Source organism: Arctopsyche grandis, chromosome 8 (assembly GCF_051622035.1).
Source record: "Arctopsyche grandis isolate Sample6627 chromosome 8, ASM5162203v2, whole genome shotgun sequence".
Lineage (NCBI taxonomy): Eukaryota > Metazoa > Arthropoda > Insecta > Trichoptera > Hydropsychidae > Arctopsyche > Arctopsyche grandis.
The window spans coordinates 9,510,589-9,578,307 of record NC_135362.1 but is presented as its reverse complement, the minus strand read 5'-3'; the positions used below and the strand labels follow the sequence as shown (position 1 = coordinate 9,578,307).

At 34.5% G+C, this 67,719-nt stretch overlaps 5 protein-coding genes across 6 annotated transcripts in view; 4 read left to right on the top strand and 1 right to left on the bottom strand.

Annotated features, from left to right (window-relative positions):
• The first annotated feature begins 7,030 nt into the window (after positions 1-7,030).
• mbc (dedicator of cytokinesis protein myoblast city) lies at positions 7,031-25,742 on the top strand. Its single transcript, XM_077436216.1, has 37 exons — positions 7,031-7,285; positions 10,148-10,337; positions 10,866-10,968; positions 11,896-12,041; positions 12,126-12,252; positions 12,327-12,554; positions 12,631-12,725; positions 12,798-12,995; positions 13,070-13,196; positions 13,279-13,488; positions 13,565-13,663; positions 13,730-13,906; positions 13,979-14,162; positions 14,236-14,384; positions 15,144-15,319; positions 15,399-15,580; positions 15,661-15,793; positions 15,869-16,043; positions 19,512-19,625; positions 19,984-20,139; positions 20,228-20,442; positions 20,523-20,734; positions 20,818-21,060; positions 21,918-22,117; positions 22,190-22,441; positions 22,523-22,723; positions 22,798-22,933; positions 23,007-23,147; positions 23,224-23,484; positions 23,567-23,716; positions 23,797-23,909; positions 24,007-24,140; positions 24,215-24,295; positions 24,370-24,502; positions 24,578-24,742; positions 24,819-24,924; positions 25,004-25,742. The coding sequence occupies exons 1-37, from the start codon at positions 7,183-7,185 to the stop codon at positions 25,363-25,365; spliced, it is 6,177 nt and encodes a 2,058-aa protein (XP_077292342.1). The 5' UTR covers positions 7,031-7,182; the 3' UTR covers positions 25,366-25,742.
• Positions 25,743-27,768: 2,026 nt separating this feature from the next.
• On the bottom strand, positions 27,769-29,497 carry LOC143915686 (2-aminoethanethiol dioxygenase). Its single transcript, XM_077436415.1, has 2 exons — positions 29,400-29,497; positions 27,769-28,645 (listed from the first exon to the last, which is right to left on the bottom strand). The coding sequence occupies exon 2, from the start codon at positions 28,596-28,598 to the stop codon at positions 27,876-27,878; it is 723 nt and encodes a 240-aa protein (XP_077292541.1). The 5' UTR covers positions 28,599-28,645; positions 29,400-29,497; the 3' UTR covers positions 27,769-27,875.
• A 6,706-nt stretch (positions 29,498-36,203) lies between these two features.
• On the top strand, positions 36,204-40,374 carry LOC143915393 (cyclin-A1-like). The gene is made up of 7 exons (XM_077436026.1): positions 36,204-36,639; positions 38,573-38,793; positions 38,864-39,068; positions 39,145-39,368; positions 39,439-39,643; positions 39,715-40,034; positions 40,114-40,374. Exons 1-7 carry the CDS (start codon positions 36,424-36,426, stop codon positions 40,256-40,258), a joined length of 1,536 nt encoding a protein of 511 aa, XP_077292152.1. The 5' UTR covers positions 36,204-36,423; the 3' UTR covers positions 40,259-40,374.
• A 2,429-nt stretch (positions 40,375-42,803) lies between these two features.
• Positions 42,804-47,840, top strand: LOC143915482 (N-acetylgalactosaminyltransferase 6-like). Its single transcript, XM_077436156.1, has 12 exons — positions 42,804-42,890; positions 43,297-43,343; positions 43,709-43,881; positions 43,968-44,031; positions 44,110-44,421; positions 44,493-44,681; positions 44,758-44,935; positions 45,563-45,791; positions 45,871-46,092; positions 46,168-46,325; positions 46,398-46,509; positions 46,592-47,840. The coding sequence occupies exons 2-12, from the start codon at positions 43,334-43,336 to the stop codon at positions 46,775-46,777; spliced, it is 1,833 nt and encodes a 610-aa protein (XP_077292282.1). The 5' UTR covers positions 42,804-42,890; positions 43,297-43,333; the 3' UTR covers positions 46,778-47,840.
• A 16,473-nt stretch (positions 47,841-64,313) lies between these two features.
• U4-U6-60K (U4-U6 small nuclear riboprotein factor 60K) overlaps positions 64,314-67,719 on the top strand; it is a 4,388-nt gene continuing 982 nt past the window's right edge. Inside the window, exons 1-7 of one of the 2 annotated variants that reach the window (XM_077436046.1) lie at positions 64,314-64,566; positions 64,703-64,744; positions 64,821-65,053; positions 65,126-65,330; positions 65,405-65,563; positions 65,635-65,817; positions 65,950-66,165. In XM_077436046.1, the coding sequence (XP_077292172.1) occupies positions 64,861-65,053; positions 65,126-65,330; positions 65,405-65,563; positions 65,635-65,817; positions 65,950-66,165 (956 nt within the window). In that variant the 5' untranslated portion in view covers positions 64,314-64,566; positions 64,703-64,744; positions 64,821-64,860. The remainder of the gene's footprint in view (positions 64,567-64,702; positions 64,745-64,820; positions 65,054-65,125; positions 65,331-65,404; positions 65,564-65,634; positions 65,818-65,949; positions 66,166-67,719) is intronic. The other variant, XM_077436045.1, reaches the window with a different exon arrangement.

The following is a 67,719-nucleotide window of genomic DNA, read 5'->3' as shown; positions in this document are numbered from 1 at the left end:
CACACACACACACACACCGATTACAGATTACCGTCTTTATATATATGATAAATAAAAAATAGCATACATATATAAATAAAGATAAAACCAACATACATACACATTATGCTAAATAATAAAATTACAAAATGAAAACAACATGTGTAAATATGTATGTAGCTAGAAGTCATTTAAAATATGCTGCCTGACAGAACTGTATGATGAAGTAAAAACATCAAGGCTCCCAGAAAGCAGGTTAAATAGTCGAATGGCTCTTGAAAGGGGTGAGTCATCAAGCACATTAGTTCTGGCCCGAATAGGAAGGAATAGAGTTCTGGAGCGAGATTCTCTCAGTTTCTCAGGTACTCTAAGTTTAAGATTACACAGAACTTCAGGAAGATGACATTCACCCCTTAGAATTTTTAGAAAAAGCTTACCAAGATGATTGTTTCTACGTGAAGCTAAGGAGTCAAAGCCCAAGGAGCCCATAACAAACTTACTGGGAAATAAGTAGGGATAGCGCCCAAACTCTCTCATGTAGAGATAGCGAAGAAATTTTCTTTGCACCCTCTCTAACATTAGCGAGAGGGTGCAAAGAAAATGATTAGGACTCCATATGGCCGAACCAGATTCAAGCAAACTGCGCACCAATGTAGTATACAGTAAACGCGTCACTCTGGTGCTATTAAAGGCGCGTGAGTTTCTGATGACGAAGCCTAAAGTTTTTGTAGCCCTATTGCACAAATCTTGGATATGAGAATTAAAATTCCAGATATTTGAAAAAGGAATTCCCAAATCCTTGATATGTGTGTGACGGGCCAGAATAGAGTCATCAATATTGTAACCAAATTCAATTGATGATCGAGATCTGGAAAAAGAGATTATGTGACACTTGTCAACGCTTATCGGAAGACAATTTGAGTGTGACCAAATAACGAGTGAATCTAATCGCTCTGTAGCAGTAGAGCATCGCAAGAAGATTCAACGCACCTAAAAAGTTTTAGATCATCTGCATATAATAAGAAGTTGCAGTTGTGGAATATTTCCCTAATATCATTAACAAATAAAATGAATAGTAAGGGGCCGAGATTAGAACCCTGTGGAACACCAGAGCAGGTTGGGTATTCAACAGAAGGAAAAATTCCATATTTTACAAACTGACGACGATCCTTGAGATAATTTGTGAATAACTCAGAGAGACCATATGAGAAACCATAACCAATTAGTTTATTGATAAGGATGGAGTGATTTACTTTGTCGAAAGCCTTTTCGAAATCCGTGTAAGCAGTATCTGTTTGAATATTAGCATCCAAGGAACCTGTTACAAAACCAGAAAATGACAACAAATTTGTGGTCGTTGAACGTTGTGGACGAAATCCATGTTGCTGATCAATAATCATACCCTGGCAAGGATTGAAAATATACCTATGAAGTACAATTTCAAAAAGTTTTGCAGAAGAGGATATTATAGCAACCGGGCGATAGTTTCTAATGGAGTTACTTTCGAACACTTCCATGATACAGGAAAAACTGAAGTCTTCAGCATTAGATTAAAAATAAAAATCAATGGAGACGAGAGTCCAGGCTCACTACCCTTTAAAATGAAATCTGGAATGAAATCTGGTCCAAAAGATTTAATATTTTTAATTTTACCAAAACCGTAGCGTAAATCAGATAAATGGAACTTGTCAACAGACAATAATGGAAACATGGAGGAATCTAAACTAGGGGAAGTCATAACAGTAGTCGAATCAAAAACCGAATGAAAATAGTTAGCAAAGGCATTTGCGATGCTGTCATGACCAATAAAGTCCTCATCCATATCGTGCATTTTCGTAAGTTTTGAATCTATAATTCGTTTGCTGTTGATGAAGCTCCAAAAATTTTACGGATTCTGAGCAATTGAATTTTCACAATATATAATTTGGAAAGAGACTTTGTATGTATCCTTCGTTCGTCGTCGTCCGTAGATCGGTGACGTCATCGAACACGTGATTCTATTTTTTTTTTCGATCCATAGGCGCCGATTTGTTTTTTTCGATTCAATGGATTCGTCGGCGGGGGGGGAGGGGGAGTCCCCCTGCAACGGTGGCCGCCACACCGTTACGATCATGGCCTCGGCCTCGGATTCGATCCTATTCCTATTACTAGTGAGCGGCAGCCTACGGTCGGCGACTAGTAGTCAACTCGAACGCGGGCCGACACCCACATGGCATCAGCGAATTTACTCGGCCCTCCCCCCCAACAACACCCGCACCCCACGCTGCACGCTCTCCACACACCACCCCTTCGAACGTCGCACAGAGTGATGTTTGGGTAAACGGACTACTAGTCATATGTGAACCAGTCACAGGACAACCGGTTGCTCTAGATCGGTCACACGTGATCATCCGTCACACTAAAACTGGTCACGAGAAAACTGATCACACCCTAAAACTGGTCAGACCCAAGAATTCGACCAAATTTTAATTTTTGGGTGTGACCAGTTTTTTTGTGACCAATTTTCGGGTGTGACCAATTTTCTCGTGACCATTTTTAGGGTGTGACCAGTTTTCTCGTGACCAGTTTTAGTGTGACGGGTGATCACGTGTGACCGGTTGTCCTGTGACCGGTTCGCATTTGACTAGTAATCACCGAACCGATGTTTGGCCTCAAAAGCTGGCCAAATATAAAAAATTCAAACTTTCATAAATTGAGTTTATGTTGGAGTTCCAAAACAGGTAGATAAATATGACTTTACGCTGCGGAGTCCTTACCTACGTTAAGCTCACTAGCCAAATTTAGTCGCAGTTGAATCCTGTCATTTGTGTGATGTGCTTGGTTTTTTTCGCGGCATTTTGTTGTTAAACAACCTTTCCTTGTGTACACTAGATTAAATATATGAAGTATCATGGGGGCGAAGCCCTAGACGGCATTTAATCATGGGGGCGTGGAGGGGCGTAGCCCTAAAAGGCAACTTATCATTGGGGCGAAGCCCTAGACGGCATTTAATCATGGGGGCGCGGAGGGGCGAAGCCCTAAAAGGCATCAGCTAAGGGGGGCGAAGCCCTAAACGGCAATTGGTCATGGGGGCGTGGAGGGGCAAAGCCCTAGAAGGCAAAAAAAAATTGTTTTTTTTTTTATTTTTTATTTATTTATTTTATTTATTTATTTATTTATTTGTTTTTTTGAATTTAAATTTTTTTTTTTTAATTAAATGTTTACTATTAGCTTAGTCATGTTTAAGCGGTTTATATTATAAATACTGAGCGAAGCCGGGTAATACAGCTAGTCCCCTATAAAGGTATGTTCATACCTATCCAGCACGACCCGTATCCTGCAAGTCCGGATAGTATTCGTTGCAGTGGCGGCTCGTCCTAATGGGCTGCCGGGCTGCAGCCTCTCCTATAAAATTCTAAAATATATGTTTAATAATACATTTAATATTTTATTTATTAATGATATTTTTTTTATTAGTTGGATGGACGAACTATTGGGGCCTTCGACAGAGTAAATATTACTTACAATATCACCCATATCCAAAAGGGTGATATTGTAAGTAATGTTGACCGTTTCGAAGACCCCACTAACTTGTATGGTGACAGATGAATTAAAATGTTGCTGTACTGGCTGTAAAGTTTTACAGCGCCGCCCTGAACGCCACGCAGCCCGGAGTCTCGGAACGAGAAAGAGAAAGAGCTATTTGCAACTGCAGATAGCTCTTATGGAGGATGAACGAATGAGACGACTGGCATGTTAATGCACGTGTTTATTATATGACAGCTGAAGACAGAGTGAGTAGTGGCTCTCCGAACCCAGCCGAGTTGGTTCCCACTCGCAGGAAGGCAACCAAACTCGACCATGTCGTATAAGCGAGCCGCCACATCACTCCCCCCCCAGCATCAGCGATACCAAAATTACAAAGAAACAAATTTTACAAAAGAAAAAAATTATTGTTACACAAAGAGAAAAAAAATTATTGAGTGGGGAGAAAAAAATTGTTGACGTGGGTCATCCGCAGTGTAGGTGTACCGCCCTGAATGGTCGGTACATTCGAGGGCGGTGACGTCGCGAGCAGGACGGTGGCTGGTCTGATGGTCGCGCCGATGCGATGCGATGCTGCGCCGGCGCCGCTCTTCCGAGGCTGATGTCAGTTGGTGGGGCGGCGGGGGCGGCAGGGGCATCGATGTGGTTGATGATACTCCGAGCTGGACCGTGAGTCGTTGTGGCTCGTGGAGGTGTTGTAGCGCTACCGCTCGTCTCGGCGTGACGACGCTCGTGGGGACGGACGGGGCCTTGATGATGATGATGATGATGGTGCTGAGGTGGTGTGTGATGAATCTTGTGGTGCTGGATGACCGTTCTATGTGTACTGGATCGCGCATGACTCCACATCCAGCTGTCAAGATCGTCGTCTCATTCGCTTCCCCATTTTTTTAAGCACCTGTCATGTCGATAGGTAGGTAGGTAGGTAGGTAGGTAGCCGTGTCTGCTCGTTTATTGTCACCCGCGGGCCGCGGCGTGCTGTGTTGATGGCGATGGGGGCGCGGCGGGTAGCTTTCCCGCCTGGCTCGGCGAGGCAGGGATGAGCGGCATGTTGAAATTGATCGAGGCTGCGTGGCTCGATGTCGGGGGTCACCAGTTATGGAGGATGAACGAATGAGACGACTGGCATGTTAATGCACGTGTTTATTATATGACAGCTGAAGACAGAGTGAGTAGTGGCTGTTCAGACTATGTCTGATGATCGGCTTTCGTGGCTTTACGACCCACGATTTGGCCGATATATTTTTGTGCTGGCCACCCTGAGACAGCGGTTGGCACACAAACTGACAGTTGTCGATAGCGGTTTGGCGCGTAAACACCCCGGTGTTTACGGGGCCCACCTCGCCACCGAAATCACCAGCTATAGGCTGGTGAGGGTTGTGACGATACTTGGATACCAGCTCCAGTATCCGTCCGGTGTGCACCAGAGGAAGCTTGGTCTGTCTTCGTCCAGAAGGCAGACAACTGAGCTACACGTGGCTAACCTCAAAAGGCACGCGTGGCTACTTTGTTACCCCCCCCCCCCTGTCCCCCCTGCTTGATCTCTGTATATATATATAAAATACAGTCACCATACAAACAGAATTACAACCTGTTTTCATTATTATACTATTTCCCGCCTTTGTCCTGTATCACACTAACTTACGCACACTGTACGAAGGAGAAAGGGACATAGCAGAGCAGCCGACATCAGCAGAGACCAGACCACCGACGACGAAGGAAGGCACCTTGAGGAAACCAGTCCCGCCCAAGCTTACCACTAGCTATCTCACAAAACCGACTTCGGGGGTGCTCTCGATTTGAACATCCCTGGAGTCTGTACAGTGGCTCTCCGAACCCAGCCGAGTTGGTTCCCACTCGCAGGAAGGCAACCAAACTCGACCATGTCGTATAAGCGAGCCGCCACACTCTTTCTCTTTCACTCACTCTGCCGTTTTGGGCTGGATAGTCGGCAGCCTTCGCCTGTTAAACGATATTCATCTGTCAGTTTGTGTAAGATTTCGCGCGCTTGATCTTACATTTGATTAGTTGAATCGCACGATCGCAGCTTTATTCGTTTTCGTTACTCTTAATTGGTTGTGTACGAGCCCTCATCAAATCTTCGGTGAGTCGTTTTCATTTCGATAACAGCAAACTTTTTTCAAATCTGTTTAATTTTTTCTCGTAATTTTTATTTAAATATATTAAGTTTTTTTTTCTTTCAAAAATGGAAGAAAAAAAGAATTCAGTAAAATATTTACAAAATTTGCACTTTTTGCGACTAGAACTTACCGAAAAAGTCGCTATAAAAGCATTAGGCTGCCTCACGCCCAATTTAATTATTTCACAGCCTGCTACTAGTAGATCCTTTAGTTACTCGCGAAAATTTAATCCAGACATTTATAAAAAATACAATTGGTTAACGGGATGTACAGAAAAAAACGTGTTATTTTGTTATCCGTGTCTTTTGTTTGGAGGCGAGTCGCCAGGCGAAGCATCTTGGACGAAAACAGGAGTTATTGACTTAAAACATTTAAACGATAAAATTAAAAAAACACGAGGGAAGTGTCGAACACTTAAAAAATGTGTGTAATCTCACGATTTTGGGATCGGCTAACATAAAAACCCATTTAAGCGAAGCTTATCGGCGGGAAATAGATAAGCATAACGAAAACTTTTGTCCTGTTATGACTAAAGAGCGGACCCAGAGCGCGCTGTCCATTGTTCACATGTTGTAAATGCATTGTTAAAGGTTTGCCGAACCTTTTTAACAAAGCATTTACAATAATGGAACAATAGACGGCGCGCTTCCGGTCCTACCTCTAGTTTATGACATGATAGAACAATTATGGTGACATGTTTTAGACATCTTTTCAGTGCAGCCCCGCCACTAAAAATTATCACGAGCCGCCACTGATTCGTTGGTATATTATATGGACGTATTCATACTTCATATATTTAATTTAGTGTACACAAGGAAAGGTTGTTTAACAACAAAATGCCGCGAAAAAAACCAAGCGCATCACACAAATGATTCAACTGCGACTAAATTTGGCTAGTGAGCTTAACCCAGGTAAGGACTCCGCAGCGTAACGTCTCATTTATCTACCTGTTTTGGAACTCCAACATAAACTCAATTTATGAAAGTTTGAATTTTTGATATTTGGCCAGCTTTTGAGGCCAAACATCGGTTCGGTGATTACTAGTCAAATGCGAACCGGTCACAGGACAAGCGGTCACACGTGATCACCCGTCACACTAAAACTGGTCACGAGAAAACTGGTCACACCCTAAAAATTGTCACGAGAAAACTGGTCACACCCAAAAATTAAAAATTGGTCGAATTCTTGGGTTTGACCAGTTTTTGGGTGTGACCAGTTTTCTCGTGACCAGTTTTAGTGTGACGGATGATCACGTGTGACCGATCTAGAGCGACCGGTTGTCCTGTGACTGGTTCACATATGACTAGTAGTCCGTTTACCCAAACATCACTCGTTCACTCGACGTTCGAATGAGTGGTGTGTGCAGAGCGTGCAGTGTGGGGTGCGGGTGTTGTTGGGGGGGAGGGCCGAGTGACGTTCGCTGATTGCTGATCGCATAGCAGTGGGTGTCGGCCGGCGTTCGAGTCGACTGCTAGTCGCCGACCGTAGGCTGCCGCTCACTAGTAATAGGAACAGGATCGAATCCGAGGCCGAGGCCATGACCGTAACGGTGTGGCGGCCACCGTTGCAGGGGGACTCCCCCTCCCCCCCCGCCGACGACTCCCCCGACCCACCCCCGCAGCGCCGCGCCTACGCAGTCGGTAAAGACGCGCCCTACTATTACTACTACCATCCCCTCCCCTCCCCTGCCCCTCCGCCCGTCGTTTCGCCCCGACTTGCCCAACCCACCCAGCTGTCAAAGCGACATTTAAAATACAAACAACAACAAACTCGTCCATACCACTCTGCTTTTGCCAACAATCATATCATATATGTACATATATAATATGCATGTCGATGAATTAATATATCACGCACGCCCCACTATTTAAAAAAAAAAACAACCAATGATACTTTGATATCGCTTAGTGTAGTGTTGTAAGATTACGCATATAATACGTCCTTTGACTCAAATGTACAATCGCGAATTGTAAATATCGCGATTGTACATTTGGCATAAGTTGACCTTCAATGTTGGCGTGTCTGTAATCAAACTGATATGAGAGTCAATGCATCTTCTGTTTTCACTAGAAAGTTATTCTTTACACGCAGAAGAAATGGTCGTATGAAGTTCTGCATACAAAAGTCAATCCCAATTATTATGAATGCTTTGATCGATCGTATATAAAATACTTTGTATACGTACTCACTGTTATATCATTAAAAATGTACTCACTGTTATATCAAATAAATGAATTGCACAAGTCTTATACAAATTTTTCAAGGAAATTATATAACTGTTATTTCTTTCATATACTTTTCAGGATGCTCTATATAATACGTTGTTGATTTTTTCAAACCTTGATTATCCAGTGCTATTAAATTTGACCCGTATTCATTATACACGTTACAGTTGAAGTGTATCTTCTCGTTGTAATATATTTTGACTTGTTGGAATATATTGCATCTAATCTGGTACCAACTACCGTTATAGTTGTAATATATTTTGACTAATTGGAATATATTTCATGTAACCCAGGTACATGAGTTGATTCATATGGCGAATTACATTCCAACTGGTCGAAATATAATTACAACTGAAAATATAAGTCGGTACCAGGTTAGATGGAAAGGTTGGGCTTTCGTGAGAAAGTCACTGGTCTATTAAATTGAGTTGGAAAGATACGTTTTTTTTTGTGTTGAACACATTCTTATAGTTATCATAATACATTACTACATATATACATATATAAAGTTATTATTTATATATATTATCATAATACCTTTATTCAGGGCCGACGAGAGGGTGGGAAACTGGGGTAAAGTTCCAGGGCCCAGACTACTCGAGGGGCCCCGTATCGGGATATTTGACTAACCGATATTTTATATTATTCTATATAAAAATACATATATTTATTTAATGCTAAATGTTTATTATTTTTCGATCGGCACATTCTTTGTGTCCATGTGAAATTGTACCTATTGTATCATACTTTCTTATGCAATTATTTAAAAAAATAACAACCAACATATATGTAGGTATTTTTCTAATAGTCCTGATAGATTTTTCCCATATTAAAAATATATCTGTAAGATCTATAAGATACAGAATTATTTTATAACCGGGATTCCTCTCGGCGGCCCTGCCTATATTCGTAATACATACCAAATATTAACGCACTATTGAATTCTAAACCGTTCTTAAAGGCATCAGAGCTGTAAAATCTCGATTATTATATTACAACTGTCGCACATTGTTGAAAGCGTGTTTGCGCTTGTAGATATATAATTTACTAGTTGAATTGTATTCGAATATAAATGAGCTAAAATGCCAGTTGGAATATATTACAACTGAAAATACATTTTGACTGTAGCATATACATATATAATACTAGAAAAATGTACTAAAATGGAACAAAAGTGAATTATATATTATATTAAATTGCTTAATTGTTATATATGTTTGTGAAATATATGTATGTACATCCTGAAAGTGTCTCTCCTGAAGATTTGAAGGAAATGGAATGTTTACTTTCAGCGTTTGTCGCTTTTATTTAGTTTTTTTGATAAAATGGTAATAGTTCCAGAGTTTAAATTTTGATTCAAATGATTTGATTTTCCTCAATGGTATTCCTGTGACTTGGTTACAATATTTAGATACTAATAAACTGAATCGTTCGTCTCACGTCAATGTTTTGTTGATTTTAGTCTGTTTAGATGGTTTGATTTATGCTAATAAAAAATTCGTAAGGACGAATAAGACAACATATCAGAAGCTTTATGTAATATATGTACGCAAATGAAATACGTATTATTCAAAATGGATCTAAAAGATCGACCAAACGTATTATAAATGTGTGTATAAATACATAAAGTTGTATTTATGTATACACTTACATATACGAATGCATACAGTTGTGTGAAAGTGTGTTTTGTAACAGGATATCTAGTTGGGTTTATCAATTTGTTTCCCACTTTACTATCATTATAAACTTTTAATATATTCTACGAGTGTAATTGCCGAAACAAACTTCACAAAATTCCATTATCAAATAAGGATAGGCATCTAAATGGAATTGCATCTTTTCAATACTGAAAAAGGACAATTTCCTGTCGCTAATTTTAAATTTTGCGCATCGACGTTCTTGAACTTTGCATATTAAATTTCTATTTAACGAAAAAATGTTCAGTTGGTTGAATTATAATATATTGCGCAATTTAAAATATTGTCGGCGATATTTGATTTTATTATTGATGCTCGGTCGCCGTTTCTATGCCATGAAACATTATCAATTAGGGCTCTCGTGAAAAATAAGCTCATTATCTATTAGCTATCCCTAGTCATAATGTAATGGCATCCTTTATCACACAGCAGTCATTTATGATGATATTTTAGTGTGTGTGTATATGAATAAATACTTTTATTATACATACCGAGTTTAAAACTTGGACTTTTATCTAGAATTTAGTATTGAGATTCAGATTTCTATTAATTTTTTTGTTAAATTCTGATAATTTTTCAGCTATTCATAATTACTCGGCATCACAAGAAAACAGCCCTCCTTCATCCCTCAGTATCATCTTGGGTGAACTTGTGGAAATATTATCGGAATGTGAACATTGGTATTTTGGGAGACGGCTAAGTAGAAAGCCAGAAGAAAGGGGGATTTTTCCAAAGACTTATGTAAGATTGAGGGAGTGTAATGTTGATAGGTATGTTTTATTTATATATATTATTTTTTGCATAAATAATTTTGAATATCATTATGATTAATATACACATATATTAAAAAAAAAACTGGTTATATTAACATAAAAATTTGAAAACTTGGTGATTTTTTGTTTCTGTTCTGTAGTTATTTTCTTATTATGCATTTTTATTTATCAATGAAACCTTTATTTATTGATCCATTCAATTTTAACCGGTGATGGGTTATAATACAATATAATATACATACATACATGTATTTGTTTTGCTTATTTTTAATAACGATTTTTTTCAACTTGTAAAATATAAAAAATAAAAAGTATTTGTATTCAAAATAAAATTTAGCTTCCTTACTTCATTTTAGGATTTTTAGTTGTTTATATTGTGGATATGATTATTCAAAACAAAAAACATTGTTTTTATTTTATGTAAATATTATTTTTCAATTAATTCTCTTTGAAACTATTGCAATAACTTTTTTTTTTTAACTTCTTTATCTTACACATTTACTATATATCATTTGTATATTGTAGAGCTGGATCAGTGGAAGTAGTCAGTATTGTACAGCCTCAAATAGTTCAAGAAATTACTCATACGCTTAGGGAATGGGGCCAACATTGGAAAAAACTTTATGTGGTTAGTTCCAGATTAACTTCTCCATATTTTTGTTCCAGTTATTTTGCAAATTTTCCCACAAAATATCACTAACATTAAATTTTTTTTATCTAGTAATTTTTAACAAAGACGGGAAAGTCAGATGCTTATACTTATTAGATTAAAGTTAACTAATTTCAATACCTTTTCGTTTTTCTTCATAATGTTACGTACACCGCCGAGTAAGTGCAATCGGATTAGGCCGAGTAGCATCCCAGAGACTGTGTGACCGTTATAATTGGTTTCAAGGATTATCTCCATCCTAAGTGTTGTGTAGGGGGTGGGTGGATGATCCAAGTAAAAGGCCAAAGTCGCGTCACAGCATTTATTGGTGATTAAGGAGATATACGCACTGGCAGTGCTCCGTCCAGAATCTCTTGATATGATCTAAGTACCTCTTTATAAAGGACAGGTTGCTCAGGGCATCTTCGACGTCCGGTTACTTCCCTATTGTTTAGGCATGTACCCGGATATGTATTCCCACGACATTCAGTCCCACGCTATAGCTGTCACTTCTGAGAAGGGACCTACTACGCCAATTCGGTGGCCATTGTTTAGTCCTCTTGCACTTAGTCTGGAGATAATCCTTGAAACCAATTAGGTCACAGTCTTTGGGATGCTACTCAGCCTAATCCGATTGCACTTACTCGGCGGCGTACGTAACAATATTTACATTTATTTTTCTTAATTCTAACTCGTAGTCTTTATTTAAACTTTTTGATTGAAATATGCCAACGAGATTCGTAGCCTTACTGGTAGTGTGATATATTTTAAAATATATGGTGTTACTATTATACTTTGGCTAGTTAGTATTTTAAGTTGTGCATATTTTGTATTCTTAAATTTAAAATATTTAATTTATAAATATATAAAAACTACAGAAATTGTTTTAAAGTGTCACATTTTCAGATACACTCTGAGCAATTTAAAATTGTCGAACATAACATGAGGGCATTATTGGAATTAAAGGATACAATATTATCCCGAACTTTACCGACGGATCGGTTGAAAAGAGTTCAACGAACGGCAATGTATACAATGGACAAGGGCAACAGGTCGATTTTTATAAATGATTATTTAATTACTACACTTTGAAAGTAAATTTATATCCACTTATAAATGATATATTTGTCTTTTAGGGAGTTAAATCTAGATTTAACAGTGAGATGCGCGACTTACGGACGTCTGATCGATCCAAGTAAAGTATCGACTTGTCAATTATGCAATATTCACGTTGAAACTACAGAGTCGATCAAAAAACGAAAGGTAATTAAATTTTTATGATTATTTTTATAAAATAATTTGCCTGACGAAATAGTGAATGTTTGTTTTGTTTATAGGAAACCTCGACTCACAATTTAACACAACTCCAGAATTGCACTTCGTTCAGTTTTTTCGCTTCTGTCAGAAATTTCGTATGTAAAATGTCAGAAGACGCAGAACTGCTCATGTCACTGTATGACGGTACTTTACACAAACCGTTCACAGAAAATTATGTAGTGCATTGGTCAAAAGATGGGTTAGCGAGTGATATTAGTCAATTACACAATTTAAAGGTTATTTTTACGGTAAGTGTCGCAGTTACATATGTTTGCGAAGCTTCACATGTTTACACATTGATAATTTATTTCGAGCGTTTTACAGGATTTGAGCTCCACTGATATCAAAAGAGAAAAAGTTTATTTAGTATGCTATGTTATTAGAGTAGGGGGGATGGAACCGCAAAATTCTGATAATAGGTGTGTGTATGTGAAATCAAAATGTTTAAATATGCAAATAAATGTATTATATTTAAAATTCTCGGCTTACAGAAGGAGTTCGGTAGCGGCCATAGCAGGTGGTAGGTCTCTCTCTCTGGGTCCTAATATCCATGCAAACGGAGATTTACATTCGAAAACAGCGGTGAATATGCGACGGCCTCTCGGCGTTGCTGCTATGGATATTACTCCGTATCTTTCTGGTCAGCTAGATTCAGAAGACGATAAGCAACACTGTGTACCCTTTTTCCCGTTAGTTCAGTTGCCTCGTTTAAGTTATTTCAAATGATAGTTTTTCTAATTATAATATGATGTATGCCTTTCAGATGTGATAAAGACAACTTGGAATCGTTACTAAAAAAGATTATAATTAATAAAGATTTAAAAGGTGACTTGAAAACAGGACAAGGCTTATGGATTTCTGTTAAATTTCTACACGGTGACCTAATATACGTTAGTTTTTCCCTTATTATATTTTGTCAATGTTCTATTTTGGATTTTTTTTGTATTAAAGCTATCGATGTATTTATTTTAGATTAAAAAAGAACTTCCGGCTCTCATGGTGGGCAACGTTTCTATAGCTCGCAAAATGGGATTTCCCGAGGTTATTTTACCGAGTGATGCTAGAAACGACCTCTATTTGTGTTTATTAAACGGTTGTTTCACACGTGGAAGTACTAAATCATCCGATCGTAACATTCAAGTCACCGTCAGAGTTTGCAATCAACATGGAGAAACTATACCTGTATGTTCTATTCAAATTGTTTTTCGTTATTTAATCTTATTTCCGTGTTAAATTGGTTCTACTGTTTCTATTTTAGGGTGTAATATCAATCGGTGGAGGAGTTCAGACGCTCAACGAGTACAATTCTGTCATTTATTATCACGAAGATCGACCGAGGTGGAATGAAACGTTTAAGGTAATTGTTGTGCTAGTAATAAAATTTTTCTATAGAATGCGAATTTAATGTAACGGTTTGTTTTAGATCTGTGTGCCGATAGAAGAGTTTAAACTGGCTCATATTTTGTTTCTGTTTAAACACCGCAGTTCAAACGAAGCTAAAGACAAATCTGAAAAACCTTTTGCATTGTCGTTTACGCCTTTGATGCAATCTAACGGAACTACGCTCAACGATATGGTGCATAATTTGCGAGTGTATAAGGTACTGACTTTAAGAATTCTTTCATAAAGTTATGAATTTTGTTTTAAATTTTGAATGTCGAATTGATTTTAGGTCGATAGTAAAAAATGGCCTAACGATATTGACGCTGCATCCTGTTACCTCACTTTACCTAGTCAAAGAAGCAATATGGGTGAAAAAGAATATGTGAAACTTCAAAAAAGCTTCTTATCTCTATCGCCCAAAGATTATCTTTCGATTGAAACGAATGTTTGCTCCACAAAACTGACTCAGAATGGTATTTTCACAAAGAATCGATTCAATTTTGTTATTATTTGTTCGTGATATATAAATTTTCTTTTATGTTTTAGTGGAATTGTTGGGTGTTCTCAATTGGAATTGTCACGTACCTGATGGGACTCTACGCCAGTCTTTAACTTCATTGCAAAGTGTGCCTGGTGGAGAGATTGTAAAATTCTTACAAGATATATTGGATGCATTATTCAGCATTCTTACTCAAGTATATAATACGCTTTTACATATGTATATGTTACAGTTGAAGTATATTTTTTATTTATCATAATACGGTACTCATTACCGTTAATCGTAATACCTAGCAAGAATTAACGTATTGTTGCATAGGGGTGGATTCAGGATTCAAATGAAAGGCCAAAGTCGCTTCACAAAATTTTTTCAACGATTTCAGAGGTCCACACGGATCCACCGCTCATACCAGAGTAATCTGATCTACCGTGTGTACCTCCTCATAAAGGACATTTTGTACAGCACAGCTTTCCCGATCCATTAATGTGTCTATTGTCTAGGCACTAAAAGGTCTACCCTGGCGAGTCTATTGTTTACGCACGCACTCACCCAGGTCTATGAGAACTCCAGCGTATCCTTTGTTCGGGCACTTACTGAATCCCATTAACCTAATCCAGGGTCTCTATTGTTCACCCAAGAATGCACTTAGACAGTGGATACGCTTTCTCATGTTCCTACGTTACAGTATTATTGAATTCTAAAGCATTCGTATAAACATCAGAGCTGTCAAAACTCAACTGTTATATTACTACTGGCGCACATTGTTGAAAGTGTATTTGCGATTGTAGATATATGATTTGCTAGTTGAATTATAATCGAATATGAATGACCTAAAACCTCAGTTGCAATATATTACAACTGAAAATACTTACCTTTTGACTGTAACATATATAATGATTTGGAATTAGTTTGTTATACATATGTATGATAGTTAATTTTCAAATTTGATTTTTAGGCTGATTTAGAACGAGTAGTAGATGCTAAATCATCTCCTTATGATTCATACGATTATTTGGTGTTCGAGTGTCTCCTTTACTTGATCACTTTAGTTTCCGATCGAAAATATCATCACTTTCAACCGGTTTTGGATTTGTATATCAAAGAAAGTTTTTCCGCTACTCTGGCATATAAGTAAGTTATATAGATAAATGTGTATTTTTTTTCGTGTAAGGCATATGTTTTGTTATCACAATAGTAATTTTTTTTAAAGGAAATTGTGTAAAGTTTTATCACTTCTGATATCGGAGAAGCCGGAACAGGAAAAGAATGAAGTTTTATTAAAAAGCATGAAATGTTTGGAGTATTTGATTCGATTTATTGTAAAATCTAGAGAACTCCACGCAGAACTAACCCAAAAAACGGACCAAGAAGAATTTCATTTGTTGTTTCAAGGTAAAATGATAAAAATTTATTCGGGACCGATAGTTTGATTATTGCTATCGGATCATTGAAATGTATTCCACTCGTTTCAGACTTATTAGATAATATCACTATTATGATGCAATGCAGTTCTATGAATGCACTCACATCTCAAGGCACGTGCATTAAATTTTTACCTACCATTGTGCCTCATGTTGTGCAAGTTTTTCCCGAAACTCAACTATCGTACGTATGTTTGTAATTATTAAGTCGGTGCTCGGTGATTATTTTACGCTTTTAAATGAAACATCAATGTTGCAGAATAATGATAGGGAGAATATTAGACGATCTCCCACTCGGTCGACTCACTAAACAACGATTAATGGCCGTTCTTGATTTCGTTCAAGGACCACTATTTCGTAGCAGCGAATGCAGATGTATACTATTACCACACATTACAAAGAGTCTCAAAATACTCATACAGAATAATGACGAGGTATGAAAACACTTTTGTATCTTTCGTTTATGATTATTTTTTGAAGTTTTTAATTTGATTTTTATGTAAAATTGTTGTGTTACAAAATGAATCGATTCGAAATTTGTATAAGCTAAAATATTTGAATTCTACAAAGATGTTTTGTCAAGGTCTTATGATATTATTTGGATTAAAATACAATTCTACTCTAACTGTTCATTAAAATTATTAAATTTAATATGAAAATTGGTTATATCTATCCATAGACAGTTAGAGGTATAATTGTATGGTTGTGTATGTTGCATCAATTAAAAATATTCTAATAATATTGAATTTTTTGTAGTTTTTGCATGACTTAATATACATATTAGAAATTTACTTTATTAAAAACTGCGTATTACACACTTGTGTAACATAATAAAAAAAGCTACACTATTAGAAAGACTCCTTTAGATAAATAGTTTAGATTTCAATTTTTACTGCTTAGACATGGGTAGGTATTTATAGGCAATCAATCTTCAGTATTTGGTAGGGGCCCTTCAAGTTTGATTCTTCTTGACATTTCATTAGAATACTATACTGCTATGAAATTTGGTTTGATTAGTTTCATTTTAATGTTCTGATTGGTTTTTAAATGTGATTTAATCTTTTTCTACTCAATCAGCATTATTATGCCATATTGTAGGGTTTAAATACATTTTTGTGTGTGTAATATATTTCTTATCTTAATCTTCTCTTTTCTTTGTCTATCTAATAATTTTATTAATGACTCATTTTTCGCACTTTTTTTTTGTGGTGTTGGTTTATTTGTTGTATAGTAGTTGGTGATGGTAAAAGTTTCGAAATACTAAGTGTTGGTGTCGGTATTGGTATTTTTTTCACGCCATTAAAACTTGTGTTGCGTATAGAATTTTTTCGTTTAATTGAGGAATAACATTCTACATCTTTATTTTCTGTGTGGTCATTGTCAGTTAAATTTCTGTCTGTAGCTAATTTATTTGCATGTTTGATTATGATGAAATTGATACAGCATGCGCATCTTTCTTGCTGTATACAAATTTTCAACAGAAAGTTGATCGAATTCAATGAAATCGTTTTATTGATACAAATTCAAAATATGACACCTTTGCATCGTGAACGTGTAAATGTTTTTAATATATATTTTTGTACACTTATTTTTTTAATAGAGATTCTTTCGAATGCGTTTTTATTAATGTTAAGTGGCTGTTTTTTAATGCTTCGTCTGTGTAAACAAAGGTAAGTTGTTCTAATCCTTTATGTTCTTGTATTCACAAATATGATTAAATAAAAAGCAATTTTCACCTTGATCTTTTCATTAATCAATAAGAAATTGTTTTTTTTTTCTTGTACTTCTGTCTATCACTGAAGCACCAATCTTTTGAATCCTCATTTATTGCCTTGCAGCACCGTGTACATATCCAGTCCAGTCACTATATTTTATGATATCTCTTTTAAAAATTCACTTTCACAATTATTTTTGTGCGAATTTTTAATAAAAGCCTACCAAATATATACTAATCAATAATTTTATAAATTTATTACACCTTTAACGTCCCCCTCATGTGTTAATGTATTTTTCCCCTAAATATTTTATATATGAAAGTAAAATAAAATGCTCGTATTCGTTTGTGTTTGTATGCAGCATAATCACCATTTCTGCTATGAGTTTGTTTATTGTCGTTTTAAGTATGATTTTCAGCTTATTTTACAATTGACCACTTTTCAAAATGAAGTCTCGTAAATGAAAAACAAAAGGTAGTGGCTATTTGCAGGTACTGTATCTGCGAATTATTGGCTATTTGCAGGTACTATATATGCGAATTATTGGCTATTTGCAGGTACTATATCTGCGACAGGCGCAAAGTCTTCTGCGCATGCGCGTGAACTTATAATCCGATTATAATTTCTTACATTTAATGTACATATGTATGCTAGACTTGTTTAATCAATCGTTCATTATACATGAGGCAAATAAATTCCGCACATAATAGATTTATATCATTTAGCTAATTCGCGGCTTGTACTTATATGTAGGTATTATACGTTGTATATGATAAAAATTTTCTAACAATTAATAAAATTAACTAATTTGGATTTTATTTTTACTCTACGTCACTTAACGAGTTTGAACTAAATTTTAAGAGGTTTAAAACAAAATTTTAACAGTTCACGCGCATAACACGCTGACAGTGACAGTTCACGCGCATGCGCAGAAGGCTTTGCGCCTGTTGCAGATATAGTACCTGCAAATAGCCAATAACTCGTAGATATAGTACCTGCAAATAGCCAATAATTTGCAGGTGTCTACGTGACTTGACAGAATGTTAAATGACAGAAAACGCAAATATCGGAAGGCAAAGATCGAAAATCGAAAAATCTCAAGTCGAAAGATCAAAAAAAAATGGTGCATAGTAAACGGTACATACTCACTTAATTTGCCCGAGCAGGATACAACAGGAACAAGAGGAACAGGCTTTTCCTCCCGTATTCTGCGCGCGCACATTAATACGGGAGGAAAAGCCTGTTCCTCTTGTTTCTGTTGTATCCTGCTCGCGCAAATTAAGTGAGTATGTACCGTTTACCATGCACCATTTTTTTTTGATCTTTCGACTTCAGATCTTTCGATTTTCGATCTTTGCCTTCCGATATTTGCGTTTTCTGTCATTTAACATTCTGTCAAGTCACGGAGACCGAATTTGCAGATATAGTATCTGGAAATAGCCACAACAAAAAAAAAGCTTGAACAACTTCTATATGTGCATGTTCTAAATTGTTGCATGCTTCTGTGTGTTCCAAAAAAAAAAAACAACAATATTGTTAAAACATTTCATTCATGGTTTCATTTTAACGTGGTATTTTGCTTTGTTTATTAATTTTATATGAAATGAGTGTGCGATAATTAACATCCTAAACAATTAAAACGATTAACTGTCCAGTAGTAATGCTGAATTTATTTCATTCAAAAATGAATCATACACATTTAATAAAATCATTTGCAACATAAAAATCTACAATTACAACATGATATTACATAAATAGTTGATAGGAGTATAAATGCGTAAGTATGATTCTGTTAATAGTTTCATTGCATATTTGAGATTGAGTACATTTTACATTCTGAAAGGGTTTTTAAATTTCAAAAGCAGACGTACAAAAAATATTAGCTAAGCTTTATATATGTAGGAGTTCTGAAGGTTTAAATTAATGTATGATATTATAGCTTATCAAACTAATAAAATATTTAAAATCTATTAATTTTATCATACGTATAATATATTAACAAAAATGTTTTGAATTTTTTTGCCTGTTTTGGTGTTATATCATCTAACATCGAAATTACAAATGGCTGGCTTGTATATGTGTGCTGTGTGGAATATCTAATAAATTTGGAAAAAAATATACATACATATATCCGATGCGGATATTCAATCGCTGCAATTTATTCGACCGTTATAATAATAAAAATAGACTAGTAAATGTGGTGTAGAAATACGTTCGAAAAATCGATCGGTCGATAAAATTGCCAGAATTCTTGGTGCTTCGAGACAAAAGTTACAAGAACATAGAGGATACTGCGAACAAGTAAGTCTTACCTTATCTGTATATGTAAATATATATAATATTTATAAAAATAAGTTTTTATTCGCTTGAATTATCTATCTATATATATATATATATATATATATATATATATATATATATATATATATATATATATATATATATATATATATATATATATATATATATATATATTTGAAATTGATAAAATCTAACTTATTTCATGTCTGTCTGAATTTTATAGGATAAAAAAGGTTATATAATAAATCATACACATATATTATGTACAAATCTAATTTGCTATAGATATGCTATTTTTATTTAAATATTTCAATTGTATTTGTATTGTTAGGTTCTTATGTGATTGTAATTTTTATAGTTGGAACTTTGCATAAAGATTCTGTCGGAAATATTGACTTTGCTATTCTCTTCTGATGTGGGATCTACTGAAAGGGAATTCAATCACATTATATCGACACTGTTGAGAACTGTTATAATTTCTACTTCTCAAATGGATAGAGAAAATCCGCTTGTTGTTAGTATACATTAGTTTTTTTTTGTTGTTATTATTGTTATACATATTGAAACGAAATTGATTATCAAATTATATTTTGACTATTTAGTGTCAACTAGTGTCAGTTCTTTGTGAGATGTTTAGGCAAATGACAATTGAACGGTACAACATATATGTATCCAGTTTCACTTCGGTTGTTGATCAGTTGAATTTTTTGATCGAAGTGCAAGTGGTGTTGCGGGATTTGGTGGAAAAACCGGTGTTTTCCCATCATTGGGCCGACATGATCAATTTGCAGAATAACATTGTTCTAAAGACGCTCAAGTGAGGATATTTTTCAAACTTATTGATTCGGTAATTGTATGGATTGTTTTTAAAATTGTGATTATTAATTATAATTGCAGATTATTTTCCGTGACGCTGGTAAATGTGTATTTGGAACCGTTGAAACAACAAGTGTGGTCCAATTGGTTTCATCTTGCAATTGCTTTTCTCACTCAACCGAGATTGCAATTGGAGACGTTAACGTGTGATCAACGACGGCGTTTGACTCTTCATTACAATGATATGAGAACGGAGGCTGCATTTGAAATTAAAGATATGTGGAGTAATTTAGGTTCGATCTGACATGTCCGTGTGTACATTCATTTTAGTTGTAACATGTAATATTATTTATCTGTATAAATTTCAAAATTATAGGCGATAAGAAGATAAATTTCATCCCCGAGCTTGTAGCCCCATTTTTAGAAATGAGTTTGATTCCGGAAATCGAACTGAGGAAGGCCACGATACCAATATTTTTCGATATGATGGAGTGTGAATATAATTCGCAGAAGTCTTTATCAGATCTTTCTGATAATAATTCGGATTCTTTTTTGTTAAAAAAGAAATTCAATAATTTCGAAAATGAAATGATTCACAAATTAGATGTCCTCGTTGAAGGTATTTTATATTTGTTTAATTTTAGCTTATATAAATAACACTGTTCGACAAATGACGACTTTTTTTTTGGTTCAGAGACGAGATATGACTTTTTTTTATAGATTTTTGCCCAGTGAACATGAATCTGGTAATAAAAAATGTTAATTGGCTCGAGATTCGGAGATATACATGTGTTTTTTTTTAAATAAGCGCGATTTTTTTATATCTTGGTGTTGTTCGGTCGATGTCTCAAAATCTGTCAATTCCCTGTTCAAAATGAATATTGGAATCTATAGTTGGGTATTTTATCTTACATTTGTAGTACTTTTCAGCTTTCAAATCTCTCTAAGTAGACGTCCAGTTCAAATCAAAAGTCAAAAGTACGTATTTTCACTTGGGATTTTTTCCCACTGTTAATACTATTTTATATTGAGTATTTTCTATTGAAACATGTTTATTGAGATAGTGTTCTGGCCACACTATTTTTTGTTTTCGTTTAAAAGGGTTAATTGGAAGTGTGCTGAATTTTAAATCGGTAAAATTGCGAGCTAAAATCTTGTACTATTATTTACAAGAATCTGAATTGAATTAATAGGGCTAATATATTAAATCTTTATATGAAAATTAAATAAAATTCCACTTGGAAGAATCATATTTCGACTATTCTGTGGATTAATAACAAAAATTCGTTTATTTTATCGAGGTAAGCCAGTTATCAATAGAATTTTTGAACCAATCAACATTTTTTATTACCAGATTCGTGTTTACTGGGCATAGATCTATAAGAAAAGTCATATCTCGTCTCTGAACTATTTTTCGTGTCGAACAGTGTAATTGTTGTTTTATGTATATTGTATTTTTTTTATATAAATGTAAAGGTGGAAAAGGGGATTCTCAATGGCGTTCACATTTTCTCGAAATTTCTAAGCATCACTGGATTGATCAACCCGAATTGAAGTTATTAGGAGACGACTTTGTTTTAATAATAGGTCGTTTGTTGGAGACTTTGTTACAATACCGATCTCTCCAAGAAAATTCTAGTGTCGATCATCGAATGCAAGCCATTACCACACTTCTAGTATGTTAATTTCCTATATTGTTATTTCTGTTGTAAAAACGAACCATTTATCAATTTTGAATCATGCTATAGGAATTCTACTCTAAAATTAAAAGACCGGAAATGTATATACGATATGTTAATAAACTATGTGAATTACATTTACAATGCGAAAATTGGACAGAGGCTGGATTGACTTTGATGCTTCATGCGAAATTGCTGCATTGGTCCAATATTCCTTTGAACACACTGTTGAAAAGTCATCGTCATCCCGGATGTCAAACTCATAGGGATCTTAAAGAGGCTTTATATTATGAGATTATTCAGTTTCTAGACAAAGGAAAGGTAAATTTGCAATTCAATTTATTTTCGGCGCTGATGTTATCTCTGATATGTGCTACACCGTTCAATTTTGTTTCTATGTAGATGTGGGAACTTGCTTTAGAAGTATGCAAGGAACTTGTCAAGCAATATGAAGATGAAGTTTTCGACTATACCAATCTTTCTGAGCTGTACAAAAAGATGGCAAATCTCTATGATGCCGTTATGAAACAATTAAGACCACACCCGGAATATTTTAGGGTAGGATATTATGGAAAAGGTTTTCCTGATTTCTTGCAAAATAAGGTACAATTTTTTTTATTGCTCGTATATACATATATGAAGTATGTTTTTTTATAATAATTTTCATTTAATTGTAGGTATTCGTTTATCGTGGAAAAGAGTATGAAAGATTACAAGACTTTTCTTCTCGTACGTTAAACGGTCTACCCAATGCTGAGTTATTGATTAAGTTAGATGCCCCTTCGGAAGAAATTTTAAATTCTTCAAATCAATGTAATTAGAAGGGGTGATTTTGATCGATTGTTTTGCCATGTGTATTATTTAATATAATACTGTTTATTTTTAGACGTTTTGATCAATGCGGTTGAACCAATCATGTCGGAAGATTTAAAAGTTTCCGGAAAACATGTCTGTGAACAAATTTTGAAGTACCATAAATTTAACGATGTTACCAAGTTCCGGTTTGATAGAAAATTTACAAAGCGAGGTATTTACATATAATAAACAAACAAAAAAAGCACTGATGATTTTTATTTTTATACATATTGTATTTATCATTACAGACGATGCAATTCAAAATTCAATAGATGATAATAATGAATTTGCTTCAATGTGGATCGACAGAACGGAATTGAAAATAAGTGAAAAGTTACCAGGAATTCTAAGATGGTTTCCAGTGCTGAAGAGCAGTTCATATGAAATGTCTCCACTGCAAGTTGCCATCGATAAAATGAAAGAAACTATAAAAAATTTGCGAGCATTGATTTTGCAATATAAAGCCGACGACTTGTTGCATTTGGATCCATTAACTCGAACACTGAGTGGTGAGAATCGCTTATAGTCGTATTAGAAATGTCTCTTACATGTTCTTATGTGTATTTAATATCTATTTTTCATATAATTCAGGTATTGTTGACGCTGCTGTTATGGGAGGTGTAGCCAATTACGAAAAAGCATTTTTCACGGAAGAATATCAGAATGCTCATCCTGAAAATAAAACGCTTGTAGCATCATTGAAAGATCAGATTGCAATGCAAATACCATTATTGGAATACTGTAAAAATATATATATGAAGTAATTTTTACTTAATTTTCTTTATAATTGAGATGTTTACTGTTTTTATTCTTTTTTTTAGGTATTGAAATTCATAGAACTAGACTTCATATTTCGCTGGCGCCTTTGCATAAAAGGATTGTTGAGTGTTTTGATAAAATGAAAGCTCATGTGCATGCAAATTATGGCGTGAAGGTATGTCTATGCAATAATATAATACAATTAATAGGTACATGCATATGTAAATGTATTTTAGTGAAATTGTTTTGAGTAATCTTATGTTGAATTTTAGAATTGCGATTTAGATCAAGAAATATCGTCAGTTACTATGAGAAGACAAATAAGTGGTCTGTCTAACGGTGGTTTAAATAATAGCAATTTCGACAGCAGGTGGTCAGAAATATCAACACAGACGAACAACTCGGAGTATGCATTGTAATTTAAAATGTTGTGTTTTATGTTAAATTTGAGGTGTTGTTTCATGATGATTAATTTTACAGACCTGGTATGACGATGAATAGAATGAATGCCATGTCTTTGAAGACTTCAATTGCTTCACAATTTAACAAGCAAACTAATAGGTAAATTGAAGTTTTTTTTTTCCTCTGGAATTTGCGCTCATGAACATTATTTATTTATTTATATTAAATTTAAGGGTTTCTTTGGGCACTGCGATGGGAAACAGTTATTCAAGTTTAGGCCTTTCACCGGCCGGCTTGAGATCTCAGGTTTCTCTTTTGGCATCGCCAGCTAGAAAGCGAGATAAAGATAAAAGAAGAACCAGAAAGGTTAGTAGACTTTTCAAAAATAATTTTAACTGCATTTATTATATGTACATTTATATTGATTTGTCTCATTTTTAGCAAAGCGATCCAAGTTTAAATAGTATACAAACTTTATCGCCATCAACGGGAAGTAGTCAATGGTATACAAGTACCGTTTCGGTAAATTCAAATAGTGGAACAAAACCAAATTCCATAATTGGTGATCCTGTTTGCCCGTCTGCAATTTTCGAACTGCGACAAGAAGTGTGAAGTCGTTTCATATTTCGGTTTTTGAATTTTGAATTTATCCCTAGATAATATAACAATTTTCGTTTTTTAGTTGACACCTTCAAGACCTCTCCGTTCGGAAGTCGAAAGAGAAAAACGGTTCTCACAAAGGCCACATTCTCTACAGAGCGAAACTCACTCGAATAGAAATTCAGCTGGTTTGTACCTTCACCGTTCGATCTTATTTAGCGCAATCCTTCATTTATCTGACGATTGTTTTATTTGGCTTGATTGCAGGAACGACTGATTCTAATATGAGTGCAGAAGATGACCCACCACCACCACCACTACCCCAGAAAACTGTCCGCACTGACATTTTCACAAATTCCCTCACTTCACCGTCACCTGACAGCTATTATCAGGCGATCAACTTTTCAGTAAATACTCCCACTTATCAAGAAACCATATCTAAGAGCGCCCTCACTAGTCCAATTTTTCCGAGACAAGATTACGATCATGTTTTTAAACCGAGAAAATCTTCTCTGTACAAGTCGCTGCAGCTAAGTAATGCAGCCGCGTCGAAGAAAGTTCTAAATATTCCGAAAGAAAGAGCTCCAACTCCTCCTCCAAAGAAAAGAATGAATTCAGTACAACATTAAAATAAATTTTACTTCTGATCTAATTGTCACTTTAAGTGGCATGTCTAAATATATTTTTTTATTTGTGAGAGGAAAATTTTTGTTATTTTCCCTTAATATTATTATAGTTTATTCACTACTTCAATTGTATAATTTTTGATTTACATATGTATATGAATCAGTTCAGTATATTTCATATTATGGTTGTTTGTGTGTTGAAAAGTTTATATAATGCCATTTTGTTTAATTTGAAAATAGTTTAAATTTAGACCAAATTTTTGATGATTTTGCACAGGCTTGGTTATCTATTTGAGTGCGCGAATGTCTATTTTTTTTATACATGTACAATGTGTAGGATTTAATTATGTTCTTTTGTATTAAATGACTTTTTATATTTCAAAAAATTGAAATTGTTACATTGCCTACTTCAATATATTATATTTTTAATAGATTTATGTTACACGTGTGTGTGTGTAATTTTTATCAAAGAAAAGTATTAAAATTTATTTATATTCAATATTTATTAAATTTTATAACAAAATTGAACAAATTTCACGATTTAATTAGTTAATATTGTTGACATATTTTATTTTTATGTGCTTAATTGGCTTGTTTTCATTGCTATTTTTATGTATAAAAAAAAATCATACTTATATTCCATTATTTTTATAGTTAGACTACTAGAATTGCTCATTTCTTTCCGATATATGATTTGTTTTGGTTCATATATTTGCTTATATTACACATAAAATATCACAAATACATAATTTAAAGCTATGGTTTTTTCTAGGGTTGTTGTCGTGGTGAGATTGAGTTTTATGTAATACTTTTGACGAAACAAAAATGACAATAGTTATACGCAAAGCAAATGTTGGTATATGTATTTTAATTTCATTCGTATGTATGTATATTAATTTTCTTAGGTATAAGATTGTTAGTTATACAGAAACATTTTCCAAAGATAATATCAAAACGTGTACCTTAACTTAAGACTTTCATTATTGTGTTTTAATTAAGTGTTTCAAATTTATGACGATAACTGAATTCAATCGTGTATGTTGAATAATCATAATTTATTATTTGAAATTATTAAAATCTTTAGTTGATTTGTGTATTTGGAATGGGTTTACCGACATTTCAATTCATAGATCTTATTCATATTCAAAGCTTTTTAAACCTATTTTTCACAGTCAAATTGCTGAAGTTTGTAGACAACGTTAGTACTACATTTTTGATCTCGACTGAAACGCCCTTAAATATGATTTAAAAAAAAAATTATAAAACGTTTTTAAATTGATTACTCATTCCCAATAATGCTCAGAAACATATATAATTTTTTTTTTGTATATTTTTGATATTGATTTAATTAATTAAGTGCCTTAGACAAGTAGCAGGTGTTTATTTTTGTATTGTGTACTGTTAAGTATTAATTACTTCATAAGTTTGCATTAATGAATTTAAATTGCTTTTATAATGAAGTTGAAATCACTTTTACAAATTCGGTGTGACAAATTTTCATGCTCGGTATATTTATTTTCAAATCTAGTGCTCACATGAACAAATTTACTGTACAAATCATTGTATAATGATCAGTTGAAATTATATAGGACCAAAAAATTATATTTATATTATTGAAATCTTTTTCTTATAGATTTACGTGATTATTGTCGATCGAAAGATGGTCTGTAGAACAGGATCAGTTCAAATAGATCAATCTTAGATTATTACCTGCCATACCAAATGGTGAATCGTTCCAAGTGAAATTTTACTGCTTATTATTTTGAAATGGATTATTTGCTGCATATTTATACAATGTGTAAGCAATAACGAGGTGTTCTTCCACATTCAGACCGTGTTAAATATTATGTATATTTTTATTCGTTTTTGATTCATTCACAGACTTGTCATAAATTTTATGATTTTTTTTATGCACCTCTAATTAAGCGCACAATTACATATATCATTATTTCAGTGTTATTCTCTTTAGAAAATTATTTTACTTCAAAATATTTAAATCATTTGTGATGTTGACTTGTTTTGTCATTTCATTATTATTTAATATAATAGTTAGTTTATGTGTAAAGCCATATTGTTACGTATATTATGTTACCATTTATTCTAAAGTATTTTTTGAAATACATGTTTGATTCAATCTCATTGTTATTATTGAACACGTTCCTAAAAAAATTATAATAATTCAAACCCATATGTTTTCTGCTGAAAAGGAGCTTTTTTTTAGAAATAAGTCTAAAATCCATTCACACAGATGTAATTTATTAAGACATATATATAATAATTCTATACAATTATCATGTTTAAATTATGGTAATTTATATATATATATATATATATATATATATATATATATATATATATATATATATATATATATATATATAACTAATAATATATATATTTTTTTTTCATACATATATAATATTATATACAGACACTTAGATAGTAAGAATACGAATAAATTTCAAATGCTTAGATTTATATGTAAGAGTTTAAGCATATCGAGATGATACATTTTAAATCAATACGGGACCAAGGTAAGGTGCTTGATCACAGAAAAACGACTTTGGTGGTATCATTTCTTCCAATTGAGCCAACTTTGGGTCAATTTCCTGTACAACTTTGTAGTACCGGCATTCACGAACAAAATTATCTTTAAAAGTGCAATAGGGTGGAGCGAGTATGTCTATAAAAGCCGAAGGACCATTTATGGACTCTATCTCATGATAGTTTGAATCGTCCGGGGTCAAAGCACAACTTTCAGAGCTAGCATCGCATATTTTATCGCCGATTTCAGCGAGGAATGATCTACTTCTTGTTCCCGCATTAATCAACTGGCTTCCGAAAGCTGTATATCTTTCATCGTTAGGTTGAATTTTGGTGAAACTTTTGATTCGTACACTGCCAGATATCACTTTGAGCAGTCCGTGCATATGTGGATGATCGTGGAGAGGCATCTTGAAACCAGGCTTTAAAATAAATATGCTTATGTTCAGGTGATGATTTTCGAATATTTCAATATAAGTACACGGCGCTTTGTCTTCTCTCTCCCAGGTGGCGGTTTCGGTTAAAATTGGGTCTAAACTAACATCCTCGTCTTTGACTTCGTCCAATATTGATTTCACCTTTTGGAATCCAGATGAGAACTCTTTGTCAAAGGACTTCACCGGAACGAACGTCTTGATTGCTTGCTTGAATAGAGTAACTAAAGGATTCGGTTTCATTTCTATTGCTTCCATTTACTCTCCTGCAATTTTTTTCTATTCAACGTTAAATTGTAAAGTACCTGAAAGTAAACATGCCGTATCAATAAGTGAGTTGTGATATGAAATTTTGGGTTTGCATATTTTAAATGACTGATAAGAATTACGTGCTATTTGCAATGCCGTTAATCTTTTGGTATGAAATAATCGAATTCAGATCAAAAGATTAACACCAAAAAGTTAAACCAAATCAAACAGAAATAACATACATTTGTATTCAAAGGACGAAACTAATTTGTAAATTTTTTTTTATGTTCGGTATATCACATACAAACTAAGTCGGCTAGATGAGTTGAATAATGCCCTACATTGATCTAATAATGTCAAAATATGTATCTGGTTTTGAAGATAAAAATTACAATTTCAATGCTACATTTCGCTTGAAAATGAAGGAAATGAATTATAAATGTTGATGTGATTGGTGAAGAAAGTCAAGTATTTGAAATAAAGTGCGCATGAATATATGCATATAATACACAACTCTATAACCAATGTCAATTTTATTGATTAAATACCAATTTTGCTATGAAAAGCGTAAAAATATATTATTTTACGGTCTCCTGATTTGCCTTAATATGTAAGAATATGCGTGTATTGATTTTCATATGTTCTAAAAATAGCAATGGGACAATATGGAACCGTGTGAAAAGATCGATATTTTCTTTTGTATTGCTTTCAAAATAATATATTTCAAGGAAAACTGTAATTATTTCGCTAATACAATAATGTCAGTGCACTGTAAGTGTTTTAATAAATATAAATTATTTATACAAATACCTATAGGCATACTAATTAATCGAAATAATGTAGAAACGACGTTGGACAGAGAAGTTGAATGAGACACAACCACCCAATCAACTGACAGATGTCACACTGACACTTTACTACATTTGCGAACACACTTGTCGTATTCTCGAACATTATACGAAAACTATTTTTTTGCATTATACAAATTTGAATATTTGATTTTAGGTTTAAGTGAGTTTATTTAGGTGACAATTTGTGACAATATTGACAATTGACAGTGATTTAATCCAGTGCTTCCCAATTACTTTTATGTCACGACCCCCTAAATCTGAAAGAATTAATTCCCTGCCCCTAAAAAAATATTTTTTCTAGTTAAAAGGTTTATTTGGCAGTAATTATTACAATTACAATACACATATTTATATTCAGCACAAAATTATAGGAACTTGCTTAAAAACATTTTTTTTTAAATAAAAACTATACACACATGAAACAATTTAATGCGATAGATGAGCTCGCATGTTTTTACATAGCAAATCGATATCGGGTTCAATGTCAGAATCTTCCAAAGTCTCCGTGAAAAGGCACGACCTTTGCTTATTTTTTAATATAAGTAATGAAAATGCTGTTTCGCATAGGTACGTAGTCACGAAAAGAATAAGAGTTACCAGGGCTTCTTTTCCAATAGCAGGATATTCTTGCTGTCGCCTTAACCAAAATTTTGAAATACTTTTTTTATTTAATTCCACTTCAAGCAAATTATTTTATCTGATATCGATCAACTCTTCTTGGGCTGTCCACGTGATATGATCATATTTTAAGGACTTGGCAAATGTTATTATTATCCAATTGTTCCTTTCGTCCTCATTCAAGTTTGGGAAATATTTCTTTAAATATATACATTCCCTAAATATGTAATGTGGAAAAATATTCATAAATGAATATTTGTACTTTCTATTGAATATTTTCGCGGCCCCCGCGATAAATCCTACGGCCCCCCAGGGGGTCGCGACCCCCAATTTGGGAAGCACTGATTTAATCCATTGTTAGTAATGATTCCATTTATCCTAGTCGAGAGCACAAAGGTAAGTTTTGTACTTAATTTTTGTAATGACGAAAATCGTCAAGATAAATGTGTAGACGTTTTGTGTTTGCATTTAAAAATAGTTTCACAATAATATATAGGGAAATGCTACTAAGTCTTTCTTGGAATGTTTGTTTTTAGGTTCGAGGATGGCCGCCCCTAGAGTTTGGCCACCAATTTTACATCGTGCCTGTGGGTATTATCTGTATCTATTCCCCAGTGTATTTGTATTAGGAGCTGTGGAATTCAAATCTCTGGCATATCCAAGATATACATTTTTGGGAAGCGCTTAATAAAAATTTAAGAGGGAGAAATATACAATAAATCAAACCTGAAATGATCTCGATCTCATGATTTTAAAGATATTGTATGTATGGCTATGTACTGTCAGTTGGAGACAGAGGAAGTATGTATGTGTGTACTGGAGAGAACGATAAACGCAGCGTAATTTAAACGAATTTGTTTAGGGCGAAAACACACAGCGATGAACGGTACACCGTGTACATACACCGCTATCGATCACTCTCAAGTAGGGTTGCCAGATGATAATTTGATAAAGGAGGGCAGATAGGTCTAAAAAGGAGGATTTTCTGTAAAAAAGGAGGACATTCAGAAATTAAACGAATTTTTTATATTATTTTACTTTATTTTAATCATATTTAGCTGAGCTGCCAATTTTGTAAAGACGTTCTTGGTTTTTTAACAAATAATTATAAAAATCTTCACATGTCATGTTTTTAAAGTTGTATTGAGTATGAATTAAAGATTTAACTGACTGCACACTTAGTCTATTCCTCTCTTTGCTCCACTGAGTATTAATCAGTGAAAAAAACTCTTTTCACATTTGCGTTATGTGCGCTTATACAAAAATAAAACTCGCAGATCTTGAGCAGTTCTGAGAAACATTCAATGTTTTTAACACTTTTGAAGTAGATTGTTCACTGCTCGTGCAACTTCAAATCATAATATGCTTCATCTTCATCTGATTTTGATTTAAGAAATGAAATCAAGTTACAAAATTGATCGTGTAGCTTAACATCGTCAATCTCTACACCTCTGATGCTCAAGAACTCAATGCATGAAACTAAATCATCATGCCCTGCCCCCTTTTTCGCCTCCCGCCAGTCCCGCCCGATGTTTAGCAAAAAGGAGGACTTACAGTAGGTAAGGGAGGACAAAACATGGAAAAGGAGGACATGTCCTCCTTTTGGATACCATTTGGCAACCCTACTCTCAAGTCAAGCAAGGATAAATATGAGAATTTGACCGAAAAAGGTCCAGAGGATCGTTGTGGGGCGGGGCGTGCCGGGATTTTCATGTATGCCCGGCACGGCACTGAATGGCACGCATAATTTTTTTCGCATGTTTAAAAGTATCTAAAAAGAACGGTAATTGGACTATTCGTCACATTGGGGTGGTCACAAAGACAATTTTTGCCATGAAAATCGCGAATACACAATATTTGGCACTCAAGTTCTCGTTACTATGATAGTTATCGTTAGTATGATGGACTTCTCGGCTGCCAGATGTTCCGTTACAGAGATTTTAGTGACTTTGTGACGAGTAATTTGTGACCAGTAATCACCGAACCAAAAAGAACAACGTGCCACATTCAGCGCTGTGTGATTTCGCCCTTATTGTTATCTAAGCAAGGCGCCACCGACCACCTTTATACCGTCTAAAGTCGAGTTGTTGTTTTGTAGTTGTCGGTGACGGTCAACTATCATCATTTTGTTTTGTGGCGGTTTATCTGGAGGTCAAGCACATTGCTCTCTGTCTCAACACGACGGATCAGTTCGGCCATTTCTTCATGATAATTTTTCATGGCCATTACATACTATAGTTGAAGTTATTATTTTATTTTATTTTTAATTTACATAGATTATTGTTATTATTATTTATTAGAATTATTATTACCAGGAACGCCTCACAGGTAGACCCCAATGCGCCTTCTTAGACAATTAATTACAAACATTTTACCATTTTTACTACATAAACCAATGTATTTCGAGAGGCTGAAAAACACGAAATTAAAAACTAATAAATTAACGAATTAATCCACAGAGATATCTATGGATTCAGACTTGTACATAAATTGTTACATAAATCATATTCAGATATTTGTGACATAGCGGGTAGGATGATTTTTTCCAATTTGATGGAGGAATCGTTTCAATAATGAAATCAGATAAATTGGCAAACTACAACAGACACCGGTGATCTAACGTAGGATGGAGAGGTGATATAAAGAATAAAAAGATTGAAATACCTGGGTACCTGGCTGAATGAAGAGATGGACCCAGATGAAGATCTAAGAATCCGCATCGAGATGGCTAGAACAGCATTTATCAAAATGAAGGCGGCGCTTACAAACAAGCATCTCAATCTTCGTACGCAGTTGATATTCGCGAAGAGCTACGTCTGGACAGTATTACTACACGGATGTGAGACGTGGACTCTGAAGACCAAGATGATCAATCAACCGCATCGAAGCTTTTGAGATGTGGGTCTACAGGCGTATGCTGAAGATTCCGTGGACCAAAAAGATATCAAACGAAGCTGTCCTCGGCATGGTGGGGAGAGGCAGGGAACTTGTTTCTGTCATCAAGCGGAGAAAGATGGAGTACCTCGGATACATGATACGGGGTCCAAAATACGAATTTCTCCGTTTGATAACAATGGGAAAAATAGAAGGAAAAAAATGGATTGGCAGGAAAAAGTTATCTTGGCTTCGAAACATGCGCATGTGGATGAGCGCCGAAGATCTGTTCCGAGCAGCTGAAGACCGATGTGGATATCTTCAAATAATCTCTGTGGTCGCTTTTGGGGTTTGGGTTTCCATGAAAAACGCTTGGTATACGATGCTGTGTTTGTGAATTCTTTGTGTGTGTGTGTGTGTGCGTGCGTGCGTGCTTATGCACGCGTAATCACGCGCACATGTATGTTTACTTGAGGTGTGCGTGCATTCGCACGGCACATCTCAGGTTTTGTTTCCTACCACATGCGCGCTTTATGTGTTCATGCGTTGTTGTTAATTTTGTACTTGGTTATGTACAGTGTGGTTTTTTTATTAGAACAGTGATGTGCGGTTGTTCTTGTGCGATATTCATGAACAACCGTCTCGTTCTCCGACGAAAGGGTCTCTTGGACTGTATTTGTCGGGGGGGTGGTGGCCTCATGTTGAGGGCTTTAAGGGTCAAATTCCGTGACCTTTAAAGCGGGCTTAGAATCTTCAAATAATCGACGAGGTGGTCGCCAACGTTCGGATGCGGACAAGGCATTGGCGCCGTCCACACACGATATCTACTACCGATATTTCCATATCCAGTTCACATATTGCAACCTGTGATTGCTATTTAGAAACTGGATATGGAAATATCGGTAGTAGATATCGTGTGTGTGGACGGCGCCATTAACAAGAAGAAGAAGAATGACAAGAAACGATCGACTTGGAGCACAAATATCCGGTAAAAGTGAAAACTCTCGACAGGGCGGAGACCGCTAGGTCAGAAGGGAGGCTCGGTCGACCCGCTCCATCCTGTGATTGGCTACTCTGCGCGATGCTAATAGTATTGCCGTGCCCTGAATTAACTCGACTTTTTCCTGATGAAAAACTCAGACATATGCTGCCTGGTTCACATATAATTTCGGACGGTTGGGCAGCGTACGGAAATATTTCACATGCTGCGAATGGAATATACACGCATTCGTTTGTGCTTCAATACAGATGCATCTAAATATGAATCAAGGATTGTAAATAGGTTTTTGAGCTCTTTTTCCTATTATGTTGTAGATTAACATATAATACTGTAACGTACGCCGCGGATTAAGCGAATAGAATCCCAGAGACTATGTGACCGTTCAAGGGTTATCTGTTATCGGATTAACTATGTAAGTGCTTGCACTTACTTCCAGGATTATATCTGGACTCTAAGTGCATTTAGGCTAAACAATGACCGTTATTAGTTATTTCTCAGAATCGGTACGGGGAGACCCAATGTCGTGGAAATACATATCCGAATACGTGACTATACAACAGGTAAACAGATTAGGCGTCCTGAGAGATCTACCCTTTATAAGGCGGTACGTAGGCGATATCAGGTCATTCTGGACGGAGCACTGGCAATGCATGTATCTCCTTAATCATCAATAAATACTGTGATACGACTGTTGGCCTTTTACTTGGATCCTCCACCCACCCCTACGCAACAATACTATGATTACTAACCAAATTAAATTAAATTGTAAAATAGAAAATGATCAGTAGATCAGTAGCTATTAAAAAATATATAAGATGTATTGTGAACATAATTTCGTACTAATAAAAAAGCATTTAAAAATCAAACCAAATATGAATCAAAACGGGAAATTGAATATTTAGATGCATCTGTATTGAAGCACAAACGAATGCGTGTATATTCCATTCGCAGCATGTGGAATATTTCCGTACGCTGCCCAACCGTCCGAAATTATATGTGAACCAGGCAGTATATGTCTGAGTATTTCATCAGGTAAAAGTCGAGTTAATTGAGGGCACGGCAATACTATTGGCATCGCAAAGAGTAACCAATCACAGGATGGAGCGGGTCGACCGAGCCTCCCTTCCGACCTAGAGGTCTCCGCCCTGTCAAGGGTTTTCACTTTTACAGTATTAAACAGCAGTATTAAAGCTTAGCACGGGATCGAATCGGGGGTAACCTCTCGGTGCTAAATATGAAGGCAGCTGTCGAGCAATACTGTTGGCTCGGTGAGCAGAGCAGAGGGTAGTAAAACGGGCGTAAGGGTCGGCAGCCTAGTGCGATTGGAAACAGGTGAGATTAATAAAGATTATTAAGGTGAGATTATTAATAAAGACTATTAATATTCGCATGGTAAGATGTGGAAATAAGTAATAAAAAATATCTAAAATTTAATTGAAATAAATAAATTATTAACAAAATATATTGTTACGTACGCCGCGGATCGAGCGAATTGCACTTAGACCAATGGATATCTGTTATCGGATTAACTAAATGCATGCACTTACTTCCAAGGATTATATCTGGACTCTAAGTGCATTTAGGCTAAACAATGACCGTTATTAGTAATTTCTCAGAATCGGTACGGGGAGACCCAATGTCGTGGAAATACATATCCGAATACGTGACTATACAACAGGTAAACAGATTAGGCGTCCTGAGAGATCTACCCTTTATAAGGCGGTACGTAGGCGATATCATGTCATTCTGGACGGAGCACTGTCAGTACGTATATCTCCTGAATCATCAATAAATGCTGTGATACGACTGTTGGCCTTTTACTTGGATCCTCCACCCACCCCTACGTAACAATATTAATATGAATTGAAACTTTTTTCAAATGAATTGTTAGTAACATTTGAAACTATAAATTAATTTTATTAGTCGAATTCGCCTCTGTTTGCTAGAACCGTGCGACATGCATACATAATCTACGGATAACGGTTAAGTAGTTAAGAGTAGTCAATCACAAGATGGAGCGGGTCGACCGAGCCTCTCTTCCGACCTAGCGGTCTCCGCCCTGTCGAGAGTTTTCACTTTTACCAAATATCCAAGTCTGACCAGCAGTATTAAAGCTTAGCACGGGATCGAATCGGGGGTAACCTCTCGGTGCTAAATATGAAGGCAGCTGTCGAGCAATACTGCCGGCTCGGTGAGCAGAGCAGAGGGTAGTGAAACGGGCGTAAGGGTGGGCAGCCTAGTGCGATTGGAAACAGGTGAGAGTGTGAAGTGCGGTGCGGTTGGTAGCGGCGTCGCGGCAGCCGGCGAAAAGTCGTTACTAGCCGTTGACGGCGGCGGGTGGCGGGCGGCTGTCGTTGGTCGTTGGTCGTTGGTCGTTGGTCGTTTGTCGTTTGTCGTTTGTCGAGTGTTGGTTTGCCTCGCAAACGTTCCCACGTCGAAGGGCGAAAGGCGAAGGGCGCTCCGGCCCACCGGCCCACCGACCGGCGCGGCGATGGCGGGTTTCCTCATCCGGGAAGATCGCGACAATTGTCCGCCGAGGAGCGTCGCCGCTCTGCCCCCGCCCCCGCCTCCGCCTCAATCCCAGCCACAGCCCCAATCAAAACTGCAACCGCAACCGCACCAACGCATCGCGCGCCAACCGCTGAAGGCTCGCGACACCAACAAGACCTTCCTCACGAGGAACCACCAGCACCAGCACCAGCCTTTGGTAATAACCACCTTCAACTTCTCTATATACATCACATGTCTGACCCCCCGGCCGTTTACCTCGCCGTGCCGGAAGCATCTGTCGCACATCGCACGTCGCACGTCGCCATCCAAATGTCACAACGCCGGTTATATTGTTCCAATTGTACTCCACCTCGGCTTATTTAAGACGCTCATGAACGTCTAGGTTATTTGTGTGCTCCAGCCAATGTACATCCTGACTCGTATACATACATTTTTTTGCCTTTAAAAATATCATATTGTATCCCTCCGTAAACGAGCAGTGTTGCTCGACAACTGTCCAGCAATATTTTCAACATCACAGGCGCAATATTGCTGGATAGCTTCTTTTGCAGGTAGGGTTCTATTTGAGCGGGACTATTTGTCCCGAGTTCAACAGATAGATCCAGAGTTCCGCATTGCCTCTGAAGATCCCGACTTAGTAAGATTGTACGTAAATAGAAATGGTTTGACTTCAAAAGTAACAAATTTCAATCCATTTAATAAGTCTTATATTTAAACCAAACATGAAATTTCTTCTAGTGGCTACGTCCACACTACCGATATCTACACCCGATATTTTCGAATTTTCCATATTGCAACCTGTGGTTGCCATTTAGGAACTGGATATGGAAAATTCGTAAATATCGGGTGTAGATATCGGTAGTGTGGACGTAGCCATTGTAGAATTAACAAAATTATTTAATATTATTTACAATGTTAATTTTCTATACGAAGATGTCTGTTTATTATTAACAAATTTTTACTGCGGCAAACGAGAAAAAACATTGTATGAGAAATGGATGATATTTTAAAAAAATCATTCCGCTTGCAATAATTTTTATAAAATTGTGGCTCACATCTCAATTCTGCATTCTATTTCAATTGGCGAATTAATATTTAATCTAATGAGTGCAGCCTGGAGAAAGGAGAGAAACATATTATTGTTAAAAATCGTAGAAGCTGAATTAATTCAATTGTAATAACTTAAGAGCATTTTTATCAAGCAAAGCTAGCGAACTTATTCCGAGGCAAACTAAAATCTGGGAAAAAAGCTTTTAACCACTTGATCTGACCTGACACACATTCTTAAATAAAATATTTTTTGGTACTCATTATACAAAAAAAAAAAAAAACTCTGGACCAGTTGACTCAAGTGAGTCACTTGAAATTGTCTGATTAGTTACTTGGCGACCCTCGGGTCATGGGTTGCCGATGCCTAATATATGTCCAAGTCTAATTTCGAAGTTTGAATTGGTATACCAAATGAGAAAGATGATACCAGTAGCTACCAGATTTTTGGCAACTGGTGACTCGTTCAAGAGTTTGATGTATTTATTTAGAGTATCGGATTCACCCATGTCTCGTATTGTACCAGAAGTGTGTAAAGCATCGATAGAAGTAGCCATACCGTTGAATTCCAAAGCCTTACACCTCATCGATAGAGAACCACTTGAGTGGCAGTGCGAGAAAGGGACATGTATTGTTGTGGATGTTCGCATAATGAGCGATATCATCGGTTATATGGTAGCAATACTGGGCAACACACCCCCATACCAGCAATATTGGGGACAATTTCATTTATATTAAATTGGAGTTGATCTTTGGATTACATACTTACTCTTATACTTTGGATTTCGATTACTATCGGTGGGCAAATATTTGTAAATTTATAGCATACGAGAGTCTCTAAATACGTGATTTTTGTTAGTTATAACAGGAATCGAGTATTTTTCTTCCCACCACTAAACTGAATGAAATGATTTTATGTTTATTTTCATCCATTAGATTTGATTAGGTTGGTTTAATGTGAGTTTTCAGTCTATTATTCAGCAGAACTGTTGTGGTTTTGAATTTGCACACGATCTTATTGTATCATTACTATTGTATGGAGTATGAATATTTAGCATAATTTGTATGTGTTGATATTCCAGAAGGTGATAAAGAACGAAACAAACAATGAAAATCAACCACATGTCAACGTCAAGTTTGAAAAACATGTCCAACCACCGGTGGCTCAATTCGAAGCATTCAGCGTTTACGAAAATGTATCGGACGATAAAGAAAATGTACCAAAGGGTGTTGTTAAAGTACAAGCAAAACAGAGAAATAAAAAGGAAGTTCCTGCGGGTGTTTTGAAATTGCATTCTCAAAGGTAGTATAGATTTTTATTTAGTTTGTATTGTTTTTTTCTATTTCAATTTATTAATTCTTTAATTTTTCAGAATTGTAACACCTCAAAAATCAACAAACAATGCCACCATCTCTACGCCCATGTCAATCGCTTCGGATACCAGTTTGTGTTTGGCGCCGGAAAGCGAAACTAAAGCCGAGGATAGAAAAAAGGCGAGTGCTAAAACGGCACGCGAACTATTTTTCCACGTTACCGAATATAGAGACGATATTTACAATTACATGAGGGAAATCGAGGTTTGCATCCGCTCGCCGCATATAAATATGATCCAATGCAATTTCGATGATATGTTACATTCTTTCTTGTATGCAGGTGAAATATCGTGCACGTCCCGATTATATGCGCAAACAAACGGACATCACGCACTCCATGAGAGCGATCTTGATCGATTGGCTCGTCGAAGTGTGCGAGGAGTATCGTCTGGAGACGGAGACGCTCTATCTCGCCGTGTCTTACATCGATCGGTTTTTGAGTTACATGGCCGTAGTTCGAGCAAAGTTGCAATTGGTCGGCACTACCGCCATGTTCATTGCTTCGTGAGTATCGTCGAAACGATGTGACGTATTCGGTTTGACCGCTCGATGTTTACCGTTGTTTGTTTTGTAGGAAATACGAAGAAATTTATCCTCCCGATTTACGTGAATTTGTATATATCACCGATGAAACGTACACTAAACAGCAAGTCCTGCGCATGGAGCACCTTATTCTTAAAGTTTTGTCGTTCGATTTATCAACGCCGACACCGTTGGCTTTCATATCACTGTTTTGCATTAGTAACGGTTTAAGTGAAAGGACCAGATATTTAGCTATGGTAATTTTGATTTCTTATTTCAAATGATGTGAAAAAACTGTCCGTTCAATAATGATTTTTAATGTTTGCAGTATATTTCTGAACTGGCTTTGCTGGAAGCGGAACCGTATTTGCAATACACGTCGTCGATAATAGCAGCTTCCGCTTTGGCTATCGCTCGGCATGCTCTGTTGTGTTGCCACTGTAGTGGACGTCCTCAGTCGTCTTCGGCTTTGGACTGTCTCAGTCCTCTAGCCATATGCACACAGGCTGCGTGGACACCTGCTCTGCAGCGTATATCCGGATACGGGTTAGCCGATTTGGAAAAGTGTATGCGCGAGTTGGCCAGGACGCACGCCGGTGCAGCCGGTCAGCCTCATCAGGCCATCGTTGAGAAATACAAGTCCAATAAGTGAGTTGTTTTGCCGCGTCAATTGTTGTGGAGAAGTTTATACGATTGGTATACTATTTTTTTTTTTATATATTTGCAGGTATGAAGGAGTTGCTCTCATCGAGGCGAAATCGATGTATTCGATGAGTGCTCCGAATGAGAAAATAAAATGCACCGATTTAGTTGTAGAAAACTTAGACATGAAATCGGACAAGAGTGATAAAAAAGAAGTTTTAAGTACATAGTGATGTACTTTAAAAATTTAGTGTTGTTTTTAGACCGTCTAATGTATGTATGTAGTTACTTTTTTTTATAATGAAAGTTCAAGAAGTTCACAAGAAATTTTTGTGATTCCGCAATGTTGATATTCTTTATTAGGCTATTAGTGTGTTAAATTATGCAATAGTAAATTATTGAATGCGAATGAGTTCTACAGATATTTACAGTGAGTATATATAAACATAATGATATGTTTAGATAGCTATCATTTGGGGACCAAAATGTACTTTCTATGCAGCAATTTTGGGAACGTGTATGCAATTCCGATTTTAGCGTAATATTAGCAGTACAAAATCATTTTTTTACAATTTTTTTTTTTTATAAATTTGTCTTTTAATACATTATAACTGTATTTATTTTATTGATGTATGTTATGTAGGGTTTGTAAATTTAATTTTGTGTGCGAATTTTATACTAAAATCATTCAATATTAGTTTTATACTTGTATAAAGGATGATCACATTGTTTGAATATGACATTTTTTTGCATTGATATTTATTTGAAATATTTAATTGCAAAGACTGAAAAACGAACGCTTCAAAGAATGAACAATATTTAATATATATCTATATATATATATATATATATGTAGCTTATATTGATATATAAATAATCAATGTTTTTATGAATGATTGTAAATTGTCTTCATAATTGTGCCTTTTCTGGAGTTCGAGTTTGAAGCTCATCAAAGATGTTTAGAAAAAAGATTGTATTGTCGAAATAGAGCAATGTCGTTTCTGCATGAATTATTGTCATGGAATGACGCACAATGTTGACCATGATTGTGTTGTTTTTATTTTTTTTTTGTAAATGACAATTTTTATGTTAACTTATGACGAAAATAGTTGTTTCCAGTTGTGTCGTAATTTACCTCTTGGCATTATATTTTAAATAAAAATAGTTCAAATGTAGTTAGGTTTTGCAAAATTAGATGTAATTTCAAGATAAAATTTGTTAGGATGTTAATTTTTACAAAAAAAATTCTCGATAACTTGCTCAATTCAAAACTGTTACAAATTTTGGTCTCGTAATTTTAAGAAACAATTCAGTCAAATTACATGTTTTAAAAATTGTAATTGTCGTTTATCGTACAAACTTGTGCCGTGAAATGTACAAATTAAAGATGCCATTTATTAGTGATTTTAGTTGATAACTGCGGTTGTTTTATGTATTTTTACTGATTTCTTTTAGTTTGTATATGAAACAAGTGTTTTCCTATGATTGTCTTATATAACTTGCTATGTTATTTTGACTGTTCAGGTTTAAATGTGTTTTTTTTTTTATAAAATTTACCAATATTTTTTCTGTAGATCGGCATTTTTATGTTTGTAATGTTCACATTTAAATTTTTTTATTACCTTTTATTTTGATATTATAAATCACAGTTTAGAGTTATGAAAAGTTGCTGAATCTCTTAAATACGTTAAGACTGAAACTTTACAGAGCGACTTTATAAAAGCATCTAACGATTGAATTAAAAATTTGAAATTTTAGTAATTTTTTGTTTATATTTTGTATTATATATGAAATACTTGAATAAATTTTGATACGTGAGTTATTCTTAATTTAGAAATTATTTTTTGTTGCTTAGTGATTGCCATCAAATTGACTTTTGTAATTGATTCCGAAACGTGTTAATTCTTATAATTATTGTTTATTAAAAAAAATTCTCAAAGTTTTTTTTACTTTTTTAGTAATAAAAATGTTTTTGTGTAACAACAACGGTGTCTTTTTATTCAAATTATTTTTCAATGTTTGTAGTGAATTTCTATAACATTTGAGTTTATAAAAATTATGAGCTTATATTTTATAGTAAATTTGTATGTAGTATGATAATGGAGAGTATATATTAACATAAGAGGTTAGTAATGAGTAAAGCCCTGACCCTGAGGGGGCTGTATATTGTTGTAAATGCATTGTTAAAGGTTTGCCGAACCTTTTTTACAAAGGATTTACAACAATTGAATAATAAACGGCACGCTTCCGGTCCTACCTCTAGTAATGAGATATGCGGTTTTTCATTCCAAATTGACCCTTTTTTATTTCAAATTGATCCTTTTTCATTCAAAATTGAAAAAGGTTTAATTTAAAATGAAAAAGTGTCAATTTGAAATGAAAAAGGGTCAATGAGGAAAGAAAAACCTATATACAATATTATTTATTTTTATAATTTTGTGAGAGACACCCAGATTCCGGATATAACCTTTGAAACCTGGATACTCCGGGTCAAAACCGTAGAGGTGAAACCCTAGAAACATGGCATCTTAAATCTGCATAGATATGGGGTATAAATTGGGTATTGGCGAGTCACTCGTTGCAAAAATAAGCCCTTTACTTTTTTAGCACACAATTTAATATTAAAATTGAAAATTAATAAATTCAAAATTAAAGTCTGCAGATTTTCAACTTTTTCAGCCTTTGTTGAGATTTACAATTTTGTAAATCGAATTACATAGTCAATATATATTAGTATAGACATGGCCGTTGTTTACATTGTTAAAATATAATCAGCTGTCAGTTGCTGCGTGACAGGTGTGACGCGGCGCCGCTCAAATGTCTCAAATTACCGACAAACACCGCAAACTGCAGTCTTTCACGGTTACATTGCCTTACAATTTTAATTTAATTTGGATTCTACATTTTTGAAGCCGCTCTTATTTACACATCGTCCATCAACACTCGATAGGTCACAACTGCAAAATTTAAATTCAGGATTTTCACACGTAAACTATATACCTAGCGATTGAATATGACCCAATTCTGAGCAAAAACCATATCAAAATTGGTTCATCAACTCGAATTCTTAAAACATTTCGATAATAATTTGACTTTTTCAAATATATCCACACACTTAAAGATACATTGAATTAAAATAAGGAGAGATTCCATTTTTTTTTAATTTTTTTTTTAACTTTCACCCATTCAAGCTTGGTCTGGCAATTCTATTACTAGTTGATTATATTAATGTATTTAATTTGAATTTTTTGTTTATTTTTTTTTTCAGATTGGCTCATGCTAGCATTGAATGCGAATACATTCTGATGCGTGTTTGTACGTATAAAAACTTATGAATATTTATATGTATGCTATTTAATTAATAGTCTTTTTTAATTTATTTTATTATTATTTTGTACAGTACATTTTATCTAATTTGAATAAAACATATGACGGTTTGTTCATGCGATAAAAAAACTAATGAACCTTAAATCAGGTCTGTGAATTCTAAATCAAGTTTGTAGTGTTTTATTTAGTAGTTGCTGCAATTATCGCTAGTCTACTTTTATTTCTTATCATTAATTTATGGTGTTCGTGTTCAATTTAGATAACGATAATAATGAAAAAAAAGGATTACATTATCGTTCATTTTTATTGAATACATACATATTCGTACATATATTTTTTTTTAAATATTTCAGGTAGAATTAAAAAGATGAGGCGCAATTTGATGAGCTTTTTAAAATTCCTAATTATGTCCTTATTTGTGGTATTGCTAACAGTGTTTGTATTCAAATTAGTACGACCGTTAACCCTTCACAGTGAGAAGGATTCGAATGGCGATTATAAAACAATTCAACTTCCATTAAAAAATGTATGTCAAATTATATGCTACATTTATTTACACTATGAATTAATTCGGATTGATAATTTGATATGATAAATTGTAAATTGTTTCAGTCAATACCGAAAAGAATTGATTGGCATGATTATGAAAAGATACGCATAGAAAAGGATCGAATTGGTAAATATAAGACTTTACATATGTGTGTATATATCGTTTCAATTTATTTCAATTGTGTATTATTCTTGTTATAATTAGGTATCGGCGAACATGGAAAACCTGCACATTTGTCGTCATCGGAAAAAGATTTAGAGGATAGTCTCTATAAAGTGAATGGCTTCAATGGAGCTTTGAGTGATAAGATTTCTTTGCGCAGATCTTTGCCCGATATTCGTAATGTCGGTTGCCAAAAGAAAAATTATAGCTCTGAATTGCCGACGGTTAGTGTAGTTGTTCCGTTTCATAACGAACACTGGTCGACGTTGCTACGTACAGCTTACAGTGTCATAGACCGATCTCCTCCGCAATTGCTCAAGGAAATTATTCTAGTCGATGATTTTAGTTCTAAGGGTAATTTTACATACAATCTCGGCAAAAATGTGTTTTTTATTGGTTGACGATATTGAATGTGATGATTTTAGAATTCCTGAAAGATAAATTAGATGATTTTGTACGCGCGAATCTTTCTAAAGTTCAAGTAGTACATTTGCCTGCAAGGCAGGGATTGATTTTGGCGCGCTTAGCTGGTGCCAAAATTGCTACAGGAGAAGTTTTATTATTTTTAGATTCGCACACGGAGGCTAACGTTAATTGGCTTCCACCATTATTAGGTAAATTGTAACTGCAACTGCTTTTGTACAATATTTCTTTCATTTGACATTTACGTTTATGTTTTGTGTATTTCAGATCCAATAGCTGAAGATTATAGAACTTGCGTGTGTCCTTTTATAGATGTGATAGCTCATGATACGTTTGAATACAGAGCTCAAGATGAAGGTGCAAGGGGTGCGTTTGATTGGGAATTCTATTACAAGCGTTTGCCTTTGTTACCAGAGGATAAAAAGCACCCGACTGAACCGTTCAAGTACGTATGTGTTAATGACTACCCTACTCCCTTCCTTTTGGGCATGCTTGGGTATAGTTCCATTGGACTTCTCATTAATTCGAGCTTCTGCGTGGTAATACGTCATGCCCGTAGTTGCTTGGACAGTTGGGAATTTATTTTCCTATTATGTACGTGGTAGATATCGTCATTTGATGGTTATACCTCCTGCCTCCATCATTCTTTATCGGGTGGCTTCTATTCCAAGAGCTATCCAACTTCTTAATGAAATCGTTGCTGACTTGCTTCAATGTGATATTTTCACCTCAGTAAGCGTAGGTTATCGTAGATTATTTTAACCTATTTGTCTGGTAGCCTGTGCTCATCATTATTTTCACAATTTATGTGATATATGAGTGGAATTTTGATCTTCTCTCTTCCATTTTGAGCCTTGTGGGGATGTTTTGTATTTACGGTTGGGTCTTATATGTATATCAGTGCTGGCTGTAGATCCAAAAGACATTCCCTACTATGTATTCTGTTATTTGATATTTTTTTATTGTATATTTTATTTTTATTCTTTCTGTAATTCCACAATGGTCCAAAGCTTTAAATAAATAAATGTTGTTTTGATAAAAAGTGTAAAATTCATTGTAAATGACTTTGTAGAAGTCCCGTTATGGCTGGAGGGCTTTTCGCCATTTCAGCAAAATGGTTTTGGGAATTAGGCGGCTATGATGAAGGTCTTGACATATGGGGTGGAGAACAGTACGAATTGAGTTTCAAGATTTGGCAATGTGGTGGAACCATGTTTGATGCTCCATGCTCTCGAGTTGGTCACATATATAGAAAATTTGCTCCATTTCCCAATCCTGGAAGAGGTGATTTTGTCGGAAAGGTTGCAATGATTATATTTTTGTATATTTATTCATTTTTTAAGTGTTTATGTAAATGTATGGTTTTTAACCTCTTTATAGAACTATAAACGTGTTGCTGAAGTTTGGATGGACGAATACAAAGAGTATTTATATAATAGAAAACCTCACTATCGGAATATAGATCCTGGTGATTTGACTGAGCAAAAAAGTATAAGAATAAACTTAAACTGCAAACCATTTAAATGGTTTATTAAAGAGGTTGCGTTTGATCTTCCAAAAAAATATCCACCTGTAGAACCTAAGGATTTTGCTTTCGGCGAGGTATATTTATTACAACACGCTTATTTTATGTACTACCGCTATTCAGATTTTAAGTTAAAATGATTTTGATCTTAGATTCGAAGTGTGGCAGCTCCAGAATTATGCATTGATACTAGAATGTATGGTGGAAATAAAAGATTTGGAGTTGATATTTGCGTTTCTGATAACTCCGGTAATGCTAAAACCATTCAGCATGAGCAACAGTTTCAACTTTCATGGGCTAGAGATATCAGGTTAGTATTTTGATAGTCTTAGTGCATATATGTACTATGAGACAAACAATAACTTTTCATGTGTAATTTTAGACCAAAAGGACGCACCATGTGTTGGGATGTTGCCGATCCAAATGATAAAGCACCTGTTAGTTTGTTCTCCTGTCATGGATATGGAGGAAACCAGCTCTGGAGATACAAACCTGTAAATCTATATGTCATAATTTTAAATTGTACATATATTTCAATTATTTGATTGATTTATTTTCATATTAAATGTATTTTAGGATGAAATGTGGCTCGTTCACGGAGGCAATCCTAGATGTTTGGATTTGGATCCGGCTAAAAAAATCATTTTTGTCTCCAAATGTGACTCGAAATCCGAAACCCAAAAGTGGAAAATTGAAGACGTTAATTTGAAACAGTTAGAAAATTGGGATGATCCTTCGAAACTTTTAGATTTGATAGATTGAACACTTTATGATACATTATTTAATACGACAATAACGAATGAACGTTTCTCTTTCAATCATTTTACGCATACAATATAGTAATTGTATGCATACTTGACTGATAAGTTTAAAGAATTTTTGACAAATTTCTTTGTATATTGAAGGGATTCTTTATGTCGAATGAATAAAATCGTATTTATATGTTGAACGTAATGTTAACGGAAAAAAGCAAGTGCAATTTTAAGTGTAAGTTATATTACATAAGTGATTAATGTTTTAATGGTCCCATGTTACATGGTGAAATGTGATTTTTTTTTAATTATCTAAATTTTATATTATTCGTGTATGTAATATTTATTTGAATTTGCCATGATTTTTTTTTTATAGACTTTGACTAGTAAAAGGAAGAAAGCTATTTGTTTATGACAAGGATTTATAAATTCTAATATCGTATTAAAATAACTTCAAAGTAGCATTTTTCCCGAATGTATTTTGCGTATATTTATTTATAGCATTTTATTATGATAACTATTTCAGTTGGGTGACGGCTTTATTTTATATCAGCAATACAATATATGTAGGAAAGTCGTAATCAATATTATAATAATTATTATGTGAAATGTGGGCAATACGTTTTATTTTCGAAGGCTATGAACTTCCATAAATTTATAGTTATGTAATTTAGAGTTAAAATGCATAGACTAGGGTGCATATTCCAATTTGCCATAATTTGCATTTACATACATATAACTAAAGGCTGTATTCATTTGTGAAGGTGCCATTTTTGTGATATGAGTTTGTTTTTATATTATTCAGTGCCAAGTATATCATGCCATTTTTCGTTTTTCTTATCTTTATTAAGCATCGTGATCGTGATTTGTATGTATATTTTAGTACCTACATATATAAGCACATTATTATCGTTTTTCTTTAATGTTTCATAATATGTTTGATGCTCATGCTAAGTATTAACTTCTTACATTCCTATTTTAAGTATTATGCATAAATTATGTACTACTTTTGTATTCAACCAGATTGTTTTAATACTTTAATCTGTATAAATATACAATATAATGTATATATCAAAATTAAAAATAATTTTTTTACTGGTTTTTAATGATACTAAATTATATATCATAAACTATATCCGTGTAATGAAAGCTAAAACGTGTACTTGTTTAACGCTTCTTCATTCCTTTTGATGGACGCTTACATTAATTATGTACGTCTGTAATTAATGTGTGTAATTATTTTTCAGAACGAACATACATATGTATTATATGTATGTACATACTTGGAAATAATATATACATAATATATGTATTGTGACTTGTCATGCTATTCGACAGGGTCAGAATATACATATTTAATTATTGTTCCTCTTTCAGCAGCACTTTAAAATGTTGATGCGGTCCAAAACTCTGCATTTTGAAATTGTTTTTGAAACCGAACTTTTAATTTGTAGACAATTATACTAACCACCAGTATTTTTTTCACAATTTTTTAACTTTCAAATGTGTTTTAACAAAACATGTATTTTTCGACTGATGAAAACTATTTTTTTTGTTTTGTGATGTTAATGTTCAATAAATATTTATATAATAATTTATTGATATATTCTTATTTTTATGTTTGTTATATAAATACATACATATATTCCTTGGTATTTTCTCCGGTAATTGGATTATTACGCACATTGCGATCGTTCGAAAGACAACTTTTGCCATGAAAATCGCGAATACGGAATATTTGGCACTCGATTTCTCGTTATTAGTATGATAGTTATCGTTAGTATGATGGACTTTTCGGCTGCCAGATGTTCTGTTATAGAGATTTTAGTGACTTGGACGAACGCTTCTGGGCAATAATCACCAAACCATTCTCTCCATGTAAGTATTTTCTTCATGTAACTATTTTCTCCATTTAAGTATTCGCAAAGGAATCGTGATTCGCATTAAATGTGTTAATAAACTGTATGAAGAGTCAGTGGCGTCACTAGGGGGTGGGAGCGAACCAGGTGTCACCATTCAGGGGGTGACACCAAATGAAAATTACATACATATAACTGTTGGGTTAGTTAAGTCTTTTCTGCAATAAGGGCGCGGTCAGCTAGTGGAGCATGCAATTGAACACACGCTTTTAAAATCAGATGATAATTAAATCGCAATAGAGAGAAGATCTAGGGTTAAGAAGAGGTTGGAAGGGAGCAAATAAGGGGACGCTAAATTTACTTTACAAGAAAAAAAATAAGAGGGCGATGTTTGAATGCATTGACCGTTTTCATTCTAAACAGATCAGATCAAAGCTATTAAGGAAGTAGCCAACTTTCAGACTTTCTAAGCCAAGAATCTCATATCTGGCACCGAAAAAGAATCCATTCCAAAATTGACCACATTCTATGATGGTATCCGAGGGTGAGCTTTTGACTGGAATACCTATGCTGAGAAAGGGTCCCTTGCGAAACATAAACTCTTTTTAAATGAACTCTCCATTTCTATATTTGTCTTGTTGGCTTGGTACTAAGAGTAAATGAAAAATGTTCGATTAATTGAAATGAATTAAATATATACATATGTACATACATATGCATGTAGATGTAATAAACATAAAATTATTAATCTTATTCAAAATTATATTCAAGTATAGAAGAGTTCATTTAACGAGAATTGGTGAAACAAGTCCACCGGCTGAGACAGCACATAAAAATGGTAGAGATTGATTGAGCAATGCCACTATGAAGAGTACCAGCAAAATGGAATACATAGTAGCTTTCTGATTTCTAGCTCGACCACCAAGTTGATGAACTGTCTCTTCCTCTAAACCCTTTCACATCTACGCTAACCATTTGAGAACATCGTTTTTCAATATACCTATGTATGTTTGTATAATTGCAAAACGATGGAGTCTGTAATGGTAAAAACGGTTCGGTGATTATTCCGCAAAAAGTGATCTCGCGCACGTCACTAAAATCTCGATCACGGAACATCTGGCACCCAAAATCTCCATCAATCGAAAGCTACCCACGCGAAATACTGTACTAACGAGAACTCGACTGCCAGATATTCCGTATTCGCGATTTTTGTGGCAACGATTGTCGTGCGCGCGATCGCAATTTGCGCATTAATCCGTTTACCGGTGAAAACACAAAAGTATGGCACGGAACGTGCTCGTGGCTTCCAGTTTTGATGGACGTATCTTCAGTTTCTCCTAAATTTCTTTAAATATGAGAATCAATCAATCAATACAAGGATAACATATTACTAAAAATACTCCATTCCTAGTAGATTTTTTTTGCACTTGCAAAACTATGAAACCGCCACGGCGGCTATGTCAAACGGCGCGCCGTTTGACATAATTGGTTTCGAGGATTATCTCCAAGCTTTAGTGCAAGTCGGCTAACAATGACAGACACCCGAATGCACTTAGCGGTGGTAACGGCACTTGGTCGTTTTCCCGTGGAATTCTTAGAACTGACAATGCGACTGCGTGGGACTGCATATCCGAGTACGTGACTAAACAATGGGGAAGTAACCGGACATCAAAGATGCCCCGAGCGACCTGTCCTTTATAATGAGGTACTTAGACCATATCAAGAAATTCTGGACGGAGCATTGGCAGTGCGTGTATCTCCTGAATCACCAATAAATGCTGTGAAGCGCCTTTGGCCTTTTACTTGGATCCTCCACCCACCCCTACGCAACAACTATATAAAAAAAGCATGTGAAACGCACCACTGTGTTTCTGCACCTTAACTGATCCAGAAGTTTTAATGAGTAGGTAATATAGTTGTATATCATTTATAAATTTCCCCAATATGAATTCCAAGATATATTTCTTCGCCTGAAAACAGGTATGGCAAACTGAGTGGGAGATTTTTTACCAATCAAATAAAAGCATGTTCAAACAACTGTTGAGAGCCTCAATTTTTATTGATATTATGATTGTATTTGACTGAAAAATTGATTTGGGTATTTGTATTACTAATTTTTGTGTATTTTTCCATCGAAAAGATAAGGGCTGTTTGGGGAGGAGCCGTTCAAAGTGTGCAGTTACGATGGTACTGTGAACTGCCACGTATTAGTATGACGAGGGTTCAAATGAACACGCTTCAGTTCAGTTGCACCTGTTAAGTTACATCATTTGCCCTCGGGGTCACGTTACCTTTAACCCTCCCATTTGGCTCCCGCTATCGAATGATGTCATCACGGTTAATTCGTTTTCATTCAATGGTAAAAATGAAAGTTTTCTTTCGTACACAACGAAAAAATCTACATATATTATATATGTATGTATGTACGTACATATGTACATTGGCTAAAAATGATTCGAATGTCTGGTTATTGTGGGGTTTATATACCTGTATGACAATTTCGATGGCGTAGTTAAAGTTCGTGTGTATAATGTCTATCTAATTGCAGTGTCGAGGTGACCATAAAATCTTATTTCCTTGTGGTTGATGTCGGGTCGGTGGTGAGGTGATGGGCGATGGTATGGGATAAGGTGTGCATGTAATGTGGCGTACGTGTTGTTCAAATGGAATCACAGGTGCCCTTTCCCAGGCCCTGGTGACGCCTATCACCTATCAGGGATGTACTCCGTTCTAATTAGAAAATCAGAATGTAATATTTCTTATTTTATGTACATATGTTCATATTATAAAAAAAAACAAGAGTAAACTGCCACTCCTGATTGATGGATGCTTACCAAATTTTATACATAAATTGTGGTATTAAACTTAAATTTCTATATATGAAATTTCAGTTCAATAAATCAAAAGGTTTCTGAGAAAAACATAAAAAACCTTGATTCTCTAGAGTGAAAGTAATACTTCCGGTTCAGGTAAAAATATTCAAAAAATATTAGGGTATAAAATTTATAATTTATTTTACATGTAAAAAATTTCAGTCTAATTCGGTCAACGGTTTGGGAGATAATTGAATTCAAAAACTTAAAAAAAAAGTATACACCTGTAAGGTGAGGTACCATTTCCGATCAACTTAAAAATTTGAAAAAAATTTACGTCGTATTGATAAGAATTTTGATAACCGATACTAAGTTTCTGTTCGATAGGACTAACGGTGTTCAAAAAATGTCCAAAATACACAGACACACACTCATTTTTTTCTAGATCGTGAAAACGTGATCAGTGATCGATGCTGAGTTCGAATCAGTCATCTATTGTTACTACGTACATATAAACGAATGCGTGTATATTCCATTCGCAGCATGTGGAATATTTCCGTACGCTGCCCAACCGTCCGAAATTATATGTGAACCAGGCAGTATATGTCTGAGTATTTCATCAGGTAAAAGTCGAGTTAATTGAGGGCACGGCAATACTATTGGCATCGCAAAGAGTAACCAATCACAGGATGGAGCGGGTCGACCGAGCCTCCCTTCCGACCTAGAGGTCTCCGCCCTGTCAAGGGTTTTCACTTTTACAGTATTAAACAGCAGTATTAAAGCTTAGCACGGGATCGAATCGGGGGTAGCCTCTCGGTGCTAAATATGAAGGCAGCTGTCGAGCAATACTGTTGGCTCGGTGAGCAGAGCAGAGGGTAGTAAAACGGGCGTAAGGGTCGACAGCCTAGTGCGATTGGAAACAGGTGAGATTAATAAAGATTATTACGGTGAGATTATTAATAAAGACTATTAATATTCGCATGGTAAGATGTGGAAATAAGTAATAAAAAATATCTAAAATTTAATTGAAATAAATAAATTATTAACAAAATATATTGTTACGTACGCCACGGATCGAGCGAATTGCACTTAGACCAATGGATATCTGTTATCGGATTAACTAAATGCATGCACTTACTTCCAAGGATTATATCTGGACTCTAAGTGCATTTAGGCTAAACAATGACCGTTATTAGTTATTTCTCAGAATCGGTACGGGGAGACCCAATGTCGTGGAAATACATATCCGAATACGTGACTATACAACAGGTAAACAGATTAGGCGTCCTGAGAGATCTACCCTTTATAAGGCGGTACGTAGGCGATATCATGTCATTCTGGACGGAGCACTGTCAGTACGTATATCTCCTGAATCATCAATAAATGCTGTGATACGACTGTTGGCCTTTTACTTGGATCCTCCACCCACCCCTACGCAACAATATTAATATGAATTGAAACTTTTTTCAAATGAATTGTTAGTAACATTTGAAACTATAAATTAATTTTATTAGTCGAATTCGCCTCTGTTTGCTAGAACCGTGCGACATGCATACATAATCTACGGATAACGGTTAAAGCAAATGACGGTTCACATTATAACACGTCGATTGAGGATCATTATTCTCTTTTAAATTTTATAAATAAATTATTGATGCGATTGATAGTTGCGATTAATTTTATATCAATTCCGTGTATATAAAATTTTACAAAGTTTAGCTCGTTCGAGTGAATTGTTTTTTCACTCGAAACAGATTTTCGTACTATTTAGTTATAATTGAAACTTCGATTTAGCTAAAACAAAAAAACATTTCTCTTATTTTTTTATGAATTGTATATGCATTTTAGATTGAAAACCATACTTTTATGAACGTAAAAGAAATATAAAAAAAATACAAATATGTAGTCGTAAAATGTTCGGAAATGGGAAGTAGATAAATCAAATAAGTACATCACCCTCATCATCATCATCATCATGTAAAGCCATTCACCATCCACTGCTGGATAAAGGCTTCTCCAACACGCTTCCACTCGTCTCTGTTTTGCGCAAATCTCATCCATCTCACCCCGTACATTTTCCTAACTTCGTCTACGCATTTTCCCTGCGGTCTCCCTTATTAACCATCAGCGTGGTCTAGTGGTGAATGTTGAATTATTTCGTACTTGATGTTACGAGTTCGATTCCCGCCAAGTCTCGCTGTTGGCCAGACCTTGGTTTGTCGAGGTCGATCGTTTCTTATCAGGATTTGCCAATTTTTCTGATTTTCATTGAAAAGATTCCTGTAAAATTGGCGTTTCCTTCCCAATTTTCTGTTGCGAACCATTAGTTATTTTATATCTTAGGTTTCGCCATATTGCTCACCATAGATGTCTCTGTGGTTGTTTATCGAATATAAAAATTCGTATTGTTATATGAAAGTTATTCATCGTTATTTATCGTATTAATACGATGTTTGTAATATCTGACCATATATGTCAGATATTGTTTAGATTTACATGTATCTATGTAATAATTATGTGGACCAGGAAGGCGCATTTGGGGTTTACCTGTTAAGCCTTCCTGGTATATTTGTATATATGTATGTATGTATGTATATCCTTTTGCTTTCTCTCGGGTACCATTCTAGTACTTCTTTTGTCCATTCTTCTAGCCACGTTGCCCGCTCATTGCCATTGGCAACTATCATCCATCTCACTTCACACATTTTCCTAATTTCGTCTACCCATTTTCCCTGCGGTCTTCCTTTTACCGTTTTGCATTCTATCGGGTACCATTCTAGCACATTTTTTGTCCACCTTTCATCCATTCTTCTAGCTACGTGGCCCGCCCATTGCCATTTCAATCTCTTTACTCTATCCACTATATCCACTGGTGACACGACAACTCGTTCACAGATTTTCCGTAAACCGATGATGCGCTCTAGGCATTACGTATACGGCCATCTCTTTCTCACCCCATCTGTTCACCATGATCTTGTTTACTATGCCATTACGTATGCAGCCATCTCTTTCACAGACCGTCTGTTATCGGTGAAAAAATGGTGATCGAGTTGTCAGGTAACCATATCCACTACCCTTGTCATATTTCTCACCCACGTATTCCGCTTCCTGTCTTTCCTTGTTATACCAAGCATACAGCGTTCCATACTTCTTTGAGTGCATTGGAATTGTGTAGCATCTTGGCGTTCAATTTCCAAATTTCACATCCGTATGTCATCACTGGCATAACACATTGATCGAAGATCTTATTCTTCAAACAAAGTGGTATTTTTGAAAAAAACAAGATCTTTCGCTAAAAAACGCTGTCTTTATTTATCTTTTTCTTTACAAATAAGTACCATAAATTTACTAAAGATTCGAGTAGGGTACATTTTCACGAAAAATCTTTGGAGATTATATATGTACTAGTAACTACTAAATTTAAGTGGTATATTCCAATTAAGATACAGATTTTTCGGAATATTTCAGATCTTAAATACTTCAGATCGATGTAGTTTATAGATCTATATATTTGAGAACAGGCTTGACCCACATATTCTAATTCTGACGACGAACTATCGGAAAAAAATTGGGGTTTTCCGGTGGTTTCTTTGTTTGGTTTAAATTTTTATGTAATTATTAGAGGTAGGACCGGAAGCGTGCCGTTTATTGTTCAATTGTTGTAAATCCTTTGTAAAAAAGGTTCGGCAAACCTTTAACAATGCATTTACAACATTTGAACAATATACAGCCCCCTCAGGGTCCGGGCTTTAGTAATTATATTTATCATCCTTCATTACCCCCCTTTTTTTACTTTTACCCACATATGTATGTACATAGTTTTAGAATTTGAATAAATTAGTAAAATATAACGGAAATTTTCCAGTATCTTTTGTGGTATACGGTCTTCAGTTAGAGTGCCAAATCACACCATACATAGTAATCATTTTACATTCAACATTTGTTTTCATATTGATATCCAGTTGTGCGTTTTTCCCACTTGGCGAATGCTTTTCATGAACTGACGAGTAACCAAGGCGAATATGGATATGGACAAATATTGTCAGTGCGCACAACACTTGAACCGGTTGACCGGTTCGTCCCGCCCTCAATAATGCAGCCTAACTGGCCGTGTAACCCACCACCCAACCCCAACCTCCCACTACCCCCCACCCACCACCCTTTGGTCACTCCGATCACCACGGTCACCCACCACACCACTTTCCTTGATACATCATTATGCGACACCGGTCAAATGTCACACGTCCTAATGTTTCGATCGTCATTTTTACATTACGGTTTATATTTTTTCAGAAGCCGACTCGAATGATTTATTAGTGTGATTTAAGGAAAAAACAACAATAATCATGTCCTATGAAATTGTCGATAGTATTTTTCATTTAACTATTTAAGGTATATTAAATTAATCATAAAAGAATTAGCAATCACCAAAAGTCACGTTTGATATTATCTACATTTCAACCAAATGAAAGAATCCAATATTATAAACGACAAGATTTAAATAAAAAATTTTTTTATTTATTAATCTAATTTTATATTCAAATATTCTTCATCATATTTCAAACATGACGTATGTTATTCTTAACCCTTTGCCCGCAGCAACTTTCGCGTTACTTTTTTAGCGAATTTTATAGATCGAGGTTTTGAAAATAAATATGTTCATACATACATATATGAGGGTCCTAGTATCAAATATGGCCAAAGACCCTTTACGTTTTTTTTTTTTACAAAATACAAGTTTGATACTAAGATACTATTTCACAAGACAGTTTTGATACCGAGTCCTGGTTTTATTTCCAATGCTGTTTTTGACAGTCACAATTTGTTAAAACGTTTTGCCATTGGCCATGTTTGACAACAAGGGTCTCATATATTGTAATATTTATTCAAGTAACTAAATAAGTCAATTAACACCTGAAGTATTTTTTTTAAATAATGAATCAGGCCTGAAGTATTTTGTTTACTCAGTGATTCACGCCATTCTTACTTCTAGTGTTTTATGCATGGCGTCTATAGCGGTCATCCACGGTAAAGTAAGCAATCTGTCAGACAGTTATTCTTCGGGAGATTTTACAAAAACATCACTTTGAATGTATAAATTAAGTAATACCCACATAATAATAATGACCTAAATATGTATAAAATAAATAATTATTAAAAAATAGCATTTTTTGTCGATATGAAGTTTCAATTGAGTTGAAAATTAAACCGAATAATCAATACCGAGTAAAAGTTTAAATTTGATAGTAATTTTAATGTACCAAAAAATCTAGTACATAGATATATTAAAAAATGTAGTAGGTACATAAATTGTATGTAAAGATTTGTTTAATATATATTTTTTTTGATAATAGCATCCACTATCTTATACGTATTAATTTTTTAAATCTATATGTTCCCATAATACCATTATGGGTTGTCGCCGAGTGACACTTACGTATGGTATTAAACTTGTACACACTTTAGATTGTGGCTTGGCATTTAGATTGTGAGTATTACATTTCAAGAACAATAAAGAAGATGTAACTAGTTTTGGAAAAATACATTCATTAATAGACTTTTTTGTTGTTAATTTTATATTGTTGCAAGTGTTACATTAGATAGTGTAAACACACCTTTACAAAACTCGAAATCCTTGGCGGCTGTTATCTAGGGTTTGTTTGGATTAGCTACAATTTTTATACCTGCTTTCTATTAGATTTATAAATAATTCTGGTTAGAAATGTTGGCGAAATTTTCAGCGTGGCGGGCTTTCAACAGAAAAGACGTCAGCACTCAAAGGGTTAACCGAGTCCCACTAAACAAATCCGGGGTCTCTATTGTTCATCCACGAATCCACTTAGACAGTGGATACTCTCTCTCTAATGTTCCCACGTTACAGTATAAATCTAAAAGAAATAATTAAGACAAATCAGGATGACAATCGTGAGCATTAATGTGTCTATTGTCTAGGCACTTAAAGGTGTAACCTGGCGATTCTACTGTTTACGCCCAGGTCTGTGAGAACTCCAGCGTATCCTTTGTTCGGACATTTACTGAGTCCCATTAGCCAAATTCATTAGCCAAATTCAAATTCAAAAATGTTTTCATATTATTTTTTTGCAATAACACTATATGTGTATGATAGGAAAAAGTCTTATTTGAATCTGATCAAGTCTCATTGGAAAATTAGGAATTTTCCGAATATTTTCATTCTAGTTGGAGAAGGAATTGTATGGAATATTTTGGCGTGACCTGATATTATAAATAAGATAATTACGATTGCCTTCGAATAAGGCTTTTCTCCATACTACCTCACAGAGAAAATTACCCCTAATCAGTGGAATAATAATCACGGTCCGGTATGTGAGAATACCACACGACCAGCGTAACGTTCCAAATTGGCCGGTCGGTTTATTTGAGCCCCCTGCGATTGACCAATCACAGCTCTCGTGGGCGGGGTTTCTCTTATCGAGAACCAATCAAATGTTTGCATGGGCGGAGTTTGAGTTCGTACGTGGAAATGAATATTGGTGCGATTGTACCGAGTTTATTCATGTCAGTTTTTCATCTTTCGCTCGGTCGTTGTTCACATTTTCGTTCTATCGCGAAGTTTTTTGAAGTCTGTTACAAAATACGAAAGCTTTGATGTACGACTTAGCATGAAATAATGAAGAATTGTAGTGTTTTTTGTTGTGATATAATTAATTACCCAAACGAAACTTCAAAGTACAGATATTTCTAACTTATGAAGAAAAATGATTTATACGTGAAAATTTAATAAACTGAAACTTTGGTAAGATTAAGTTTAAATATGTACTTTGATGTTAAATTACACACTTGTAGGTATACTTAAGGATGAAGTACGACTATTAATTATTTTTTTTTAGTAATTTAAACTTAATCAAAAATATTCGGTAACTTAAACTTAATCTAAATTATCCATTTTATATTATATTAATCTTTCTTTATATATGTAGCAAAATTAAACAATTAAATCGTGAGGATCATACAAGTATCTTTGATCTGCGTTGGTTAAAAATTAAAATTTGATAATGTATAATTTATTTTAATTAAAATAGTGATAGTGCAAGAAAATTATATGTAAGTTGTTATTCAAAATATTATATATATGTATGTATATAGTTTGTGAAAGCTATGGCTATAATACTGTATGTAAATAAATTGACGAACATTTAGACAATGAGTGCTCCGTCTTTACCGCCACTACATTTATTACCGGGATGTGGACATTTATTTCTTCCACCAGGTAAGATTTATTGGTTGTTTTGGTGTTTAATTTTGAATAATGATTAAAAAAGTGTAGTCTATATATGTATGTATGTATGTAAGTTCACTGTTATTTACCCTCACCTTTTGTCATGTGTGTGGGAATATTTGTAAAGGTAATTGTGTGTACACGCGTCGATGTTTGCTAGACCAATTTACAAACACACGTTGTATTTATTGATCAAATAATTTTATGGGGTAAGATGCACCGACAGGTGCATGATGACCCTAAATTATTACGCAGCAATTATTGCACTCATTAAATGAGGATGCATACGCACGAAATGCACAATCGATTCCGTTTTTTACTATGAGTACGTTATTCCGATTTTAGAAATGGTGCACACTAGATTTAACGGACTTTCGTTGAATGAAAATATGCAATTGGGAAGGATAGCCAATGTGGGAAGTAATCCGAACCGGTTGGGCCCTCTTGGACATTTGGGTCAAATTGGACAATTGGACACTTTCAGTCACTTGGCTGCATTGCAAATCCACGCTTGCAGATCGATGCCGAATTCTATGGCGTTTTCTCAGCCCGATTGCAATTCTAGTGAGTTTTAAGCTGACGTTTTGTTTTGTTTTGAAATTTATGTAGGTGGAAGGATATCTATATGGTAAGGTTTCATTACGTTTCAGACACATTGGGGTCGTATGGATCTGTGGGATCTATGGTGTCACCAGGGAGTGAAGTTTCCCCGTCGCAAATGTCTAATCAATTGAGAAACACTTTTGGGTCAGGCGCTAAAAGGCCGCGGGGTGAAAAAAGGCCGATACCAGAGGAGCACAAAGATGATAAATATTATGAGAGGAGAAAAAGAAATAACCAGGCAGCGAAAAAATCTAGAGATGCCAGAAAAATTAGAGAAGATCAAGTAAGTATATGTCTGCTTTTTTATGTACATACATACACGTACTTTTTTATGCCTTACACCCTATGGTGCCCTCGGACAATTTTTTTCTAAAATTATATTTTAGAGGTGTAATTCCCGTGCCTTTTTTTCGGCAAAATCTTTCATTAAAGCTGAAAAATCGAGATTTTCAACGAACTATTTTCAACGAAATAGAGTTCCCAAACTGGAAAGTCTATTTTGTGACATTGTAGACCGGGGATGATTTTAAATTAATTTAAGTTTCAAAAAATTACGTTCATCACTCACTACAGTTATAGGCAGTGTCAGAAAAATTTGCATAGCAACCCAAATGTTCGTATATAATACTTGTAAATATTGTTTTATGAAATTTAGTACAATGAGTAGATTAATTTTCCCTTGAATTTATTAATTTCCTTTGAATTATTTGAAAGATAGACTTTTAAAGTAATAAGTTCATTACTAATGATACTAGATTTTGAATTCACGGTGAGCTTAATTTGAAGATCGGCACAATATTTTCGAAGTTCGTCTCTTTCAGGTAGATTGTGAACCAAATACAAAAAAAAAAACCCACATCTTTGAATATTCGTTCAACCGCTCGAACCTTTCTTTCATTGACACTAATAAAAAACTCGACCTCTAACTATTTCTCAGGACAAATGATGAACTCGTTTTGTGTTTTTTCGTCAAATTGGCATTTCACGGGTGTGATTCTTTTTAATTGTTTAAATACCGACTCTATTTGTAAATCCACTGCTAAATCTTTAGCTGACTCTCGCTATTTTTGCTTCCCATCGTGTGTCGGGTTATTTTTTTTAAGGAATATAATTGCACGTGATCAGTTAAAATCTTCCACGAATTAATTTAAGTATAAACAATCTTTGGAGAGTACCGAAAAAGTTTGCAATATTACAGAAGATTTTTCAGCGCCACAGAAAATTGAGAAAGTAATTTTTTTGAGAAGCATAATAGAATATAAAAGGGAATGCGCCTTCGTCCAATGAATAAAAATGCTGAGTACAAATGTTTGAACTTAGAAAGTAGAGGCGTCTTTAGCGCTCTGATTTAAAATGTTGTAACGCTGGCGCTCTAATTTAAAATTTTGAATCGCCTTTGGCGCATCGAGTGGCACCCTATCTTACTCGGCGCCCTCGGGCGTCGCCCAACTCAGCCCCCCCTCTATGTACAATATTTTTAAAATATCTTAATGATTACAATATTTCTCGGTGTTACATATACCTATGTAGGTATATAAAAAAACTTCATAGGTGTTAAACAAACTCAGATGAGAAATTCTGAAATTCCGAGAGTCAAAGAAACGAGAATCGGTTGAACGGAGTAGATTCCGCTAAACATTAAAAAATGAAAAAAATTGATTTAGTATATCTGCAGATTAATAATAATAATAATAACTTTTTATTCCAGACGATAGGGAGAATATCGTGATCCCCATAATTCATATAAATAATATATAAATAATACAAATTAATGCAAAAAAAATAAATATAATAAAATGATAATAATAATATATTTACATATAATAATATTAAATAAATAATAATAGTAATAAAAATAAATAATAAATATTTAAATTTTGAATAATAAAGATTAAATTTTGTTATGATTTAAATATCTATGTTTATATACATATGTAGTTTCCCTTTTTTTTATTAATGTTTTTACATACCTCCTTTACGTTTTTGAATAATAAGTATTTACATATTTTAGAGTCTGAACAAAGGCTTCATATATAAAAACTAATAAAAACCTCGTTAAAAGGTGGAAAATACGATTTTTCTCATACATGTTGACTTTTCTAAGCAAGAGTGTTGAGTATTATTTTAACGCATGACGTTTTTAAAAATATTTTGACCTACTTAGTATGTAAAAATTGTATTGCGTACAATTATTGGTTTTCGGAATTTAGAAAAGCGACAGAACAGATAGACAGAAAAGGACAAACGACACAGGAGTAGAAATAATGGACACCTTATCTTTAATTACAGATAATAATTTCATTAAATAATAATGATGGTCATATTCAAAGCATTTCCGTAAAAGGAATCGGAATTTCTTCACAATTTGCACGACGTTTTCGTCGTTAAAGACGATGTTCTTGAGGACATGTTTAATTTAGATTTTTTGAAGTTAGTGATATCATTGCGAATCGCGGGTTATAACACTTTTCTGTTCAGATTTAAGTATTTTAAAATATTACGTTCCAAGTAATAAAAGTTATGTAAAACGAAATAATAACAATTATAAACAATAACAATTATAATTAAAATGCAAAATGTTATTCAATGATTCTCAATGAAAAAAAAACAATACTATGTATAATATATGTAGGTATAGTCTTTATATATAATTTAATATATATTTAAATTTAATATCTATGTATATCTATTTAAATTTGTGGTACCTATCCGAGATTTTGCGAATGAGTGTAAGTAATAATTGCGATAAGTGTCGTTTCTTTGATTCGTATTGACTTTGAGGAATGAATAATGATTAAACATACTTACATATGTATGTACACGTGTATAATACGTATATACATGTATAAATACAGTATTAATGAGAAGGCATACATTTTATATATTTTTTATTTTTAGTAAGGAGACTTAAATTTTAAATTTTATCTAATTAAATTTTGGAAAAATCTGTCTTGAAAATAACAGATTTTGTAAAACAGCTTTAGCTGGTCAGACTCGGATGTTTGTGACTCTTAAGTCGATCTTTTCCGATCGGAGTTTGTCAATTTATTTGATTTCATTGTTGAAACGGTTCTTCATCAAATTGGCAAAAACCATTCTACCCATAACACCAGTATTTAAATATATAAGAAATATTTTGATATATTTTTTTATATAATACTTATAGATAGCGTTGCGAGCAGCCATTTTGGAGCATGAAAACAATGTGTTGCGCGCCCAACTGCTCACATTACGAGAAGAAGTACGAGCTTTACGAAGATTGATTTTGGGAAGATCTAGTCCTCACACATCTATAATAAATAATGATTGATTAAATTTATAATTTTTATCGATAGCTTGGTATAGCTGAAATCTTTATTGCATCCATTACGTTAAAGGTACGGGTTATATATTTTCATGTGTATGTACATATGTACATATGTAACTGTATGGAAATAAGAACGCGAGAGGACATTTCTCATGTATTCATTTTCTCGAAATAATCTGTATGCACAAATAAAATCCGCGATCAATTAATTATAACGGAAAAAACATCGGTTTTATTTTAAACTTGTTATGTTAATTTTAGAAACAAAAGAAAATTCAAAATGTTTTATATATTTAAATTATTCTAGATTAGTATTTTGTATAAATATGTATATTTAAATTATTGTCTTTTAAATATGTTGATGTTAAAAATATGAGTGTATTTAAAATAAATCAAATGATTTTCTGAATTTTATTAGCAATGACAATTATTGTACTTAATAAGAGTTTGTTATGCCATGAAGAAAAATAAAAATTCTCATGGTTGTTTTCAAAATGACCATCTACATACAATGAGGTATAAACTGTTTTATTACAAGGTACTAGTACCGGATCTCCATTATTTTACGTAGTTTATACATATACATAAATATATACATACACACCATTAGTTCGATTTCAGGGGTTGGGAAGGGAGGGGGAATAAAAAAAATCCTTGAGATTTATATAATCTACTAATAATTTCATTTACTTGTTTTAAATACATATGTAAATATATATGGAGTGGGTATAACCATGTATATACGTCATTTCAACTTTCGAGGTGGGAGGGGGACAAAAATTGGCTAGTTTGGGGCTATTTTTTTTATAACCATTTTATTTGGAAGAAGGTTCTGATCGAAATTGAATTTGTTGCCGTTTCTCTTGGCGTTCAACAAATTTAAAATTATTGGCCATGCTTTTAGTAATGAATAATAATCGATTTGATTAAGATTCATACTTCATAGCATTTCAAATTATGTACATATACTCCTGGCCAGGCCAAATCTAGAGGGAGGGGGAGGGCGGGTTAAATGCCTTCCTCTGAACCACAAATAACATTCATGGGGATGAACAATGGATTCAAGAGATATAAGAAAAATAATAAATAAAAAAAGAATAATGATGATTGAAAAGATCTGCAAAAAATCATACGAAATTCATTAAGTTTGCTTTTTAAAAGGTTTAAGATGTAAGAAATTACAAATTAAATGACTAAACATTTTAATAATGACTGCTTGGTGGTTAATGAATAACCATTCTATTATAAAAGAATATTCTTTTTATTTTCTTATTAGGTTTTTGGTTTTGAATCCAATTCAAAATTGTTTCATAATGAAAAAGTAAGATTTGGAGTTTAAAAAATCAAGCGCAAATAATTTCTATCAAGAGAATGATTCGAATGTTATTTTTGACAAAAAGAGATTATTATGTAGTATTAGCGATGGTTCGGTGATTATTACCCACAAAGCGCTCACCCAAAAGTCACTAAAATCTCTATAACGGAACAGTTGGCAGCTGAAAAGTCCATTATAATAACGATAACTATTATAATAACGAGAACTTGAGTGCCAAATACTCCGTATTCGCGATTTTCATGGCAAAAATTGTCTTTTGGGCGATCACAATGTGCGTAATAATCCAATTACCATAAGCGATACAGGTTAATATACGGTTTGGTGATTACTGGTCACGAAGCACTCGTCACAAAGTCACTAAAATCTCTATAACGGAACATCTGGCAGCCGAAAAGTCCATCATACTAACGAGAACTTGAGTGCCAAATATTGTGTATTCGCGATTTTCATGGCAAAAATTGTCTTTGTGACCACCGCAATGTGACGAATAATCCAATTACCTGGTATACATATATTGATTTTTGCGAGTGGCAGCAACGGAAAGAATTATCGATTTATGCTGTGGCAGCAGTGTGACGCGGCGCTAACCTCAATGTGACGTTTGGCTTCGACAACTGTCATTGGTAATATAGATTTTCGCATTATGTTTTGTACTATTTGCAAATACAATTTACTATTATACAATTCCTAATTTATTTCGATCAATATAATCAATACCATTATAACAGAAATTCTATTATTAATAACATGCATTTTCAGGTTATATTTTGCCACAACAATTGTACTAAATACTCTAAATCGGTGTTAAATTCGAACATATTTTTGAATACATAGTAAGTAATGCATTTGTGTGTTAATTTATTGGATTATTTCGCAGATTTTTAATTTTGTTGTAAGTTAAATTTACCGACAACGAGATGTCAGACGACGAAGATATGGTGATGAAGAAGGTGGAGGCGCTGGATCAAATCGCCTCAAACAGCGCGGGGAACACTGGAGAGCAGTCCGAGCGCGCACGATTAGCCGCATTACTTGCATCTCTCACTAAAGAATCTGGAGATAATAATGAATCCGGTGGGAAAGAACTCGGACAGATTCACGTGTCTAGTGGTAAACAAACGAATCAAAAATTTAGATCAAAACTTAATATTTCAAAATAATATTTACACACCTTTCTTTTAGAATATATGGAGTTAGAAGATGAAATGTCTAAAGACAAGCAGGCTTTGCTTGAAGAGTTTGAACGGAGGCGAAAAGCTAGACAGATCAACGTGTCGACCGATGATACCGAAGTGAGGCGTAGTTTAAGACAATTGGGGGAGCCTGTGTGTCTCTTCGGTGAAGGCCCTGCTGAAAGACGTGCACGTCTGCGAGATTTACTTAGTTTGTCAGTGATTTTTTATATGTAATTGCAAATTTTTTGGTTGATGATATTTGATGTTTATGTTGTATTGTATGTAGCTTGGGAGAAGATGCAATTCATAAACGTATGGTGGAAGAAGAAGCACGCTTACAACAAGAAAGAGGTCAAGAAGGTACCTGGTACCATGAAGGACCACCTGAATTGAGGGATGCCCGTTTTTGGATCGCTCATTATTCTTTGCCTCAAGCAAAAGAAAGGTTTGATTTGACAATGAAGATTAATATTATATAGAGATTGACATTGTTAATTTATTATTTAAATTGTTTAGATTAAAAAAAGCTAGAGAGGAAGAGGAAGGTGGAGGAGGACCCACATCCAGAGCTGCAGTTCGGCAAGAACTGCAGCGACGACTCGGTACTATGGCAGTAGTTGCTAGTCAAGTCGGAGGATCTCGTCCGCTTACTTTCTGTCATTTCAGTAATGATTCACAGATGTTGGTTACGGCATCATGGTATATGGAACTTTGTTTGATTTTGAAACTAAATTTAAGAGATTGGCATTGCTAAATTAAACCATTACTTACTTATGTTGAAAAGTATGAAATTTTCTTATTAACCAGTATTGTGCTAATACGATATTTTAGGTCTGGTCTGTGCAATATATGGTCAGTACCAAGCTGTGAATCTTTACATCCTCTGCGTGGTCATACATGTCAAGTTGGAGCTGTAGTTTTTCGACCACAAGCTAAAATACCACCGCATTTCATCAATAAAGATGCAGACATAGAAGATGATGCTAGAATATGTTCCTTAGCGTCTTGTAGTTATGACGGTAGCGTTTTACTTTGGAATTTAGCTAGGTTTGTATAGTAAAATTTCATAATTATTTCATCAAAGCCAATCGCCATCCACTGCTAAATGAAGGTCTCTCATACATGCTTCCATTCGTTTCTGTTTTGGGCCATTCTCATCCATCTCCTTCCATACATTTTTCTGATTTCATCCACCCATCCCACCCGCGGCTAGTGTTTTGAATGGAGTCTCCGGGTTTCAGTTAGTCGTATTCAGGCTCCGGGTGTATAGTAAACCAGGTAGTCGTATTATTTCTCCGGGTGTGTAGTAAATCCCAAATCCTTCTGTCAAATAGCTCGATTTGCCTGCTGATAAAAATATTTTCCTCTAATGTTTTCACCGAACTACCAAAACTTGTTGGTAGCATTCTATCGATACTCATAAGTAATGGGATTTTTTCCATTATGGGAAATAGATGCGGGTTGAGTTGGTGAAATCAGAGCTATGCACAAAACTCAATTTCGATATGAGTTGTCGAGACTTTCATGCATATCTAAAAAAACCAGATAATGCCGATTAAGTAAAGCTTGCCATTTCAAACAAGAAATATATATGAAAACGTCTACATAAACAAACTGTATTTATTATATGAGCCGTTATATTTGAATGTGGCGCAAGTCCAATTTTCAGTTTCAAAAACACTATTTCTGTTTGACTTAATTCACATATTCTTATTACTTCTTTTTTTTTACATAGTATATACCAGGAAGGCCTAAAAGGTAAACCTCAATGTGCCTTCCTAGCCAATTACAACCATTGCAGCATTTTTTATTACATACATAAATCGCTGAATTTCTAGATGCTGAAGAACACGAAATTAATCAATTAATGAATTAATCCATGGAGACATAAATTTTTACATATTGTACATAAATCAAATTCAGATATTGGTGACAATGTGGTTTTTTCCAATTTGAAGGAAAAATCGTTTCAACAATGAAATCAGATAAATTGGTAAACTTTGATGGGATCGGCTTGGAGTCACAAATATTCAAGTCTGACCAGCAGCATTAAAGATTAGCATAGGATCGAGCCCTGTAACCTCTCGGTGCTAACGTACACAACCACCGAGCCATACTGCTGGTTAATACTTTTAATTCGATATGTCCAGTTTCTCAGAAAAGCAGAATAAACGTATTACAGGCTATCAGTATAATATTTTTAAATACTGGAAACCTAAAACATTATATTTAATTTTTTGCTAGATATTCCTCAAAATGAAGAAAAGTGGACTTACGCCAATTTCAAATATAGCAGCTCATATTTTAATTGATATAGGTAGCATATTTTTCATATTGTTTACCTGTTTTTATTTTCTATAATTTCGAAATGTGATTTTTTTATTAATAATAATTTATATAAATAAATATTTTTTTATTGTCATAATCTCTGAGTGAGATCTGTATCTAAGGTGGTAACCCGACCTGCGGTCTTTCTTGCACCTATTTAAATTTTCTCGGGTACCATTCGAGCACTTCTTTCCTCCATCAATCATCCAATCTCTACTCTCACCACTACATCAACCACCTTTGCCTTATTTCTAACCCATATATTCTGTTTTC

Coding starts and splice junctions, on each gene's coding strand:
- LOC143915393 (XM_077436026.1), top strand. CDS start 36,424: ATGGCGGGTTTCCTCATCCGGGAAGATCGCGACAATTGTCCGCCGAGG. Junction 39,369..39,438: donor ACCGCCATGTTCATTGCTTC/GTGAGTATCGTC, acceptor TTTGTTTTGTAG/GAAATACGAAGAAATTTATC. Junction 39,644..39,714: donor GGACCAGATATTTAGCTATG/GTAATTTTGATT, acceptor TAATGTTTGCAG/TATATTTCTGAACTGGCTTT.
- mbc (XM_077436216.1), top strand. CDS start 7,183: ATGACCGTAACGGTGTGGCGGCCACCGTTGCAGGGGGACTCCCCCTCC. Junction 13,664..13,729: donor GGTGGAATGAAACGTTTAAG/GTAATTGTTGTG, acceptor GGTTTGTTTTAG/ATCTGTGTGCCGATAGAAGA. Junction 19,626..19,983: donor ATAGAGGATACTGCGAACAA/GTAAGTCTTACC, acceptor TAATTTTTATAG/TTGGAACTTTGCATAAAGAT.
- LOC143915686 (XM_077436415.1), bottom strand. CDS start 28,598: ATGGAAGCAATAGAAATGAAACCGAATCCTTTAGTTACTCTATTCAAG.
- LOC143915482 (XM_077436156.1), top strand. Junction 43,882..43,967: donor TTCAACTTCCATTAAAAAAT/GTATGTCAAATT, acceptor AAATTGTTTCAG/TCAATACCGAAAAGAATTGA. Junction 46,326..46,397: donor TCATGGGCTAGAGATATCAG/GTTAGTATTTTG, acceptor GTGTAATTTTAG/ACCAAAAGGACGCACCATGT.